We start from the raw sequence: 60,948 nt of genomic DNA on the forward strand, positions 1-60,948 counted from the left end.
TCTGAGATGTCCAGCATGCCCACTGTGTAGGGCAGAGAGCAGTGCTGGACGAGAACGAGGCTTTGGTCTGTGTTTTGTTCCAAAAGGCTCCACTGGGTAAGCACCTCTCTCTCTCTCTCTCTCTCTCTCTCTCTCTCTCTCTCTCTCTCTCTCTCACACACACACACACACACAATTTCCTTACAGACTCATTTGCATTTTCTTATTTCCTTGATTTTCATGCTTTGTGTTGGTAACATAGTGAAAACAAGTCTGTTAGCTTTCACATGGGAAAAAGTGGACTATAATATTAAAAACAAATATATAACAAAGGGGCAGGGAAAAACCAGCAACCACAAGATGATACAACTGCCGTGGCTAGATTAGGCTAGGTAATCTAACTCTCAGCTTTACGAGTGCTCCCAGCCAATTACCCAAGTGCAAAGCTTCCTGCATTTGACTTTACTCCAAGGGCACATTGTCTTCTGGGAGCCTCAGCCAGGCTCCAGAGTCTGCAGGCCTTTTGTCGACAGCAGCAGCCTCGCAAGGCAAGTCGGGAGCCTTGCAAAGGAAGATGGGCCTGGATGGGCTATGAGGTCGGCTGCTGTAGCACCCACTGGGGGCAGAGCAAGAGGTTGAAGAGCAGACAGAGGCCCTGGAACTTGACAGAGCTTTCTCCTCAGGAAGACGCTGTGTCAGATCACAGGGACACTAAAATAAGGGGAGGGGGGATTTTATTGACCTCTCGGCCCTCAGCATGTACTGCTGCCCCTACCACACAGTTGGGCACTCACTCATACAGCCCAGAGTGTTCTTACACATCAGCATGCTCTGCGGACTGCCTGATGCACACCAACCTCCAGCCTTTATCAGAGATCCCGCGCTGCTGGGCGCTAGGAGCATGAGTAATTGAGGGGACACAAAGTCCTGCCTGGGGAGCTCACATACGGTTAGTCATTGGGTCTATGGAGAGGGAGGGGGAGTTTAAGTAGGCCCATTTTTTTTTTAATCCATGTTGTAACTCATTAAAAAAAAATAGCTTTTAAGATAGAACAACCCTGCGGAGTTGGGGAAGTGTGTTGACCAGCTCTCTGACATTGTGATAAATAAGATTTATTTTGGCTCATGGTTTAGAGATTTCAGTCCACAATCTCTTGACTCCATTGCCTTGGGCCTGTGACAAGACTGACAGTCACAGCAGAGACCAGACAGTATAGCAAGCCTATTTACTTTCTAAAAGCCAAGCAAGACTTGGAGACCAACCTTTCAGCACAGCCTTTAGGGACATCCTTGAACCTTAATAGAGAGTGGGGAAGGCGGGCTGCATAGTTCCAGTTTTAAATTAGACAATAAGGGTGGTCATCACTGAAAAAGTAACCCAAATAAAGCAAAGAAAATACATTGCTTACTTCTCTGAAAGAATTTTCCATCTTGGGAAGTAGGATTGGACAAAATGGCTTACACTGGGGCCTTCAGTCAAGGAACACTGTAAGTCCCAAACTGGCTTGCCAGAGCTCTCCACTGTCTCTTCTTTGTCTGCACTGGGTGTCCCAAGAAAGGTACAAACCTCTCCCAGCACTAGGTCTAGTACTATGAGGGCTTCTTTCCTAGGGTCTTAGTTAAACCGAGCCTGTTTTCAAGGTAAACCCTTTGGGATGTCGGAAGTCAAAGCAGCTGAGCTGAAGAGCTCTCAAACAGCTTAGAATCTGCTCGCTGGATACAAAGTGTCTGGCCCTGGACCAAGGGCTGATGTCAGCAGGCTACTTCATTCCCACACACTGTAACAAAATGTCCCTGCAAGGCCTCCGGGAAGATGCTGCAGTTTTTACAGGGTGGGGGCTCTGAGCTGGCAAGTGGCAGAGTCTGAATCAGAACCCAGGTCTGCCCAGAACCCACCACCTCATCCCATGAGCTTCTCTCCATTCTCGGGCCACATCTCATTTGACATAATGATCTGAAAGAACCAGGTTCTGAAACTCAAAGCAGACCCAGTTCCTCACAGGCTCTCTGCTCCCCCTCCAGATCTGTGCTAATGTCTATGGTCTCCTTTGGCAGGATACAGTCCAGGGGTTTTCTTTAGCAAATTCTGGTAAGAAAACAGTAACTTCTTCCCAAGCCTGGTTAATTTTGTCAGCTGTGGGAGGTATGGGAAAAGAGAGATGCTGGGAACTAGAGCTATGGCTTTGGAGCTCATTCAGAATATTCTAGAGCTCATGGGGTGGGGACCCCTCACCTTTAACTCTTCATCTATCACTCTCAAAATCCCACTCTTCCCAATACTTGCCTTGCCCTCACCTCAACTCTCACCAGTCTGATGAAACTCTGAAATAACCATCTACCACGCTGTCCCCAGAAAGTTCACATAGAAGCATGGCCAAGATTCCACTCCACTGAGCTCAAGAATCACAAATCCTAGAGCAGACCTTTGTAGCAGCTCCCTTACAAGGCCAAATCCATATGATATTTTGAATTAGCTCTTTTTCCATGAAGGGGCTGACACAGTGTATCCAGAAAAACTACTAGCAGTGTTAGAAAGAGGAGCCTGAGGAAAAGAAGGTCCAGCACAGGCCCAAAATGGGATCCAGCTCAAGGGGGGTGGGGGGGGGCCCAAGGCCTGACACTATTACTGAGGATATGGAGCACTCACAAAAAGGAACCTATCATGACTACACTCCAGAAGACCCAACAAGCAGCTGAAAGAGTCAGATGCAGATATTTGCACCCAACCAATGGACAGAAGCTACTGACCCCTGTGGTTGAATTAGAGAAAGGCTGAAAGAAGCTGAGGAGGAGGTCGACCCTGTAGGAGGACCAGCAGACTCTTAACCTGGACCCCTGAGATCTCTCAGACACTGGACCACCAACCAGGCAGCATACACCAGCTGATATCAGGTCCCCAACACATATACAGCAGAGGACTGATAGGTCTGGGTTCAGTCAGAGAAGATGCACCTAACCCTCAAGAAACTGGAGGAGGCTCCAGGGAGTTTAGAGGTCTGGTTGGGTGGGGTTTGGGAGTGGGGACATCCTCATGGAGACAAGGGGGTGGGGAGGAGGTATGGGATGTGGAACAGTCTGAGGGTGGACAGGGCGGGTAGAATAAATCTGGAGTGATAAATAAATAAATAAATAACAAAAAGAAAGAAAAGAAAAAGTGGGTAAGATACGCATATTAGCAGACATTCTTATTCCAGATATTCAGAAAGTTGACATACATTGTGAGTTCAAAGCCAACCTGGGCTACAGATTGGAAACCTGTACTGGAGGGAGAAGAAAATGGATCATAAAGTCCACAGAGCTGAGGGAAGACTCAAGGAAACATGCTTCCTGGTTCTCACATCCCAGTTCTGTGACTATAAACCAACTTGATCCAACTGTGGGACAACCAGGACTGCTACATAGCCAGTCAAAATGCCAAGAGCAAGAGACTGAGTGGTCAGCCCTACGCAGTATCAAAGCCCCCAACATGCCAACGCTCAGGGAACATATCAGACGAGGAGGCTTAAAGTATGTAAGAGCCAGACGACACATGGAAGCATACAGCAGCTGTGCTTACCTACAGAAGACCTGCACAGGAGAAAGCCAGGCAAAATCCTGGCATCAATGGGGTAGATGATTTCCTGGCCCAGTCCCTTACTGAGGAGTTACTAGAAGATACTTGGTGGAGAGAGTCACTGTTTTTGGAGGATGTGACTACTCACTAGTAAGATTCCCATGCTCCAGTGCAGTCCCACGCCCATGCACATGTAGGCAATATTAACTAGACTTCGTGGGTTATCACAAGACATGAAGTTGGAGGAGGGACATGTGAGAGAGTTGGCCGGGGAAGGGCTTAGATATGATATCTTAACCATATGCCTGTATGAGATTCCCAATAAAGAACTTTTTTAAATAATAAAGACTGCTTAGCATGATGTATAACTGTAGAATAACAAGTGTTACATGCCAGGCTAAGGCATCTACATGGTAGGCTAATGGCTTAACTTGTTAACTAGGCCTTTCGAAAAGCAAAAGGAAATAAAGAACATTAGCCTGTACTTGCCAAGAAATAAATACCAAACTCTGCAAGGTTTTCAGGGTAACTGTCTTTATAATAGAATCAGGAATGTGGAGTGAGATTAGGTAAGTCACCAGCCACATGTACCCCACTGAGAGAAGAGCAGGGTCCAAGTGTCCTGACTAGTAGACAGTCTAGAAGCCTCCACAAGCTTCAGGGACTAAGCTAAAGTCAGCCAGCAGTGGAGTCATGATTCTTCCAAAAACATGTGCCTTGCTCTGTGGCCCAGGAGCATGGTAGAGGGAAGGCCACACAGATGCAGCCCGACTTCAGAGCATGGCAGCTTAGCCCATGGATAGGCAAGTTCCCTTGTATAAGTCTCATGGCTGCCTGATTGTCTCCACTTCATCAGCTGACAGAGGCTGGCAGAGGTCAAATCATCTACTGGTAGCCCTAGGCTTAGAGTCACAGAGGACTGGGGGCAGGATGAATGAATGTCCTACCAAGGTTTCTCATAGGCAGTATGGCTAAGCTCCTATATAGAAGAATGCTTACATGTGTTCTGTGTCTCCTGACACCTAAAGCTCTGAGCAAGAGCCATCTCCTCTACCACATGCCTTTCCTGAATCCTTAACCTGCTCCATTGTTGCCCACAGCACTCCGGGTGCCCTTTACAGCCCCAACCACTGGCTGCCTGTTTTCTGCACACTTCCTACCTTCTGCATGAATTATGTATAGTCTAAGAAGCAGGCCAGGCAGCCCAGCTAAGATGACGAAGCCAAAGTTAAAACTTTAGTCTGCACGTTCTGCCTGCATGCCCCAAGTGTATGCAAATAGCCACTACTGGCCAAGCAAAGCCTCCCTTGCAGGGAGAGGCTTAAGGAATCCCCTTGCCCTGATTTTTCCAGTCGCCCACAGCTGGGCCAAGGGTATGCATCTCTGAGTTTGGGGAAGTGCTTCAAATGTCCTCTTCTTCTCAGCTGACTGATTCGATGCCTAGATTGCCCCACTGCTGAGAGACCTCTCACAGACCTTTCATTCATAACTAGACATGCAAAGTGTGCTCATTACCAAACAGCCCAAACTGTCTTTTTGGCCGTCCCTATCGAGACTAAAGTGTACACAGCCTCAGGTCAAACCTCTCCGCTTTCAGGAACAGATCCTACAGAATTCTTACAGGCATACTCAAAGACACTGCATTCAAAGCATCTCTGATTATTAAAGGGGGAGGGGTGCTATGGTCTGATGCCTCAGCACATGAAGGCACTTGCCCACAAGCCTCGTCACCTGAGGTCGATTCCTGAGACCCACGTGGCGAAAGGAGAGAACTGACCCTCTTTTTATTTTTCTTTTTAAATTTTTTTTTACTTATTCACTTTACATCCCACCCACTTCCAGTCACCCCCTCCCACAATCTTTCCTCTATGCCCCCTCGCCTTCTCCTCTGAGCAGGTGGTGGACCCCCTGGGTATCCCCTAACCCTGGTACTTCAAGTTGCCGTGAGGCTAAGCACTTCCTCTCCCACTGAGGCCAAACAAGACAGTCCAGCTAGAAGAACATATCCCAGTACAGGCAACAGCTTTCCGGATAGCCCCCGTTCCGGTTGTTTGGAACCCACATGAAGACCAAGCTACACAGCTGCTACATCTGTGTGGCGAAGCCTAGGTCCAGCCCGTGTATGTTCTTTGGTTGGTGGTTCAGTCTCTGAGAGCCTCAAGCTGAGCCTCACTCTGAAGTTGTCCTCTTACCTCCACACATGCAGAGTGCACAAAACCTATATACTTGTGCAGACCCAAACAAATAATAGATTGTTTAAAGAAGGGTGGTGGAGACAGAACGCCCATTAACACATAAGTTTAAATCATTACGAGACTCCATACCGTGACGGTAAAAACTGCCTTTGTTTTATGATTTCCAAACAGAGACACTAGGAGATGGCTCAGTGGATAAGGGACTGAAGTTCAGATCCCAAACCTAAAAACCAAGCATGCATGGAAGCCTGCTGCAATGCTGGGACTGGGGAAGCAGAGGCAGGGAACTCCCCACAACAACCTGCCTAGCTAGGCTATCCAGAATCTGCCAACTCCAAGTTCAGAAAAAAAAAAAAAAAAAAAAGTCCTGCTCAATAATTAGAGAGGAGTGGGGAGGACACTCAGATCAACTCAGATCAACTTCCAGCCTACACACACATATGCATACACACACCTGAATACTTACACATGCATACATACATGCAATACATGCTATATATTCACATTCCCCCAAAAAATTGAGGATTAGGGCACCAGTCAGTGGGAAAGCATTTACACTAAAAAATAAATAAGAAGAGTAATTATGATAGAAGTGAGTTTAGTCACAAATTTATAAGATACTTTAAGAAACCAAGGTATCAGCTGTGGGTGGAGCTTTAAAACGAAGTTGCATATTATTCAATGAGCAGAGGAAAAGTCTGACGGTTAGTTATACAACACCAGAAATGAATGACCGAATGGCACACCTAAAAGTGGTGAAGATAAAAGGTGGTGTAGTCTTTGGTCTCAGCATTCTGGAGTGTGTGTGTGTGTGTGTGTGTGTGTGTGTGTGTGTGTGTGTGTGTGTCTGTGTTTAGGGTAAAGATGGAAGCTGAAGAGACGGCTCAGGGGTTGAGAGTGCTTGCCGTGGAATCCTGAGGACTAGAGCTCAGATCCCAGCATAAACATAACAAGCTGAACATCCAGCAAACACCTGAAACCCTAGCCCCTAGTACCATCAGACAGGAGAGTCACTGGGCCTTGCTGGATTCCAGTACAGTGGAGAAAACAGGACCCCCAGCTTCAGAGAGAGATCATGCCCCAGAGGACGAGGGAAGTGATCAAGAACATCCAACACTCTTCTGGCCTCCACATGAGCCTAGGCACAGCCATCTGCTCATACACACTGCACAACAATACGCCCAAGGAAACGTTCAAGGCAGTTTGCCAGCTGTGTTTATAAGCTTATGGATAATAAATTCTTTGAATATAAATCAAAGTATCAAAGGTTTGCTTGTTTCTAGTTGGTTTGGTTTTGTTTTTTGAGACAGGGTTTCTCTGTGTAGCCCTGGCTGTACTGGAACTTGTTCTGTAGACTAGGCTGGCTTCAAACTCACAGAGATCTACCTGGCTCTGCCTCCTGACAGTACTGGGATTAAAGGTGTACACCACCACAATCAACTCCAAAGGCTTTTCTGGAGAAGAAAGTGGTGTCGTTGAACAAGGAGAGGAACTGCAGGGCACTGTCCCTTCACTCTGAATGGCAAACAATTCTGTATCATCTCTCCCACACTTGAACAACTGCTACTGTGTTTGGTTTTGCTCAGATGGTTATATACCCCATCCAACAGATACCAAGCACCCTCCTTTTGGGAACCTTAAATAAGCAGGTCAGACTCGGTTTCTCACCTACATCCATCTGCCTTGCAGGCTAGCTGAGAGCCCAGCTTAGCCCGTTCCTCTTGCCGGTAGAATAGGAGGCAGAGTTCCTGCCTCACTGTGAAGACTTGTCTCTTTAGAATGGTTTATGACCAGAAAAGGAGGCAACCAGGTGCCAGAAACCCAGAACCTCCTCCCCCCCTTACTGCAAGAGCAAACACTGTACCACAGACTCTGGCTAACCAAGGTCTAGGCCTCAACCCCAGAAGAGGTCATGGTTTCTTTGAAAAATAAACCTGTGACTGGTGAATTCAGAACCACAGGCTTGTAAACCAGGGGATGAGGCTGGGAGAACTCATCTCACTCTGAAACTTGAGGCCTGGTTACCTCAAGGGACATGAGCTGTTTTAGGAACCAGAGACTCACAGCTGCCAAGACTGAACCATAGCAAGCTCATATTTTCCAGGGACTAGAGTAGCCCTGACAGGAACTCACCCTTACAACCTTTGTGGATACTCCGAAGCCCCAGAAACATGACTTCCTCAGGATTATTGAGGCAGAGAACAGTTCCTATGTGGCCACATAGGGCCTCAGAGGGGGGGGGGGGGGCGAGAATTAGTTTCAGTATTTCACTTGCAAATCCTAGCAGGGTTATAAGTTGAGAGTAAGAAACTTAGCTGCCCCTGAGATCATGAAAGTTAGGCAAATGAATCCATTTGCATGGCAGCCCTGGTCTCTGATGATAATTTAACATATACAGGTCCTACTGGCCCAGGCCCCCTCCTGAAATCCTACAGGCTTGACAGGTCTTGACAGATCTCCAGGTCAAAAAGCCTTGGGTGGTAACTTAATCTTCATAGCAGTAGTTCTCTTCGTAGCAGAGCATGTGTAAATGGCAGAGGAAGCTTAGCTTTGAGATGCTGGTCTTAAAAATACAAAAGGTGGAAACCATGCATTGACTCCCAAAGGCTTCATAGCTACTGACTACTGGGGATTTCCACATTAGGGGATGTGGAAAACATCAAAGAGCCATGGCCTTTACATTGCAATAGTTAAGGGAACTCTCAGGGACCACTCTCCCCAACCTTCTAAAAATGGCTCAATTTCATGCAAAGCCAGCGTTTGCTAGTGATTCATAAAATGTCTAACTGAAAGTGACCTCAGACGAAGGTGTCACTCCAGATTTTTTTTATTATTATTATTATCATTAATGAGCTGAAAAACTAATGGGGAAATCCCTATTAGAGTATGTTCCCAATTTTTGGTTGGGGAGAGCAAACACTTTTAAGAATGAAGAGTACAGGCTGAAGGGGTAAGAAAGGAATGCTGGAGCCCCCCTGCCCCCCAATGAAGGGGCAAGTCAGTGGTCAGTGGGCAGAGTCCACAGACCATAAAACAAACCTGCTGAACAAACAGCAGATGTGGAAGGCAAAGACAAAACAAAACAAGAGGGTTATGCCTACCCTTCAGGGGAAAAGAAAGGGCCTCCCTAATTTCTGCCAGAGCACCCTATGATGGTTAACCCCTGAACCATATCAGGAAGCTCTCCCAGGGTTCTGTCAGCAACTGCTTCTCTGAAGGCAGCCTGGTCTTCCCTCTGCTTTGGCAACTCCTGTCCACTCCTCAGAAGCCACTGCCACAGAGGCTGGACCCACTGCCAATTCATCTACACCAATCCACTGGGCTGACACACACCAGGGATTGGCAGCAAGGGGAACCAAAGGTGGAGTCTTTGCTCACTGGATGGCTGAAAAGTCTTCACCACATCACTGGTAAGCAAGTAGCCTGAAGCAAAAGAAATGACACTTAACTTTCAAACCAGAAAACTGCTCCCCACCCTCAAAGCTCCTACATAACCTTAAGCAGTGCCAAAGCAAGGTTATAAAGGCTTCATCTGGGCCAGTTTCAGCTTCCTTCCATCATTCATCTCTCATCTCAAAAACGTCTAAGACTGGGAAAAGGCTGGGGGAAGGCAAGCACGTGGAAGTGGACAGCATAGCCCTCACTGACTGCAACAGTTTCTAGGGGTCCAGGCATGTGAGCGCTGCACATATACTTAGTTCTTGTGAGGCTCCTGCAGGACAGTCTGGATTCACACTCCCACAGCACAGATACTGCAGTGCCTAGATAGGAAACCTTCCCATGCTGGCCTGACTCAGTGCGGACAGTGGGGGCAAAATGTCAGCAATAGGCCGGCCCCTGGAGCTGAAGCCTCATGTCCCTTCTAAAAAGCAGCTGTCCCCAAACTCAGTTATGTCACCCAAGACAGCCAGGTGCCTAAATGAGGGCTTGTCAAGGCAGATCCAGGAAGGGCTGTGTCATCCAGGGTGGGGACAGAGGCTGCTCCCCACACCTGTGTGTCTACACTCAACCCCACACATAACAGGACCCAGTGGTTTGTCTACACTTGCGGTGGTGTGGCCACTTTCCCTAACCTCCTTCCTTGAATAACTGAATTTTCACACTTTGCAAACTCTCCTCCTACAACTTACCCATTCGGGCCCACACACCTGCTTTTCTGTTATTCGGAGCCCTCTGTCTTTCTGTCTCCAACCCAGCCAAAAGAAAAACCTAGTTGTCTGCCTTACCAAGCTAACCCAAGGTAGACTTAACCCTCAGCAGGGACTGGCAGAGCAAGACACAGGCCCACCCTACACTCCTGGCTCTGCTTGGTGGAACAGTCCCTGGAAGAAGCTATGCTTATTCAAAGCCACCCTGGTAGCGTACTACAGAAGACATTAAATCTGTGGTCTCCTGAACCCCTCATGACACCCGCAGGGCCTCGTCTATCCACAGGGACAGAATCCAGTCTGTTTCCCTCATACCCAGAGGACTTCTGTGCATTTTGAAGGATCCCTAGTAGTAGACGCAGGAAACCAAACCCACAGTCACCCAATCAGCTGTGTGACCTTGGAAAAAGTGCATCTCTGAGTCTGAATCTCTTCACAGATAAGGGAAAAGTGGGTCGCTACCTTAGAGGACTTATGCTGGGATCAACCCAGCACTCAATGAGCACCCAAGGGTGTCAAGAATTCCAGACCATTCACCCCTAACCTCATACTCAATGCCGTCCAATCCAGCTCATCTGGGGTTAGCTGGGTTAGAGAAAGAAGGGCTACCGAGCTGTCACAGGGGCTGACAGACTGTTTCCTGCTATTCCAGAGGACCCATATGGAGTAGTTCCCAGTCTCCTGTAACTCCAGCTTCAAGGGATCTGACACCCTCTTCCAGCATCCATGAACATCTGTATACATGCAGCCTACACTAACACTGTCACGTGGACATAAGAACAGCAGCAACAAAATAAACCCATGGGGTGGAGTGGGGGAGGGGTGACAGAGGCGTGGCCAGACCTCCAGCCTTTTTTCGGTCATCTTCCTCAGAAGCCAGTATAGACCTTGTAAGCTGGACTGAGAAACGGAAGCAAAACACAGGGTGATTAACACTGGCGCCCTGAGATGAGGAAGCTGTAAACAGTCCTCTGTGGCAGAATGCTGGTTCCCAAAGGAACACACTCTAGTCCTAGACCCGTGTGTATATATGTCACTGTCCACAGTATAAGGAGTTTGCAGACGGGAGCAAGGTTAAGGCTTTAGCAACGGGTTACCCGGGCCAGCCCAATCTCATCGTACTGGTCCTCGGGGAAATCCTTCAGGCCATGTCAGAAAAGTCACAACACAAGAAGAAGGGAAATACAAAATGGCTGGCTTCAAAGACAGAGAAGGGGACCCCAGGCCAAGGAATGCTGGCACAACAGGATGTGGCCCTACAAAGATCCTGTAAGCACACTGAGGCTCTACCAGACTTCTTACTCACCAGCAAGTAAGATCACAGTTACAACAGGGACCTTCTCCAGCCTGTCACTAAGACAGCAGCCTCTGACAACCTCCTTTCTACTAGCCCTGCTTGCCCCCTCACCCTGGACCCATCACTCTGACTCCCTTGGAAGTGCAGACGAAGAGTTCTTTACAAGCAAGAATGCTGGGCTGGGTGACTCTGGGTAGGGAGCATTCTCAGGTTGAGTAGCAGAGACATGATCCCTGATGACTAGGGTGGCAGGCAAGTGCATCTTCCAGAGAGAAGGCTGGTGGAAGACAGAACATTCCAAGGCCCCAGGTCCTGAGGCCTGAGTTCTAGCTAAATCTACAGTGAGACTATAAGCACAGTGCTTCCTACTCTGGGTTGGTAACTAGCCATGCTGCCCTGCCTTTCTCCCCTGACTGAGAACAGAAGTGGTGGAGTCAGCAAATCAGCTCCTGCTCTAGGCTCTGCCAAGGCTATTCAGTTAGCACAGGGTTTCTGAAGAGACTTGGTCACGCAAAGCACTTTTGTTTCTGCCTGGCCTGTACTGCCCCCTTCTGGAACTCTAAGACAACACACCACTCTTTTCCTGGGAACCCAGACTCCACAGTAGATCAGCTCCTTGACACAGGACCTCATCTAAGAGGGGCTACTCCCATGCTGATCCAGCCAGGAGGCCATCTTCTCCCCTCTCAGGCCACAGGGCTTTGCCGCCCTTCACAGAAAACACTCCACAGGATGGAGGAACAGAAGTAAACAGTCAAGGGCCCGAGCCGCAGGAAGAAAAAGAATGAGAAACTTCCAACTATTAAATTTGTTTAGTAAAGACAATTCTGCTCATACAAAACAACAGTTTACAACAGTCTGAGTGTTGAACACACCATCAAAGACATGGGAGGAGCTGCAGACACCTGGGCCCTGCCCCAGGCCCAAGATGCCCAGAAGCCCCTCCTCCACCAACCCCTGAGGGAGACACCCCTCCTCCAGCAGGAGGGGTATGGGGGACCATGGCACAAAGACTCTTCCCCCACCTGCTCCTCCTCAATCCTGGGGAGCCCCCACCCAGGTTGAGTAGTTGGAGGGTAAGGTGGCTAGTGGGTAGGGACAGAGTCAAGACATCTTTGGTGTGAAGACTGCCCCACCCACCAGACCACGTGGTGGAAATCCAGGAAGACCACACGTGGTCCTGCCCTTGCCAAAGGGAGATTGGCAGGTACCCCAGAGCTCAGGAGAGATGCATGAAATACAACTGCCTTTCCAGGCATAGAACCTTCCCAGGCTCACCCATGGGAGTGACCAGCCCATTGAGAAATGGCTAAAAGTTTCAGAGAACTCAACAGGAGTGGGTTAATCGTGGCAAGAAGGACAAGCAGAGGCTACTCAGTGGATCAGTGCCTCAGGGACCTGGGACCAGCAAGGAAAGGGGTCCTGAGGGGACCCAGTCTTCCTGATGGCTGCCAGTGCCCAAATACGCCTCACTGCCTCCCCTGCCCAGCTAACACAGAAGCCACGACTACCTGGCTCTGGATCTAGACAAGCTACCTAGGTATTTAGGCAGGCTCAGTTCAAGCAGGGGTCCCTGTAGCCCTGCCTTCCCTAGACCCTCCAATGTCCAGTCACTGGCCCGGACCCAGGCATACACACACATGCACATGCACACGTACATACGTGTGCTGCTCTGCTGTGCACACTGGTGATATCTAAGGGCTTCAGTGGCACCTACTGCCACTCCATTCCCTTCTCCCTGGAGCCCCCAGATTCTAAAGCCAGTGGGGACCCCATAGAGTGGGAGGCTAGGGGGGAACAGATGGGGCAACCTAAGGACATCCCCTGTAACAACTTCCACAATACCCTTGGGTAAGCCTCAACCTCTGTAGTTGGGAAAGGACCTGGGGAAGAATGAGGAGTGGGGAAAAGGACAAAAAGACAGGTTCCATAAAAACTCTACACCAAATTACAGATAAAATGCAAATGGAGCACGGGCTCAGGAGCCCTCACCCCTCACACATCCTCCGGGGGCTCAGGAGCCCTCACCCCTCACACATCCTCCGGGGGCTCAGGAGCCCTCACCCCTCACACATCCTCCGGGGGCTCAGGAGCACCTCACCCCTCACACATCCTCCGGGGGCTCAGGAGCCCTCACCCCTCACACATCCTCCGGGGGCTCAGGAGCACCTCACCCCTCACACATCCTCCGGCCCCCATCTGGGGGAAGCCAGAGCCAAGGGCAGAATAAAGCCAGAGGCATTTCTGGGCGCCACGCAGCCCCAGAGAACAGGAGGCAGCATTGGGCAACTTGTGTCTCTTTGTCTAAAAAATATATTCATGTAGAGTTATTGCTTGTCCTCCAATGGCGTGGGAGACAGAGCGGCTCAGTGGGCAAGGGCCGCATCCTCCAGAGCACGAGCTTTCTTTCTCCTCTTCAGAAGCAGAGGGTTGGATGCGTCTTCTATCTTCTTTATCTTGATCTGCTCATAGTCAACACGCATCGTGGCCAAGGCACTGGTCATCTCCTCCTGGGAGCAGGGAAGGAGGGCAGAGAGAGACACAGGCAGTGAAGGCAGGAAACAGGTACAGTGAACACATGCCAGTTGTGAGTCCGCACTGCTGACAGCACTGGGACAGCACTGGGACAGCACGGGCTGGCTACTGTGTAGCTATTCTCACAGGAACCCTCTGAGTAGCCCACAAAAGGGGAAAGCATCCTGGGCCAGCCATCCTGTAGGGCCTGCTCCTGTCTGGGGCTTTAGTGCCCTCATCTGAAAATGGAGAAGATAGAACCTGATGCCCTTTCAGGTCCCACTAGAGACTCAGGGATGGGAGGGTTCATAGGAAACAGACAGCAGTCTGGCCAGAACCTTTGCCACAGCCAGTAAAGGCGATGGCTCCTGGTCACCTTTTTGTTACTATGGAGACACTGGGATGAAGAACACAGTCCCAAACTATTCTTGGCCAGGCCAGCCCTCGTGCCGGGGACTTCCTGTAAACCGCCTGCCCAGCTCTCTCTCTCAGTGGCCCTCACCTTGACATCCTCCCATCGTTCCTTATCCTCCTTCAGGACACGGCTGGTGTGCAATGGAGTCTGAGGGACCTTCGTAGATTGCTGAGGAGAGAGAAATGGGATCAAGTGACAGTCTGGACCATGCTGAGTGACAGTCCCTTGCACCCAGGTCTTCCCAGCCTGCAAAGCTCACCATAATCCAGGGGTGATTCATGAATTCTGTGATGGTCATTCTCTGGGTGGGCTCTGTTTTCAGCAGATTCCGGATAAGCATCTTCACTATGGGGTGAGACAGATGACACAGCAGGTCAAGGGATGGGACAGCTCAGGAGCTATACTTTTCCTTGCACTCTCCTGCATGAATCAGGCTCAAAGGAGACTAAATGGAGGCAGGTACCCAAGGAGCAATGGCTCCGAGGAGCAGCATGCTGGACAAGCCCTATACATACACATGGCTCTGACCATCTTCAGGCACTACACAGGCAACACACACCTAGAAGGCACAGGAACATGTCCAAGTCCCCAGTTCCAGCACGCATGTGATCAACACCAACACCTACATGCGCATACACTCGCACACTCTTTTCCCTGTCCCCGAAGGCTAGTTCCTACCTTCTTCTGATACTTCTGACCATTCTGGGTTAGGAAATTCATACTGGCCCATTCGAATACGAGTCTTCATGCCCGGAGAGATGGCAAGGCCATGATTGGAATAGAAGGGGGGATACCCACACAGCCTAAGGAAGAGAAGGGCAAAGCGGGTGTTACTTAGGAACTCTAAATAACAGTTGAGAAACAGACTCTGCTTATAATAGTCACAAAGAACTCAGAAACTGCTGATACAGTTTTTGACATAGCTGATACAGACACAGCAAGACCCAGGAGTCTAATGTGCCAAGGATGTCACCTAAACAGCTAGCCCTTTAGCTAGTTTCTATTACCACTTAGCAACTAGAACCCACCAAGCATCAAGTGAAGCGGGGACACAGGGAATTGCCAGGGAGTCCCCCATCCAAAGGGGAGATGGTAATGTCTCTGCCTCTTCCTCTTGTCCTGCAGAAGTACAAGCTCCCCCAGCTCCCTAACGCACTGCAGCCTAGTAACCATCCCACACTCCAGCCCACTTACAAAATATACATGATGACACCCAAGGACCACATGTCACAGGACTTGTCATACTTCTCTGGGCCCAGTACCTCCGGAGCTGCAAAGCAAAGATCACTGTGGGTTGTCCTGGCTCTTTGAATGTTGAGACCTCCCCTGCCTCAGAATCCTTCATCCCTTCATAAAGGAAGAGCAGCAGCAGTAGGGGTGGGGTAAGAAGAAGGGACTCTGAAGCTACAAGCTTAGGGTGCAAACACTGCTGAGCTGCTGAGAACCTACAAACACATGTTGCCCACTTAACTTCACAAACATGGCCTGGGAGCTTATTCTATGAGTCAGCTGGAACTTTAGGGCAAAATCTGAATCCCAGACTCCCTGGAGAAACCCTGGCTCTTCTCAGGAAGAGTACACAGATACCAGGTACTGCCCTAAGCCCAGCAGAGCAAGTTAATGGCACTCAATCACAGCTTAACTCTGGCAGCCCACTCATGGTCCAGTACATAGACAGGGACACAGAGACCCAACGTGCCTAGGTCTATGGTCTCCTGAGAGGCACAAAGCGAGAAGTTGGGACAAAGCCTGGGTAAAGACTCAGTCCCTGGGCCTCCCCTGAACTCACCCACATAGTATGGTGTATAACACGGAGTAGTCAAAGAGTTGTGACTGGTGGTTTCCTTGGCAAAGCCAAAATCAGTGAGTTTCAGAATGGCAGTGGGCCGTTTGGAAGTATATAAGAGGTTCTCGGGCTGTGGAGAGAGATGGAGGGATGAGACCCCTGCAGAAACGCTGAGGAGCCCAAGTGGAAGCCTGTGCCTTCTGTTCATCTGCTCAGTCTGCTCAACCAGCGTGCATCCATCCAGTCCCTCTGCACTGGGCAGCGTGAAGACACCAGCTCTCCGCTGCAGAGGGCCTGGAAACCAGAGACTGACCCGCGGAGCTGTGGGGACCGCGGCTGACTCAGAAAGCTGGGAGGTGCTGATGAGCTACAGGAAACCCCATAGGGCTGAGTGCAGCCAAACAGGGCTTCACTACTAAGTTTGTGGTCCCCTATCCCAGGCCCCACAAGCCACACAGACTGGGCTACAGACCCATCCTGCCCTGAAAGATAGACAGTCAGGGTGCCGTCCCAGTCTCCTAGAGCATGGGGTATAAGCAGGGTTACCTTGACATCCCGATGAGCAATGTTGACAGAGTGCAGGTACTGGATGGCCTCGCCGATGCTCTTCATGATCTCTGACGCTTCTGCAGACAAGAGAGGAAACCCGGAGCTAGAGATGCGAGAGTGGTACACCAACCTGCAGATGCAGCCCCAGTGCCCCACACCCACCGACTCATCAGACACACAAAGGAGAGACGCTCCTAGCAGTGAGCCTAAGAAGGCAACACCTTCCACCGCTCCTATGAGCGGGTCCTGCAAAGAACCTACAGCTGCCTACTGCTCTTGTTCCCCACAGCAGACCCTCTCTACCTCTTTCTGTGAATGCCTGGTCTCCTCGGTCCTGGATTCGACTAAAGAGCTCTCCACCATCAAGACTGAAAGAAAAAAAAAAAGGTACAGTGAAAGATCTGGCAACCAGCAAGTCATCACGCGTGCATGCGCGCACACACACACACACACACACACACACACACACTCCACAGCCTCCAAGGAAGCCAAACGCTGGTATTTCAAGCTCCAAGACCCACAGTGGGCTGTCTGCAGAGGCAGCGGCACCTCAGTATGGCATGGGGACAGGACGCACAGAGTCCGGCAGGCTGCTCACCACTCCATGACGATCAGCAGGCACTTCCGCCCCGCGTACAGGTTCTCATAGACGTCCACGATGTGCACGATGTGCGGGCACTGTGAGGCCCTCCAGTGCAGCTCCACCTCCCTGCGCGCCTTCGGACAGTCCTGGAGCATCTGCAAGACCAACGCCTCCTGAGTGACATGAGTCTACAGGAAACAGCTAGTGCCCCAGCCACAGACCTGGCAGAAGCCTGTGCCCATGTGCCAGCTTTCCCACCACCATGACAAATGCTCTCTCTCAAGGCCTAAGGCCACCCTCACAGCATCTTCCCCAGTCTCACCCCTCTAGGACCCCAAGATGACGCTAACCACTCAACACTACACCTCAGCTTGACCCTCCAAAGCCTGATCAGCAAGGCTGAGACCACTCTCATCCCATAAACCAAGAGCAGGAAGTCTACAGAAGGGACGGCAGCAGGCAAGTACTAGAGGACGGCGCACCATGGACACAGACCAAAGGAACCACACAAGGACAGCAAAGGGAGAGATTCCAGAATCAGCAGGAACAAAAACTTAAAACCTATAGCAGATTCAGAGAGATGGTTTCTGGAGTCAGCCAGATGCTGGTCGAAACTCTGGTGTTTAACACATCTGCAGCTTGAGCCATATTCATGTCCCTTCTGCCACCTAGACCAGGTGTCCAGGAGCATTAAGTGAAGCTGGACCCTCACCAGTCTTAAAAGGCTAGCTTCTGATCAGTCTAAACCAGCTACTGGTTTTTGCCCTTTTGCCACTCACTACAAGCCTAACATCCAAATAGCCCAGAAGAACTTTGAAGGCAATTTACTGAGAGACAATCACACAAAAGCACAGGATCAACACTGTCTCTCCTGCACAAGGCAGCCAGGAGCATGCTGTCACCACAGGAAAGGGTCTGGCCTAAGACCACAGAGTAGTGCACCAAGGGAAGCGAGTGAGAGACAGCAGCTCCCGGATCCTCAGAACAGCACGCAGCATCCTGTCTCCTACCAGGCACAACTGGGAGCCTAGGCAACAGAGCAAGGTTTCAGGCCCATCTTGGCTCCACAATGAAACCAGGGAACATCTAGGCTATGTGAGACCCTGTTTCCAAAGCAAAACAAACAAAAAAATGTAAATTTTTCCTGATTGCTTAAACTCTTTTAGGAGAATTCCATTGTTAGAACCAAAGGCATCCTAACACACCTCTGCTTTGTATGATGGTATAGCCACTTTTTCTCACGGATATGCTAAGGGTTAACCATAGTAACAGCTATCATTTTTACTAGAGTGCCTGCTCGATGCAGGACACAGATGACAAAATCTGTAAGACACAGACCCGCACAGATCTACCCATACATCACACTCTCCAACAGCTCGGGACATTTTGCAGTCTGAGCTACCAGGGAAACAGGCCAGAGAGTAGACAGGCAGGCAGGCAGGCAGGCAGCAGGAAGGCACACAGGCCTTCAATAAGGTGGGGACTGAGCACTGACTAGAACGAAGCCAATGTGGACAAGCAGGGAGACCGAGGAGGGAGCCGAGGTCTGGGAAGTGATGTCAGACAGCCAAAGACAAGCTCGGGATCTCCAGCAATAACACTAATGTGTTTTTAGGTTATCGTCATGCTGAACCATTTCAGAGAGGTAGCCTACCCAAAGCTAGGCTTCTAGGATGACAGCCATGGCCTGAATCGGGCCTGACAGACAAATCCCAAGTCCCTATCGCCCCAAGTCTAAGAAACTGAAGCTGAAACTTCTCAAAGTGGCTTCAAAGAGGCAACTTCCCAAGCAGAAACCCACAAAGAACCAACTAGATAGCTATCTCCCAAGTGTGCTGAAGTCAGTATGCAGGGTGCAAGCTCCCCACTGTGTCACACTGCCGCCTTGTGGTCAAATGAGAGCATGGCACAAGCTCTGTAGGGAGGTCAGGGAGTTGCAGGGTGTGTATTTTTATTTTCCCATGCTGTGGGAGGAACAGAAAGAGACATTGGCCAACTCCATGTGCATGTAATTCAATTCATCAAATAGTGACTGAACTTCTACTGTAGGCCACACACGGCACTGAACGTCAAAACCAAAACAGACAGACAATCTGAAATGTTCATTCACTTCCCTCTTCCATTCTCCACCACAGCACAGAATCAAAGTAAACAGACTCCCATTGGGGAACTCACACCCTTACACTCTGCCTCCACATCCACGGGCAGGAGACAGATATCAGAGTTGAACAGCCAGGGGAGCTGTTCAGGTCACAATGCCAAACTAGACAAAATCCTAAGGGCAGTGCAGACAAGTGCTCTGAAGAAAGTCAATCCTCAGACTGCACACTTGGTTTGGGATCCAGGAACACAACTGTCTTAGGATCAAACAAGACTAGAGCACCGCTATCCACCGCTGGGGTTCGTCCATGGCACCAGAAAGGCCAAGTTCCACCTCAAAGACAGAAGTGCAGGACACACAGTGTTGGGGCCAGCATACTCCAGCTGAAGTGGGGCCATCCTTCCTGGCAAACAAACTTCCAGTATCACACACCCATAGCCCCAGCACTTGTGGCCAGGCAGGAGGAGTTCTCTGCCAGCCTGGGCAGTATAGTGAGTCCAAGGCCAGCCTGGACTATACAGGGAGAGCCTCTTACAAATGCAACAAAAACCAAGAAGCTCTCTGTAAGGTTCCCTTGTCTTAATCTAAAATCAACAACTTTCATACTGATACTTTCTCTCCACAGGTGAAATAAAACTTGATTTCTCTGATCAAATCCCTCCTCTCTCTTCTTTCACCTCCAAGTAAATGTATTTTCAGCTCTCTCCTACAAGGAGACATTTCAGAGTGTGGCAACTTTGCCTTACTATCTAAATAGGGGGGGGGGTTTACACGTGCTTGCTACAGGCAGGCCTTTCTCCTCCAGGTGAAGTCAACTGAAGCAAGACTAGGAAAATTCTCAATTCTTAGAGAAACCTAAAATTTCCCAGGAAAACAAGTAACTGTGATGAAAATAGGTTTTATCCTCTGGAAACCTGGCTAGGTTGGGGAGACCGGGGATAACCATGAAGACTGCTGATTTTTAAAATCCATACAGAGGTTTTAGTGGAGTTTCCTTTGAGATGGGGTCTCCTGTATATCCCAGTCACGTGTTATCAGACCTTCACTGGCTATAAAAACTAACTGAAGCCACAGAGGGCCTTCATAGCAGGCAGGTGGACGGGCAGCTGACGTCAAAGGGCAGGGCCATGAGGTGCCAAAGACACTTGTAGACAAGTGTGGCTAGTATACAGAAGCCTGGGGACAAAAAGCAAGAATGCACAATCTCAAGTACATGGCTAAGTAAAGACAGACAAGAGAGGCCACCTGAGCCCTCCAGGCAGAGAGGTGACAGGAAACTGCTGGAACACCCAGTAGAGTGACAGCTGGGGCAGCAGGTGAAGCAAAAGCCAGGAGAGTCACACGGGAAAGGTCTCCTTCCCATAGTGCAGGACACTGGGAACAAAGGGCTCAGGACCTTAGCTCTGGGGGAGGGACTTTTCTACTGAAGAAAAAAACTATAGCATTGAGAGGTGTGTCTGGGAGGAACTGAAATCTGTGATGCCCATGCTAAGCCTGGAACCAATGCTGTGCCTTGACTCAGCCGTATATGGTATCTCTGAAATTCTCTTGCAGAAAAGGTCAGAAGATGTGTGTTCTAAACTAAGGTGCACGGTCAAGGAGGCCTAAGAGTATGGCAGGGGTCAGGATCAGGTCATGAAGCCCACAACCCAGGAAGAAGTTTTAGGGTGGTGCCAGTGAGGGAGGTGTAGGAATTGTGCACAGTATTAAAAACGGGCCCTAGACTCTGGATGTAGACCTTTGACCCTTACCTTCCCTCCAGGAATCTTCCATCATGGAGTCTCCTGAAAAGATAGTCTAAGTCAACCCAAAAGCCAGAGAAGAGCTTGGGCCTGTGGCACTCCTCACCAGCAGCAGGCATTAGGACAACACACACTCACACACACACACACACACACACACACACACACACACACACACACTCTACACCTCAGAAGACCTCACACACTCTGTGAACTCCAGGGAGAGCAGGACTCCAAACACCTTGGTGCCTCCCATTTTCTCATGTGCTGAACAGGCCCATGACAGGCCCAAGGGGCTGCTCTAGTAAACACAAGTAACAAGTAAAGAATGCACACTAGTAAGACCAGCTTGGCATATGACAGGCACCACATCAGTGTTCTGCTATTATTACCCTGCTGCTATTCCTGTACACCAGTTCCCCTGAGGTGGGCAGCTGGGATCCCAGGCACGCCTACTTCCCTCAGGGGTTATTCATAGCTCTAGACACCAGGCAATGGGGACCCAGGATATAGTACAGCCTTGAGTTTTTCCTCCACACACCACTTAAAAGGGACAGCTGGAGCGGGGATGTGTCGATTCCAACTTGGTGCCAAGTGTGATGCAAAAGTCCAATTCAGGCACCAAGTGTGCTGCTGTGTTGTTAAACAAGACCTCTGCATTCCCAGGAGGCATCTGGGGGATTGGAGGAAAGCCCTGTGTCGGACACCAACTCACCACTCCCTTAGGGCAGGGCCATCGTCCCTCTTTCTGGACCACAAATGCTTCTTTTGTACCACATGGTTGCCCCATGCTTTGCAGGGTAAAGGGAAAGGAGGACCTGGAAAGGCAGCCACTGAAGCCAAGGCTCAGCAACCTCCTTTGTGAGCATTCAAGTAGCAGGCAATAGCTCAGGGTTGGGGTGGGGGTGGGGTTCAAATTAAATGTCATCTCACCTGGCTCATGCCATCTGGAAGGAAACATCCTATTTTATAAATGAGGTCATCCATTATGGAGTAATCCCCCATAGGAGTCTCCAGCCAGCTGTGGCAGGACTGGACTCTGAAGCCCCCTGTAGTAGCACTTCCTCCCAGACAACTAGACACCCATTTCTGCAGGCTACCTCCTAAGCTCTCAGTCTCCAGCAGAGAACCAGCTCACTCTCCCAGGGGTGCAGGCTTGAAGTCCCCAGTTATCACCCTCCCTAACCCCAGGAAGGAGTAGAGTAAGCTGGATCTGCCCAGCCACTGCCTCACCCACTCCAGCTCCATCCATTCCTGTCTGAGCGACACACACAGCTCTTCCCAGGGACAAGTGAAATGCCACAGCTCCTCAATCTGTCTAGGCCTCTCCTTCCAGCATGAAGCCTGGTGGGATGGAGCTTCCACACAGAGCACAGAGAAGCCACAGAGCTTTGAAACCAAGACAGACTGTCCTAACATCATTTGCTATTTCCAACAGATCCTCAAGAGTCCACACCTGTAGATCCAAGGCCAGAGAGGGACCCAGGGAAGAAACACACAGAATCCCTTCACTCTGAAAAATCTAGACTGCTCAGTGTCAGGGTAAAATGGAGAGCATTAAAAAACACAGCATCAGATCCCAGCCATGGGAATTAATTATACTGTAAAGAGATGCACACACATGTGCACACGCACACACACACACATACACAAACACACACACATACACACAAACACACACATACACATACACACACAAAAACACACATAACACACACACACATACACACAAACACACATACACAAACACACACACATACACACAAACACACATATACACATACACACACAAAAACACACATAACACACACACACACACACACACACACTGCTGTTACAGAAGCAGCCATGGTGATGAGGGAGTCTCAACTCCCAAAACCACTGACAACAGGCTAGAAAGACAGACCACACTTCTCTCTGCTCATCCATCCCTGCTCCAGAGCACAAGAGATGACAGCAGATGTGTGTCCATTTAATTACTCCTTAAGAGAGAAAGAGGCGTGCCCCCACCTACACGAGAGTACAGCCCAATAGGGATGCCCAGTGAGCCTCCCTAGAAACCACCTCAACATAACAGCGCCACACACGCTACACCTCAGAAGGCAGGCAACGATGCACACAGAAGGACTGTAGCAGCCCTGTGTGTTGGTGGTACTGTTTTCCATATATTCTACTAGGGTGTAAAAACCAATTCTCTCCTTGTTACTGAATTTTATAACTATGATGGGGGCTAAGTCTCTACCCAAAGGAACACTGACAATGAGGAATCCCAGTACCAAAAGCCATAAACACCCTCGCCACACTGCCCAGAAGTGACCTCCACTGAGGGTGACGCTCCCTGCTGTGCCCGGCCATGCTCCGGAACCACCAGAAGGGCAGTTGCAAAGGACTGAGGCTCAACAAAAGGTCATGCTGTAAATGACAAATTTTTCAGAGTTGCAAAACAGGATGGATAAATGCTAACTGAACCCTAGCAAAGATCCCCAACCCAACACAAAAATGACTGAAGGTGTTTCAGAGAAACAGAAACAGTGACGGCCAAGTTAAAAAGCCTGCTACAACTCGTACAGAGAGGAGGACTTATGAAAAGGGCCAATAACTGCACCGGCTGGCCAAACTTTCCCATATGAACAAACTCCTAGATTTGCAGAGATTTGGGAAACAAATTCTCACTCAGGACTGAGAGAATTCTCATTGGGTGAAAGCTGGCCATCCCTATCAAGACTGTGTTTAAACCTCAGATCCAACAATGGCCCTACAAGTCCTTTTCTTTCAGCCTTGGGATGGCAGGAAGCCTACTGGCACCCAAATGTCTACAAGTAAGGAGCTGATAAAATGGTGAAGCACAGCTGTGGGCCACGCAACATGGTGCTTTCAGTGAGAGCCCAAGGTGGCCTCTTGGCTGTCACCATGAGAACAGGGTGTTGTCACAGGGAAAGCACACAAGGATCCGGGTGACGCCCTGGCTGCGTCTAATGTCCTCATCTTAAATGAAACTGCAGTCATGTTTCATAAGTAACTTTCAAAGCATAAGCTTCAAGACAAGATGCAAACACACCAAATGTTAATTTAGCTTTATCATAAATGAGAAGTATGAGCAAGATTTTTGGCTTTTGTGTATCTCTTAAAATTCTTTAAAAAAAAAAAAAAAAAAAAAAAAGGAAAGAAAGACAAAAGGTGATACTAAACAGAACAGCCAACTCCCCTGTGTGCTTTTGTTGTCTTGTTTCAAGAGAAGCTGGGGAGATGGCACAATGGGTAAAAGCACCCACTGTCAAGCCTGATGACCTGAGTTCAATCCCCAGACCCATATGGTGGAGAGACAGAACAGACTCCACAACCACAAGTTGTAAATAAGAGAGAGAAAGAGAGTAAGACAGAAGGCAAAGAATATTATGACCTCATGGATGGCAAAGGTCTTCTTGGAGGAATATTTTTAGTTAACAGTGCTGGGCTCAAGAGATGGTTCAGTGTTTAATAGCACTGACTAGCCTTAAGGCTAGAGGACCTGGGTTCAATTCCCAGTACCTACATGATGGCTCGTGGATATGTGTAACTCCAGTCACTTGCCCAAAGCACCTTCTTCTGGCCTCTATAGGCACTGAACACACATTGTGCACAGACATGGACTCAGAGAAATATTCATTCACATAAAATAAAAATAAAATCACAACAAATAAAGTGTTAGTAGCGCTGATCACCAGTCAGCAGGCATGGATTTCCCCTATCCCCTTTCCTACTTTTTATGTTTGTCCGATTCCTTAATGTCTGTATAAATTTCTTTTTAAAGAGGAGCAGTATTGTAGGCTTTTATATGAGCCCCTCACCTGACACTGAGGCAGAGTTATGTGCACTCCACAGGCCAGGTGGAAAAGAGCAGAGCTGAGAGAGCACAGTGAGGCAGGAGGAGCACAGTGAGGCAGGGGAGCATGGAGAGGCAGGAGGGGCCTGCTGCACAAGTACACAGGACAGTAAGAAGGCAATACTACAACTTCCTGGAGAAGGAAGCCAAAATATGACACAAGGTAAAATAAATTAGATCAAACTCTACTGTTCATTAACCCGACCCGCGGGTTCTAGTTATTCATGGGTAGCAAGGGGGAATCTCACCTGAAAGGAACATGGGTGAGAGAAAGGACGAGACCAAGGGAATACAAACTCGTCAAGGTCTCATTTAATGTGAAAGCAACTCTCAACTTATACAGGGAAATGGGGAGGGAGTTACGAGGAAGAAGAGCAGTCCATATTGAAGTCAGCCATCTGGGGAGACATCCTGATGGGACATCCTTGTGGTCCTTCTCATATCGAAGTCAGTCACCCTGGAGGGACGTCCTGTGGTTTTATCTCGTTCCTGTAAGCTGCTGTTCTGATATCAGGAGCAGACAAGCTGCACTTCCTTGTGGAAGCTGCACTTCCTCAAGCTTAGGCAAATCGTGGGAAGAAGATTTCAACTGGTCTCCAGCAGTTCATAGCTTCCCAGCTGTGCAGACATGAGCCCTGATAGTGCGAACTATCTTGGGAGTCCTGGGTCATATGATGCTTTGAATGAAAAATGACCCCCAGAGGCTCAGAGTATTTGAACACTTAGTCCCTAGGGCTGTACTGGACATAAGTTCCCCACCCATCATTGCTTACCTATACCCCTGATGGCACAGGCTGCCTTTCGTCAAGTTATTAGACTTTGTGGAACAGAGAATCAAAATGAGAAGTTATACTGCCTCTTGTATTGTTATTAAATGGGACCAGGTATTCAGACTCAATCATGGACTGGTCTAGAAATCAATCCAATATAGAAAAATAGATGCTGCTTTTAAAAAATGAAATCAAAGTTTGGAAGGAACCTTCAGGATATGCAACCTTGCTAGAGGAAATTTATCACTCAGGGTGGGCTCTCAGGGCACCCAGTTTCCCCCACTTCCTTCTCCTGCTTCCTCTGTGCCACAGAAATGTGATCAGCCAGCTTCCTACCCCTGCAGGCACAGCATGACTTCCTACCATTATGGACTCTAGCCCTCTGGAATCATAAGCCAAAATAAACGCTTAAGTTGCTTTTGATCATGGTATTTATCACAGAGAAACAGTAGTCTGGTCTAGTTAGGAGGTGAACGCCTAGGGGAACACGTTCCTTCTGTTCTGATAGATGATTATGATCTACAAACAAAATGAAGAGTTTTCATTTATACTGAAACTATCCTGTGCCAGTTACATAAGACAAGAGAATATTGCTACATTTAGACCATAGAGGCCCCACAGGATTCAATCTATTGCTGGCTCCACTTACAAAGATGGCAACTGACGCCCAGTGAAGCCACTTGCCCAAAGCCAACCCGGAAGTAAATGATAAACCTAAGAGTCACACTCCAACCTTCAAGTTCTTTAGGACATGTTTGATGGTTTGTTTTTTCCATGAGTTTTAAGGAGTTTGAACATCCAATATTTACTCCTGATGTCCCCCATCCACCCTAGTCATCTATCTCCCACTGTGCTTGTTAATCTGAGAGGAGGGAACCCAAACTGAGAAAATGCCTCCATAAAACTGTGCTGCAGGCAGGCCTGAAGGGCATTTTCTCCCAGCCCATTGTGGATGAAGCTGTCTCTAGGCTGGTAGTACTGGGTTCTGTAGAAAGCAAAACTGAATAAGCCATGGAGAGCAAGCCAATAAGTAGCACCCCTCCATGGCCTCTGCATCAGCTCCTGCCTCCAGGTTCCTGCCCATATGAGTTCCTGTCTTGACTTCCTTTGATGATGAACAGTGATGTGGAAGCATAAGAAATAAACCCTTCCCAACTTTGGTTTTGGTCACGGTGTTTTATCACAGTAATAGAAACCCTAAGACACTGTCCCTGCAGTGTCCCCAGGCCTTTGAAATTCCTCATTTCTCTCTCTCTTTCACACACACACACACACACACAGAGAGAGAGAGAGAGAGAGAGAGAGAGAGAGAGAGAGAGAGAGAGAGCGCTGCTCCATTTCTGAGGCCCAGTGCAAACCTGATGTAGAGAAGTGGCAATGGACACTAATTAACTGATTAGGTGGACAGACTACATCAGCCACAGCTTCCAGTAAGTCACAAGGCACTGTTCCCAGAAATCAAGACAAAGCCTGCTGGAAAGGAGACATGCCAAACTCAAACGCTTTAAGTTGACCTTGGGCTAAAGTTCAAGGGACAGGAAGAAAAATGATGAATTTTTTTAGTATTTGGTAGGTAAGATTTGTAAGAATCAGCAGAACTCTTCTTAATTATAGAAGGAGGTGGTCGAGAGCTCAGGCAATTGCCCTGCCACAGCAACGGTCAGGTTTTGATTCAAATGGTGAAAGGCAGCATAGTCTTCTGGACTCTATTTTAGCTGAATAAAGTTCACAGCACACAAACCTAAGCTGGTCTGATGGAAAGAAGAGGGAGAGGGAGGAGAGAGTAATAGGGGGAAGGGAAAAAGGGGGAAGGGGAGGGGAGAGGAGGGGAGGGAAGGGGAGAGAAGGGGAGGGGAGAGAAGGGGAGGGGAGAGAAGGGGAGGGGAGAGAAGGGGAGGGAAAGGGAGAGAAGGGGAGGGGAGGGGAGGGAAAGGGAGAGAAGGGGAGAGAAGAGGAGAGAAGGGGAGGGAAGGGGAGAGGAAAAGATAAAGTAGCCTCTACAAACTGAGAGTCCACACTCAGGGATTTGTGAGCATGCAAACAGAACACCTCTAATGCTGGGTCAAAAGAGAAAGAAAGAGAACCAGCAGGTGGAAGCTGTCTGTGCAACACAGGGGAGAATGGCTGAGAGGGAGACATCAGCTACCCTTCCCCACATTGTTAATAAAAATGGCCCAGAGGCAGGACAGAGCTCAAGTCCCCAAACACAAGAATACACATGGCAGAGATGTTAACTTCTGTTGTAAGAATGGGGCACTTGGTAATATCTTGTCTCACCTTACTCAGACATCATCCCTCACTCAGCTGAAGACATAAGCAAAAGTGTTGCCACTCTAAGCTGACTGCCCAGGAAGATATGATGCTTAAACAGACACCCTCTAGCAAAAGCAAGAACAAGGACACTAGACATTGAGGCTCTTGCACTCCATGCCCACCCAGCTCCACACCAGAGAGCTGGGCAGGCTTCATGCCAGAGAACCAGGCTTCTTACCCACTGCCAGTGGGCTGTGTATCATAACCCTCAATTTCATTAGGTACCACAGGTTCACAATTAACCAGTCCCTGTTCTTTTGCTTCTCCTATCTTTTGTCTCTCGAGCTTTTGTACTACCATAACTAATTTTTCTTGTTGTAGAGCTATTTTTCTAAGAGGATTGCAATTGAAAGTAGGGAGGGGGTTACCCTGGCAGTCACAACTGCACTGAGTACTGTGCTGACGTTTTTAAGTGACATTTCTATCCCCCCAACTCCTACCCTTATTCTCAAGAGACCTGAAATGGAGGTTCCAGTTTCTTAATGCAGGAAGAATCAGTGAATCAGTCTACATAATTAAGATTGTCTTTGGGGCAGCCGTGATTCACTCAAGAATTGCTGTCTCTCCTGCGCTGTTCTGCTTCTGGGTTTCCTGAGTCTCTCTGGGCGTCCAGCCCAACTTGGAGACTTGATGCTTCCTTTGGAGATGATTCCAGGCTAATGTCCCCTCTGTGGCTTTCTGTCAGGTATCTCCTGTCCTCTGCAGTGTTCTCAGATGTCTTCTGCTTTCTGCAACATTAGTGGTTTTCTTCTTCTCCAATCAAGTTGGATTTTTCTTCCAACCACAATGTAAAATGTATCTTTTATTCTATGAAAAGATAAAAACAAAACCCTGCTCCAACTCGAACTCTACAGGGTTCCTTTTTTGGCTGTCTTTGGCAGAATATCTTTTCTTGGGCAAAACGTTTTTTTGGCAACAGAAAAAGTATTCTTTCAATTGAAATCTTAAAAAATTATTTGAAAACTTGAAACTAAATATACCTTAGTGGATAAATATACCTATATTCTCCTTTCTCTTTACATATTTTTTTCAAGGCTTAAGTGTATTTATTTTAGATCACAAAGGACATTCACTTTGAATCTCAGCCTGCCTTCTGAGAGTGGCTTTTAAATTTAAATCACTGTAATTCTTTTGTGCCTGCCTCTGCCTCCCAAGCAGTGGGGTTAAAGGTGAGCCACCACCACCTGGATATGAATTCCTTAAACATGGTGTGTGGTTTCTCTAGTGTGCAAACATACTAATTAGGAACTGTATCTCAGTTTTGTCCCAGGGTGGTGGGATTCAAGGCACACAACACTGCCTTGTTCACTAGAACTCTGGAATCTAGAAAACAACTTCTAGAGACCTGCCTGTTCCTGCTGGGGTTAAAGGCACAGGCTACCACTGCCCTGCTCAAATATTTTATGTTAACTCCAAATCACCTAACAGAGACTTAGAAAACAAGTTTGAACTGTTTAACCCTTTGAAGTACTTAAAATACCTTAAATCTCTTACCTGCGCTTTAAATTCTAACAACAAAAATATTCTTTTTATTTAAGAAGAAAACTCAAAAGCTGAGGTCCTGTGAAAACAAAGACAAAGCCTCTTCCCCAGTGTAACACATAGCCTGTTCCCATCTGAGGTCCACATGTCTTTACAATACACAGGCCAATTTCATTCCATTTTTCTACTATCCAGTGTCTTTCTGTAGCTCTGTGTCCTGCTTATGGACAACCTGGAAAGTCTGTGACTGTTCTTGATAATGCCTTTTAATATTTTTCTCAGAAACATTCTTTATTTTATGGTTTGTTTCTGAGGTTGGAGGAGTGTTAGTCTGTCTTCCATTGCTGGAACAAATCATGGCCCCATAAACTCATGGCTGTATTATCTACATGTGGCTTTAATTTTCCTGTTTGTCCTTCTGGCCTTATACACTGGACCCATTTTGTACTTTGTTCTACCTCAGATAAAGTTTCAGTCCCCAGAAGCTGAATACTTACCTTCCAAAGAGGCCAATCTGGATGCCAAAATTTTGGTGAAGTTATTGTTGTTACATCTGCTCCTGTGTCTACTAAGCCTTCAATTTCAATGCCATTTATTTGCTTTGGTCTCTGAGCATTTATAGCAGTTTGTTTTCTGGTCTCTCCCGAGTTTTTGTTTTATCTACTGAAGCTGTTCTGATCTTGATTCTATTCATAACAGTGTTGTTCTTAAAAACAGGCATTAAATCTTTTAATTGCTCTATAGATGTATTTCCCCAATGCTGACAGGGAATGATTGAATGGAATTTGATACTGGGGTCTTTGGGAAGCCCCTAGGGCATTTCCCATTGGCAAAGGGTCACCTTGCTTATCCCTTGTTGGTCTGCATTTATTAGTCCAATGCTGGGCTTCACCACACCTTCTGCATATTCAGAAAGGCTGAGGCCTTCTTTCTGGATTATCTCTAGAAAAAACATTATTTCTAGGAATACCTTGTCTATGATCCGTTTTCAAAAGACTTTGCTTTCCACAATTAAAACATCTGCCATTTTGATTTTTCTTTAAACTTTTAAAATTACTTCCCCTATCAGCGTAGCATCATAAATATGAGATTGAGTATCCCCAGTATTTCTAATGACAGGGAAAGTATGGTACTGAAAAATGGGTCCCAAGGCATAAAAACTGCTAGCAAGTCAGGCAGAGGAGGTGTTGGCCCAGAAAAATGCGAGCAGGGCAGCCTCTGCTTATGAACTAGTAGCTGCAGCCAAAGTCAAAAAGGATCAGGGAGGAAGCGGACCCCTACAGAAATGGGGGGATGTCCATCGCTACTCTGGCCATCTGTTCTAGCACGAAGGCTGGATTTCAGACTAGAGCACACTAAACATGGGAAAGGAAGCACACCACAATCAAAGTGCTAGCAGTGTACCGACTAAGAGGGTACAGAGTTTTACTGCTTGTTTAAAGGGAAAGACCAAACAGACAGACTGTTTTACAGGCACCATCCCTGGCAAAGCTCTGGGGTAGATCATCAGCTAGACCTTCCTCATCCAGCCTGAGATCCCTGAGAAACCATGGCCAGTGACTTACATTTCTTTCCTCAAAAAGTTACTCAATTATGCTAACCCCCGCCCCATTGGTGATGCTATTTTGAGGGGTTCTGGACATTTTAAGAGATTAGGACCTGACTGGAGAAAGCAGGTCACTAAAGGTAAGTCCTTGGACCAAGTCTGTCACCAGCTCCCATCTTGCTAGTCTCCATAAACAGCTCTCTTTTACCACGTTCCTCGAAGCACATGGGGCCAAGTGACTGTGGACTGGACTCTCTAAACCCTGAGCCAGTACAAACTGCTCCTCAGATGGTTTTTGCTAAGGTGTTTGGTCATAACAAAGCAAAAGCTAAAATCACAGTATGTGTCTTCTCCCACCATAGACCAAGGCAATGTCTTGTCCATTCTTTGATTACAAGTCTTAAGTCCTCAATACATGGAACCTGAGAGGCATTCCATAAAAATCTGCCTGCTGACTAACTCAGAGAATCCACCCCATGACAAAACAAAGAATGGCATCCTTGGCTTTGTCTAAGCTTTTACCACTGAGTTGACTGATGAAATCATCGACAAGAAAACAAGTTATCAAACCTGCAAAGGCCCAAACAGCAGACAGAGAAGACCAGTGGTGTTCTAGGCAAGAGGTTTTTTGGTTCTTGTTTTAAGACGCAGTAAGAGAAAACATGAGGCAAAAATCGCCTCCCAAAGTCCTTTTAGTTATTTCCAGAGAGTCACTACAACAGCAGAGGAGGAAGGAACCTTGTCACAGGAGTCAGCTCCAGGCAACAGGGAGCTAAGGCTCTGCCTGCCTGGGGCAGCCCCAGTCGGTCTGCCACCATCTGGGCAGTGGTCCAAAGGAGCTTCCTATCACCAAGTCTCCAGTTCCCTTAGACACAGAATGGGACAATGATGTATCTACCTCAGGGAGGTGTTAGTAAAACTGTGCTTCGATCTGTGCCTCCTCCAATAAACTTACTTGTTGGTTTTTGTTACTAAACTACTTCTAAGAAAAATAAAGAATGTAGAGAATTGTGACTAAAGGTATAGTTCTGAAGTTAATTCAAATACCAACTTCAACCTTGCCTGCCCTTAGCCAATGATTTCATCTTCTCAATCCACACCGCCCTCAGCCACTTAATGGAGACAGTACAGTGTCTAAATATGTATCAAGTATATATCAAAATATGCCATAAGTTTCTCAGTAGGAGACAACAAAGAAACAGAAGCATAACCCTTCCCAGATGGCCTGCAGACCAATAACCAACTGACTGTAAACAGAGGATTTGTCACTGCCCACAGTACTACCACACACACAGTGACCTGTATGCTCCACACAATTACTCAATGCTAACACACCATGGCAGCTGAAAGCTGAGCTGTGCTGCCAAGGACTGGTACTTAACCTGTAATAGGTGAAACTCATGAACACTGGAAAATGAAGACTACACAAAACATGTAACTTGGAAGTATGCACAACAAAGACCCACAGTGACTAGCTTTAGGAAAAGCAACAGCTTGGACCTGTTTTCAAACTAGGCTGCCCGTCTCCCATCCAGATCACTTTATTCTACTTCCTGATAGGAAGGAACAAATTACTTCAATTCCAGCTCTCCACGATGATCTCCAAGGGCAACGTTGCCCCACAAACCTAACAGAGACCCATCCTCTGGAAAGTGAAGGAGAAATAAAACTCAAAAATATGGATTGCTTCATGTATGTGCATGTCCTGTGCAGGGGCCATGCTGGTCTTCTCTGTATAGTTGCATCTTTAGTGAATGTGGTAGCACCAAACTAGATTGATGCTTGCCCCCCAAGGCACCCTCGGCAGTTATCTGCCAAAAATGTTCATCATCACTGTTTTGGGGAGCACAATGCATATGCATCTATTAAGTAATAAAGGCCATAATGTTGCTAATTCCCACAAAGCATAGACAACATCAACTTCTACCCTACCCCAACTCTCCTGCACCCCCACCACAAAGATGCATCTAGTCAATAATATCGCAGAAAAGAAAGGCTGATTTAAACCAGAGTCCTGATAAAGCTAATTTTAACAGTAGCTTTCTCATCAGATAGAAGCAAGGATTAAATGATACAACGGTGAACAGAACGTATGCAGCTCATGTTTTTAGTACCGAAGGTTCAACATGACCTCACGCTGAGTACCTTAACAGCAAGGTCAGTCGGATGGGCAGCACTCTGATGAACATTAACACATCTGATGTGACACTGCGTCACCCACATTCTGCACTGCACACACAAGAACCACATCAGAGTGCCACTGCTCGGTTCTAGGCCACACTGTGAAAACTGTGCTCCTTCTCAGAAGAGAATAACCAGGCTGTGGCAGATCTGAGGACCACAACACAAGAGAAATGGTTCAAAAAACTAGAGCAATGGGCCTAAAGAGACAGCCCTCAAGATGGAGTCAAGGGCTCAAAGCAGACAGTCCTAAAACCCCACACAGTGCCACCAAAAAGGGACTAAATTCTACTTTTCACAGTGGCAGCAAGCAGGTCAACAGTAGTAAAGTCTTTTAAGACTGCCACTTTCCTCTCCCTGAAATAGCTGGGCAGGCTCCAAGGAGAGCCCACCATCTTGGAGAGCATAACTCGGTTGAAGAGTAGGTTCGTTTTAATCTCAGACAGTCAGAAGACAGGACAGTTGGCCAGAAACAAGCAGCAGCCTCTAGTACCCAAGCAATCACATGCCAGCTACTTACCCAGGAGAAATGAAAACATCGGGCTCACAAGAAAAGGACCTGTGCAAGGAAGCACTTGGAGCTTTATTCGTCAGTTCTCAAAACTGGAAACAACCCAAAAACCCGTCCATAGGAGAAAAGATAAGCAAATCATCGTGCCCACACAACGGTTCAGAACTCAGCACAGGGAGTAACAGACCGCCAACACATGCAGCCATGTGGATAAACCTCATACCACAGTTTGTGCGCACATACACACAGGCACATGCATACACTCAAACACACATACACACAAGTGGAGTGGTGTGTGAGTATGTGTATCCATCTTGTAAAGGGGTACATATTGGTATGGTTGAGAGGGGAATGGAGGAATTTACTAGAGTAATAAGCTTTTGCTATAGAGACTGGGGTTGTATATGGAACCCCTGTCAAGCTTCATCAAATTAAGATTTTTGTATCTCATTGCTATTTCATTTTACCACCCCCCCATCTTCCAAAAAAGACCTACACACATTAGCATATGCATGCTGAAAGTACAGGTGAAATGCGCTGGTGCCCAACCCACTCTGAAATGTGCCCGGCAGACACAGTGAACTGTTCAGACAGGTCAGCTCAGCGTGGAAATGGTGACAGAACAGTGTGGCAAACGGCTAGTGGGAGAGTGAGGTGGCTGGGCAGATGGCACTAAGCACATCACAGTAAGACGCTACATAAAAGAGAAAGAACAGCCAGGCTCCAGGACCACAAGGGGTGGAGAGGTAGCTGGAGGTCACGGAGGCAAGTGTACAGAGTGCTCATTTCAACCACAAAGGGTCTCAGGCAATAACTGGGAAAGGCCAGGCTGACCTGGTGACACACAACTCTGGCCAGCACAGAGCAAATGTAAGGCTGGCGCTCAGACCTTGGATGCCATCGATTCCTGCTCATGGGACCAGCTGCATCATGTGACAGTCTGCATCAGTTAGAGCACGCGAGATAGCCAAGTATTTATAACATTTCTAGAAACCACTTTTCTAGATAGAAACCAAATACACAGATGTCAATCAGAGCCTCACTCATCTCCAGCAGTTCCACACAGTCCAAAAGCAGTAGCCTGCTGCTTCACCAATGGCTCCTCGAGAAACGGCCTGAAGTCCAAGCAGCCCTTGACCACAGATGCTCTACTCTGCAGATGAGCCACGGCAAAACTCTGAATCAACAAGCAGAAGCCCCTCCCTTGGCCCCAGTCTTACCTCTCTCCCACCCCTCTCTCCTCCCCCCCCCCCACCCCAGTGTGTGTATGTGTGTGTTTCTGGCACAAAGAATATCATAAAAGTCAAAGAGAATTAAAGAAATAAATTTTCTAGATGAAAAGAAAAATCACTCATAGTTTCAAAAGTCCAATTTCAGTAATTTTAAGATTACCTTCTCTGCCCCCACACAGATCATCTAAATCTGGCCCCACAGATAACATGTGACAGACTTTGCTGAGAGATCAAAGAATATGCTAGAAAGCAGAGCAAGCTGGTGTTAACTTATGCACTACAATTAGCTTACTGAGAAATTACAGACAAGTTACGTTCGCCGTTTTCTTCCCTATATGATGATCTAAGACATGCCTATCTTGTGGGTCTCCCCAGAAAAGCACAGGACACCAGCGAACCCCTCCTGGCTATCAATGCCTACAACTGGCCAAGCTTTCTCTCATCCTCGCCCTTCTGGTTTCTGGGGACCCTGACCCTCAGGGGCTTCTGGACTCGGGATCTTAGAGGGAGTAAGTAAAAACGTACTCTATAGCAAAAGTCTCTATAGCAAAAGCTTATTACTCTAGTAAAAAAAAAAAAAAAAAATGTAAAAAAAAAAAAAGTAAAAAAAAAAATGAAAAAATTCATTTAAAGTAAAAACGTCTCACAAAGCAAAGCAACTGCTAGCCATGGGTATGAGGTAAAAGATGGGTGGTGAGTGCCAGCTTAGAGGCTATGGTGCTTTAAATGAGAAACTTCCAGTACAGACTCAGACAGCACATAGTCCCCAGAATGGTGGCACTGTTTGGAAAGATCACAGCCCAGGTGGAGAAGAAAGTAGTAACTGGGGATCTTTGAGCATTTAAAAGCCCTACTTCCAGTTTCTCCTCTGTACTTCAAGAAGTACTCTCTTAGTTCCTGCTCCTGCCAACAGGCAGCTGCTGGCTACCATGCCTGTCTGCCATGATGGGCTCTCACCCTTCTGAAACTGTAAGCCAAAATAAACTCTCTCCTTAAACTGCCTTTGTTTGGTCATGGTGCTTTATCATGGCAACAAAGTAACAAGTACAGAGGTCAAGACCCCAAAGAGGAGCCTGAGGAGCCGAGGAAGTCCCTGCAGTGCCTGGGGTAGGCCAATCCTGCTCCTACCCTGGATTAATACTGCCAGTCACCAAGATCCTCATCACACAAACTAGCAGGAGAACATCTAGATCCAGATGGGCCACAGTGCAAGCAGAGCACTGACACAAGGCTAGGCCTAAAGAGGCAGCTGTGCTACAATGTCAGCTCTTCCCCATACAAGCGCACTGCATTCTGACTGGAACCCTAAGATAGATAGAGACACTGACCAGAAGGTGATGGACAGGCAGCCACTACAGCATTAGGCTCAGCCACCGCCCTGCATCCTAGCCTTCAGGGGCTTGGGTAAAAAGCGGACACTGCCTAACAACCTGGAAAAAGTGAAGATTTCCAAATACATAAAGCTCCACAAGGGGTATAAGTTTCCATCTCGACCGATTCATCTGGAAGTTATCTAAGGTCGACCCCATTAGCAGTGATGCATCCCCAGCTGATGGGGGAGTCATCCCACACACCTCTGCCTCTCATGTGTTCAGGCCTTCTCCACCCCTCAGCCCACCTCTACCTCAGTGAAGAGGTTCCTTTCCTACCAGAGAATAGTCTTGGGGAGTCGCAGCTGCTGGTCTTTCCAGATGCCCTGGAGGCTAGGAGTCTGCAGGCACAATCCCAGTTGGCAGTGGTGGCTAATGCTACTGCTTCTCATATCAAAGCTGGCCTCCCCAGTCTCTGGACAAGTAGTTAGGACCAGCATGGGCCCTTCCTTTCTCCACAGGGCTTGCCCCTCCCCATTTCAGTAACTAGGCCTCTTGTTACTTATAAGACCAGAGAACATGCCAAAGGATACCCCACTTAGTCCTTGCTGAGAACATACTAACTCCTCTGTAAAAACTCAAATGGGAAAAAGCAGACTAAAACCAATTAAACCAATACAACAGAGATAGGAAATCTAGCTAAGCCCAAATCCTCCCAGCAGGCTTCCCATCAGGGACAGCATACAACCCCAGGAAGAAGCTGACTCCTACTTGTCCCTCAGGATAGATTTTTAGAACAACCACACTATGCCAGAGAGGTGGCATGCACCTTTGAACCCAGCACTTGGAAGGCAGAGTGATCTATGAGTTCAAGGCCAGCATGGTGTACAGACTGAGTTCTAGGACAGTCAGGACTGTTACACAAAGAAACACTGTCTCAAAAACAAAAAGGAAGAAAGGAAGGGAGGGAGGGAGGGAGGGAGGGAGGGAGGGAGGGAGGGAGGGAGGGAGGGAGAGAAGAAATAACCAGACCCCTGCAAGTTGCGCCCAGGAAGAACACTGAAGCCCTCAACTGGCTCTGGAAACCCCCTTGGCCTAGGTTTGTTCCAAGTAAAAAATCCAGTTAAGCTTTCCAGATATTTCTCAGGAGCCTGACATCTACGAATCATTCATTCACCTTCAACCAATACCAACAATGCTCTAAAAACCATTCCAATCAGGACTCTGAAAAAATAGATAAAACGTGTTGGAGATGGTTCAGTGGTTAAGAGTACTTACTGCTCTTCCATAGGACATGGGTTCGATTCCCAGCACATAGATGGGAACTCTATTCCCTGGGGATCTGGCACTCTCTTCTGGCCCCTATAGCCCCAGGCATGTTATATGTAGTACTCAGACAAAAACACAGGCAAAACATGATACATATAAAATAGAAAAAAAAAATGTTTATTTAATTAAAAAGTATTTTTAAACTTCCACAATCCCTAGTCAACCTATCTCAATTTATTCACAATTCTGAATTTCACTATGTATATGATGAGTTAAGTGAGTGTCTTTATCTTCTGTTGTTCAAAGCCCCAGGGCCAGTGAGGAAGAGAGAAAACCTCCAAGTCACCTGCTTCTTCCTAGCTGTTCCCTCAAAGGTCAGTATAGCTGCCTGGCATTGTAGTCAGAAAAGAATGCAGAGAGATAAAAGCAGGCTAAATCTCACTCCTCCCATGGCCAGGATTAGCAAGCAGCTGCCTAAGGACCCCAGCCCCCCTTCCCTGGGCAGCCTGAGCCTCTAGCAGGAGTGCCTGCCAACTGCTCATTCACCCCCACTCTGCAAACTGCACTTCCCAGCTCGACAGATGTAGCTGCTATTCATTGCTTCCAAGACAGGACAAAGCTTCCCCAGAAACACAAAGCAAAAGGGCTTCAGGCAGAGCCACCTTTAACAGAAGCCACCTGCCAGATCCCTCATCCACCATAACCCCTCCCCCACAGAACACATGTACACATACATACACAACAAACACACAAGCTTTTTTTCTAACCTCTGCAACAGGTGTTAGCTCAGTTCAGGTGACTTTCTCTGAATCACTAGGCAGTTCTCTCAGAAAAGGAGTAGTTATTGTTACTTCTCAAATAGTAAGCCATAGGATCCTAATGAGAGAGAGAGAGAGAGAGAGAGAGAGAGAGAGAGAGAGAGAGAGAGAGAGAGAAACAGAGACAGAATCAGAAAGACAGAGAGACAGACAGAAAGACAGAGAGACAAAGACCTTTATGTCCAAATCACAAAGTATAACCATTTCTGTTACTGTGAACTTCTCAGGCCTTTCCTTTGGCAACACACACTTGCAGAAATGTCTCCCACCTAAGGAACACTGCAGGATTTGCTTCAGAGCTTGGAAAAACGAGCAGCCCCTTCTTTATAACATCACCTAGTCCCTAGATCGTATCTTCCACTATCTGGAGCAAAGAAAAGCACTGCTTATGTTTCCTTTTCTATGACTTCAGCAAGAGCAAGGAGCAGGTGAGTGAATACACATACACACACACACACACACACACACAGAGAGAGAGAGAGAGAGAGAGAGAGAGAGACAGAGAGAGAGAGAGAGAGAGAGAGAGAGACAGAGAGAGACAGAGCCTTTGCTATTTGGGTTTATTGATGATGGCGCTTCTGCAGGGACCATTAAAAACTAGGAAAACTAACAGAATTTATACATCACTCACATCACAGTCAATTGCTTTTATTTTATGTATATGAGTGTTTTGTCTGCATGTTTTGTCTATAAGTGCAACACATGAGCGTAATACCCAAGGTGGCCAGAAGGTGTCAGATCCCCTAGAACTGGAGTTTCAGACAGTTAGTTGTAAGCTGCCAGGAAACAAACCCAGGTCCTCTGCAAGAGCAACAAGTGACCTTAAATACTGAGCCATCTCTCCAGCTGTGAGCCAGCTAGTTTTAATCCCATATGAAGCCTTCCCTGTCTCAACCCTCACCGGCCACCTTACCTTACGTTATCAAGAGCACCTGGGTGGCTGCACTCATGTACAGATCTGTGGTGGAAGCCATAAACACCATAACCATCACACATGATCTAGGTGAGCTCAGCCACCAGCACCCCTAATTCCAGCAGAGAAACCTGAAGGGAGCAGGAGGAAGATCACAGGCCTTGACAGTAAGGATTCCTGGGTACTTCTCACCCAACTGTCCTATTAAGACCAGATAAATAATGGCATACAGGCAGGGACACACAGGCACAAGCAAAGACACAAACTCAGACACAGAAAGGGACACACACTCAGACACAGGCAAGTCACCACCATTGCTCAAAACCTTCATATTTAAATTACACATCTCAAATCTTCTTTCAAACTTGAAAACAGCATTCCTTACTCCCCCAAGGGAAACTATGTATTAAACAGATTCCACTTTGGGTGAGGAAACACAGCACTTACACCTTAGGATGAACTTAGAAAATAAGCCTCTGGCCACCTCTTTGCCTTCTTGGGATGTGGACTTTCTACTTTGCTCACAATGAAGCTGACCTTGAAATATATCTCCTGATCTGTGTCGTTGAGCACAAACAGTTGCATGCAAAAGTGTACACACACACACACACACAGAGAGAGAGAGAGAGAGAGAGAGAGAGAGAGAGAGAGAGAGAGAGAGAGAGAGATCTAATACTACCCAACACACAGGAGACCTCTCACAAGCTAGCTGCTGTTCTCTGAAAGTTCAGACTATTCCTGGCACATGTGTTTCTCAGAGCACCTTTGACAGAGCTGCTGGTTGTGGTTAGTGTCTGGGCACCATCAAGAGGCCGGGGAATTCCTCCAGCTCTGTGCATCCTGGAAGGGAGGAAGCCCTACATTAGTCCTCCCTCTGTCATCTCGGTTGCATCAGAAGAAAACTCATGGGCTATCACCAAGCAGTAATGAAGGAACACTATTGAAAACTAAAATTTCAGGGCTGGAGAGATGGTTCAGCAGTTAAGAGCACTGGCCACTCTTCCAGAGGGCCTGGGTTGGATTCCCAGCATCCCTACCTGATGGCTCAAAACCATCTGTAAAATCAATTCCAGGGAATCTAACACCCTCTTCTGGCCTCCACAGGCACAAGGCATGTACTTCCATACATGCAGGCACAATACCCAAACACATAATAATAATCATAATAATAACAACAACACCACTCTAAGATGTGGGAGACACTGGGTTTGAAGGGAATGCTGACAGCCTTTCTTCCCCACTCCCCAAGCAGTCTCAGCGGAGAGAACAAAATCAAGGTCCCTGCCAGCGCCTTCTAGCACCCATCTAGACTCCTCCCTCTACTCCTCTCAAGGCTATGGAAAATTCTTTGGCTTTACTCATTTCTTTGTCGCTGTAGCTGGGTAGGGCTATGTTAATAGTAACTGTTGCTGAAGCTGGTGCTTAAATACTTGATTTAAAACACTTTATTGTTTAAATACCAGCTTTGCCTCTAAAGCAGCCAATCCCTGAACGCCGCTTGCTGATTATCAGCTGGGAAACACCACTTTTCTTATTGGAGATGCTGAGCTGCTGGGTGCTGAGGGGAGGATGCTGGTGTGGGGCAAAGGCTTCAACTCTCCTCAGGGCCTCTTCTAAACTCCCAAAAGAACAAAGAGGTAGAAATATGGATCCTCTCCTGCCATATCACTGCACCTTGGGGAGTTCTGGGCACTGGGCCTGCATGTGGGAATACCAAAGAGTGAGCACACTACTTATCCCCTGGAGCCAAGCTAGCTGAGAAGATGTGGGGGTGACAGTAATTCAAGTCTGCAACCATGATCAACTGCCCCTGGTCCATCTATAGTTGGGTTTGCCTGGAATGACAGAATTTGTGCAGATAAGATCTTGTATGAGTCTCAGAAGATGAACAAAACCCCAGTAAGAAAAATGCAGAAGTATAATCATGTGGAAGGTGTCAAGGAAAAAGGGGATCTGCATGTGCAGCAGGGAGCGGGGCTGCCTGGAAGACTGAGGGTGCAAATAGAGGTGGACCCCAGCTTTCTGTGATACCAGATTGGGGGCTTTGTGCTTAGGAAGTAGGAGTGTCTACTAAAGATCTCTAGACCAAAGCCATGTGGATGGCTGAGTTCCTCAAGGTCTCAGAAGGAAGCAGTTGGGCATCCTTAAGGGCATGTGCTAACCATGCAGAGTGACAACAGCAGGAGAGGACGCAGAGAGGAGAAAGGTACCTGTGGCCATTCCAGCTGGGTCCTCCCAGGGATCCAGATCTTTCCTCAGTCTCTCAGCCAGGCCTGACAGCCAAAAGGATCCTGGGAATGCCACTGCATCTCCCTAGAGCCCCTGGCTACTGAGGCTCCCTGAAAATGTGCCTGGCAGGGTCCACACTGCAGACTGCTAGTCCACTTGCTGGGACTAAGCACAGGCATGGGGTGATGCACTTTGCCACAGTCTAAAGAAGACTACAAGGCCCAAAGGATTTGTATAATAAGATCAAAACAAAATTTTTACTCAACAAACAGTTATTACATTGTTTTTTTAATATGTAAGGTTTTCTTGAAAAAGAATAAAGCTACTGTCACTAAAGAATTTAAAAATCAGCTAGACAGATGGGTGGTTGCCAGACCTGGGCAATTCTGCCTTGGGAATAGTCTAAAAATACACACTCCTAGCCAGGGAGGGAGGTGATACAGAACAAAATATGATGACATGTCTCATGAAAATGCTATGATATCGGCTAGCAAGATGGCTCAGCATGTAAAGGCACCTTCTGTGCAAGCCTAAGGACCAGAGTCTAATCTAGGGCTCCATAAAACACAGGAGAACTGCCCAGAAAGCTACACCTTCAGATGTTATCCACAAATGAATCTGATGGTCAGTTTGGGTTAGGGCCCACAAGACTAGATGAGTCTCTCTATGATGGGATGTTATCTGAAACAAACGAATTAAACATTTTGAAAAGATCCTTTTGTAAATGATTGATTTCTGGCTGTCCTTTCCCAAGTCCCTCCATGTATAGCTCAATCTGGATATAGAATGACTGTATCCAGAAAATGTTCTGTGCTGACAGAAATGTCCTCTACTTGTGCTGCATAACCCAGCAGCCAGCAGCCAACTCCTGGGCACTACAGATATAGACAGGGCTTATTTCATTTCAATTTAGATAACTACATCTGAGAACACAAAAGCTATTCTCATATTGGCCAGAGAGGTTTCTTCAGAATAGGACTTATGTACTCAACTATGGAATCCAGGGGTCAAAATTCTGACCCCACTCCTCCCCAGCCTGAAGACAAGATGATTAAGTCTAACAAAAACAGCAAGAGAGGAGACATCTTATATTCCCAGGACCTGAAGTACAAGAAACAAAGAGCCTAAACAAAGACTCTCACCAAGAGGACTTTTACCTTTTTCTCCCAGGAAGACAATGAATTCAACACCTGCCCTGGGCAGTCCAACATCCTACCAGCAAGGAGCCCTCACTCTGAAGGATGACCCAGAACAGCCCTGGAGGACTAAAGCCAGGGCCTCAAAGCTGGGCTGCACTGGAATCCTGGGGTTGTGTTGCAGTGCAGAAAGCTAAGATAAACGAAGTTAACCTGAGCAAAAAAAATTAAAAAATAAAAAAATAATAAAGGAAGTCAGTTAAGTTCTTGACTTTTCCAAGTCTCACAAAGTTTTCATCATGAAAATATATCCTTTCCACGTTTCCAAATTCAACTGGACTCCTGCCCAGCTCCAGCCCAGAGGCCAAAATCAAACATGACCAAATTCCACATTACCATGAGTGATGGCTGAGGCTTTGCTCTCTGCCTCACACACACTGCTTGTGCACACAGTTCACATCTACCAAGAAGGTGGTTATCGGAGTTGAAAAACAGGAGCTGCTTCGACCTTTTGAAATACCATGTGAGCCCAGACCCAGGGGGCAGGAAGAGCCTAGGTGGGCACCAGGGCCCACTTGTTCCATTCAGCTGGCCTGCTGCAAAGACAAGCTCTCAGAGGAGGACAGAAAGTAAGACAGGAAAGAAAGTCCTCAAAAGACTACATGAAGGAAAAAACAGGGAGGTGGACGCAGACGACAGACAATAAACCATTCAAGATAACACACTTTTTTTTTTTTTGAAGTTTACTGGAAGATGGGTTTTTTTTTTTTCCCTACTTCTTACTCTATAAAAAGAAAAAAAAAAAAATGTTGCAACTTCCTTTGTCACAGCACATGCTTAGGAAAAAAACAGGCCTAAGGCATTGCTTCACTTTCTCAACTGTGTTAACGGATGACCTTCCTTCCCCAGCCCTGCCCTCTGCTCACCATGTGCTGAGATGACCAGGGCTGGGTTCTGCTGGGCCTCCTCCTATATGCCTAGACACAATGAACGACCTGGAGGACCGTGAGGCCTGAGGAGGGAGGACAGGAACTCGGCTGCTTCAACTCCAGCCCCGCACTCCTTAGGGTTCTCATTCCTATCCAGCGCTGTCAATTAACAGAAACATTCTCTCCTTGGTCAAACAAAGGGGAGCAGCCGCAGTCCCACCCACTTCCTAGAGACCAGCTGCTGTCTACAGACTTGACCGTCCCCTCCATAGATTGGATCAGGTGTGTGTCCATCCAGTGTCCTGGGCTGCACCATGAAGTGATCCCACTTCAACCCACCCTGTCTTCGGGAGCCCACCCATGTGTCTCTGTTTCCTTTCCTGGCCACCTGTGGCCCTTTCTCTGCCACCTATTACCTGCTCCCTGAACCTTCCACTGATTCATTAATAAAACTAATAATTAGACCAGAGGAGGATCTAGATTGGACGGTAAACTGGAGTGGCCATGCCTTTTCTCATTGATTTTATACACTCTGTATAAAACTGTAAACTCCAAAGACAAGGCCCACAAACCACCCTTATCATTATGGCAAGTTGTACAAATAAGCATTCATAAATATTAAAAACAGAACATTGGTTGCTAGGTCACCTATGTTCTAAATTATAATGGGACCATGGAAGAACTCCAGAGGCAGAGCTGAGAACCACAAAAGGACCAGGTTTTAGTTAGGCGTTCTCAGAGCTCATGAAGGTAGTCCATACTGGCTATCTCAGCACACAGGATGTCAAAGCAGAAAGACCATAACTTTGAGGTCAGCTCAAATTACACAGTGAAATCCTGTCTGAAAAAAGAAAAAAAGGGGGGAAAGGTTATAGAGTTAGGCATTTCCATCATCTCTAGCTTCTGGCCTTGGCTATTCCTTCTGCCTGATATACCCTCTTCTACCAAGTACATTTGAGATTCACCCATGAGTCACTTCCTCCAGGAAGCCTTTCCTATGAAAACTAAACTTGCCAATGAAAACTAAAACACCAGGCTGGAGAGATGGCTCAGCAGTTAAGAGCACTGACTGCTCTTCCCAAGGACCTGGCTCCCAACCACCAGTAACTCCAGTCCCAGAGGATCTGACACCCTTTGTGGGCACCACATGTACATGGTGCATGGTCATATAAACAGACAAAACATCCATATACATAAAAATAAGTTTTTAAAAATTAATATGAATATAAACAATAGAATACCACACAAAGAGACAGACAGACAGACAGACAGACACTGACTCCTGGCATTTCAGATGCTTTTCCCTTTTTATTTTCTACTCTGTACCCACTAATATCTGACAAGTCATATCATTTAATTAGTGTGCTCCATCTTCCCCTACGAGAACACAAGCCCCCTGCAGATAAGACTGGTTTTTGTCTGTTTTATAAGCTGATATGTCCCCAGAACCTAAAATAATGCTTGGTATTCAATAACTGCTAATGAGTTAATTATTCTGAACATGTTTCCTCTTTTGTAAAAAACTGATTTTGTGGTACCACTGCAAAGACTAGTGCACACAGCATCAGCTGCATTGTCCCATGCATGTACCTAGTACCACTACAAGGACTAAAGAGGGTGTACCCAGCATCAGCTGTATAGTCCCATCCATCACACCTGCTCCATGGGAACTTGTTATTAATCCAAGAGCCCCTAGAGCAGCTGAGCTTCCCAGAGAGGTCTTAATGACAGAAGGGTGATATGAATCAAAGCCAGCATGTGGCTCTGATGTATCCAAGGGGAGCTACAAAAGTAGTTCTTGGCACTGCTAATTTTCTTTTTCTTACTTACATCTTATGGAGGTGGGGGGTAACACACACACACATGCCACAGCACACGTGTGGGGCCTGATGATCACATTTAAGTCAGGCTTAGCGGGGTACCCAGTGAGCCATCTCACCAAACCTAATCAATCCAGGTACTCTGGATCTGGGGGGGTGGAGAGAATGGGAGATTACCCTAAAGCAAACCCTGCTTAGAAATACAGGGTCTCCTACACTGCTAAAACAAGAATAAAACACACACACACACACACACACACACACACACACACACACACACCATCTTGAAGCCTCCAACCTCCTCTCATCTCACAGCAGAGATGCGGATGAGGTGTAAGCCCAAGGGATGACAAAGATCACTTTCCCATTCCAGGATAATGCAGACATCTGGGCCCCTGATGGCCGGTCAGCAGGGAAGACAGGAGGCATCGTGGGGAAGCAAGCATTTACAAACACTGGGTGAGTGAATAAAAAATACTGCAGCCAAGGGGAGGACAACATAGCCCTGGCCTGCAACAACAACAGCAGCAGCAAGAAGCCTGGTTGAGAATGGCTTTCTGGGTAGCTCTCTCTACACTTCTTCCCAGCACCAAGCCACTTCCCCAGCAATGGTTTGTAGTAACAATGAAGGAGGGGCATTCAGTGCACAAGTGTTGCTAAGTCAAGTCTGAGCCTTCCGATTTACAGAGATACTGAGGGAAATCCAAACATGGCCTAGGACTTGCTCGGGGCCACAATGGTAGGGCTGGAAACAGGAGGTCTCTTGGGTTCTACCTCCTATGCAAGCTTCAGGACATAGGAGATAGTAGCCCCGTGAGACTGAAAGCTCTGACCTCAGACCGGGCAGTGTGACGCTCACCGCTAGTCTGTCTTGCAACACACAGGCGCAAGGCCAGCGGACAAAAAACACTGGTTCACATCGCATCTATGTTGCTGCTGTGGGTCTAGAGCTAAGCAGGAACTGTAGGGAAGTTGGCACACTTCACATGTATGACAGGAGGGTCTTCTTCACAGAGAAGACAGTGAGGGCTCCCAGAGAGCGAGAGGGGAGGGCTAAGCATTAACTCTTGTAATTCTCCTGTTAAGAATAAGAATCCAACCAATGGAAACACAAAGTATCTCCTTGAATCAGAAGATTTGAGTGGATGGAGGAAGAATCACCCAGAAGATAACCCTGGAGCAGCTGCCAGGAGACGGGCAGCACCTCATACTGACAGCAAAGGGGTTTTACTATGGCCCCGGCTTAATCTCACAGCCCAGCCAGCACTGTCCCATCCAAGTGTGACCACTAATCCAATCCTGAGTTTTGTTTTTACTGAGAGCATCAAGTCACTATGCTGAGATAAGAGGACAGGATTGGTAAGAGCTGTGAGCAGAGAAAGCTGACAACCTGAGGACTTGAGCTCAGCCCAGGGAACCGAGAAAGTGGAAGAACAATACCACAGCAGGCGCACGTACACACATGCATGCACACACACACACACACACACACACATGCACGCAGGAACACACACATACATGAATGTATACTAAATAAATAAATAAGTGCTTTATAAATTAAAAACAGAAAAGATGATATAAGGAAAAAAGATGCAGGTTTCCAAGGAATTAACCACCTAATCTAGTCCTGAACCAAACATCCGGCCCATGAAGAAATAAACACACTTTAAGATGTTTAGTAACGCCAGGCAGTGGTGGCGCACGCCTTTAATCCCAGCACTTGGGAGGCAGAGGCAGGCGGATTTCTGAGTTCGAGGCCAGCCTGGTCTACAGAGTGAGTTCCAGGACAGCCAAGGCTATACAGAGAAACCCTGTCTCGAAAAACCAAAAAAAAAAAAAAAAAAAAAAAAAAAAGTTTAGTAACAGGTAAGGGTCTCTTCCATTTGACAGCAAGGGTTACATGTTTTTCCACTTTGTTTTGTGGGGCAGAAGGAGCAGGAAAGAGTTCTAGGGGTGGAGCCCAGGACCCTTTGCATACACGCCAAGCACATACTCTGCTATGGAGCGATGCCTCAGCTTCAGGACTCACTTGGAAAAGACTTCATGAAAGACCAGTCTTGGTAAGGGACAGAAAAAGCCAATGTAGTTAGAAAGGGGAAAGGGGGTGGGGTGGGGGACAAAGAAGATACAGAGATGGATGCAAAGGAATGGGAATAGGGGAACAAAACAAGTAAATATTGAAACATGGGGGGCTGATTAGAACCAGACCTGGGAAGCATCTGCCTAAGTCATTATAACAGGCAGGCAGAAGGAACCCAACAGGGATGCTGTATGCTCACAGCTGGGCTGCAGACAAACTAATCCACAAAGCACAGCACTGGGAGAGACCCCCATTCCACTGCTGACTGCTTGCTCTCAGTGCTGGCCTCGCCACTTCACTGTCCCCGTACTCCTCCGGCACTTCTCTCTATTGCTTCTTGTCTGCTTCACCTCAATTCAATCTTATTTCCTTTCAAAGAATCTGAGGCAAGGTGACCGAGTTCATGACATGAGCAGACTGTGAGATCCAGGTGAGGAGTCCAGTCACTCCTTTCTAACAGCACAGAGGGAGGGAAAGAGAGCAGAGAGCAGATCAAGACATGAGCATCCCTGCCCTGCTCTGCGGGGTGGGCAGCACGGTGCCTGTGAGCTTGGCACTCTAAGGAGGAGACGGAACAAAAGATTATGATTCATTTTGTTTTCTTGCCATGCCCTAGATGCCAGTAGGAAAGGCATGAAATACCCTCTTACTAGCCTAGCTTCTCCAACACCACTCTAGGATACCGGTGGTCCCCACCAGTCTACCTGCATTCCTAGGATGCTCTGAGTTCCTTCCACACATGGCCCTACCATCCTCTGTTTCCTCACTGCAAGAAACTTCAAGCTCTACAGAATGGCCAGCAATCTACAGACTCTTCCCTTCCTGTCTTCCCTCCCCAGCTCCTACAAAGCCTGCTCCTTAGGAGTCTATTAGCTTTCTCTTAAAAACTAGAGGCTAAGGATGAGAAACAGAGAATACCTGCGATTCTGAGGACAGGGGCCCTTCTGTCACCGTTAAAAATAAAACTCTTACCAACTATACCCAGCTCCTCCCATCTAGAGGCTGAGGGATTGATGTAGAAGAAATGAGGCCCTGGGGACAACAGACTAGAGAGGACAGGCAGTTAACTCCCCCGAGGCAGAGGACTTCTCAAGTCTTCCCTCTTGGCTCCTAACACTCATCCCACATACTCTTGCCCCTCAAACAGACCTTGATTCCAGGAAACAGACAGAACATGGTCTGAGCCATGGCTTGTATCAACACCTGTCCAAGGACCGAATGCTCAGATAGAAGTGAAGGAGATATCCTGCCCATTGTCTCTAGCTAAGAGACACTCTACCCCACAGCTTCCACATCTTGCTCCACAGAAACCCCAGCAGTTAGAGAAAGAAGTCAGATAGATACGATACACCTAGACGATACCTCTGCCACTGCAGTGAGAGAGTAAAAGGCCTCTGTCCTTGGTGTCCTTCTTAGGTGGCTGAGTTAGGAGGCCCTGGCCCAACTCAGCAAGGAGGTACTCGGAAGCCAAGGCCCAGCTACTCCTGGAAGTCAATATAATGAGGTCATACTTCAGGATGTGGTAACATGAGGCCACACACTGTGGGGCAAACAGTGTAACCTGGGAATAGGGCGAGAGGACACAGACATAGCAAACTCAGTCCCAGGCCAGACAGGATAGGCACTGGGGGCAGACTCATACCCACTGGCAAGAGCTAAGAAGCAGGCAAGCATAGCAGAAGGTCTGACCATCTGCAAACTTGCTTGCCTTCCTCTGTCTGGCCCTCTCCTGCCTGAGGAATGGCAAGGCAGCCCCTGGGAGCCTTTGTCCAACTGAATCGACACCTGGAGAAGCCACCTCTTACCTGGCCCACAGGACAGAGATTTGCCCCAACTACCCACCAAGCTCAGGCTGGAAGGGGAAAGGGCACAGAAGGAGGGCACAGGTAAAAAATGAGATAAACAGGTCAGTGTGTGGCAAGAAGAACTGGGACAGATACCAGGGCCCAGCTATGAAGAGAGAAGTGCAGCCGTGGCCAGTTTATTTTTAGGCACTGCGACAGAGGTTGCGTATCAGCCGTGGGCCCGAGGCAGGAGGCCAGCCTGTAAGTGGCCAGTGTGGTCTGGAAGGCTCCTAATAACACAGATAGTCAAAATGCCATCAAAGGGACCAACTCAGTCACCTGCCCTGAAGCAGATGGAGGGCAAGATGCTCCAAGAGAAGAAGCAGAGGTCAGCAGAGGCATAAGCCAGGAAGAGTTCTCTGGGTCCGTTCTCCTCCCCTGGGATAAAAGATATGTTACCTTTGCTTTGGTCAGAAACAAGGAAGACTCACCTAGGAGCTAAACTAGAAGGAAGGCGTCAACAGCATAGCTTCCTCCTGACTGCTAAGGCAGAAGCAGCTTCCAAAGATGCCCAGAACTGCTACCTGCAGCCACCACTCTCACCTCCCAGAGGAGTCCAAACTGGCACTAGTCAGGAGATGCCTGAAGCCATCCCTCAAGAATAAGATACCCTTTCATGTGACCCTTCTGGAGAGCTCAAGTTCCCAGTGATATAAGCATCGCTTTTCTGATCTTAAAGGGGAACATCCCATACAAACGAGGTTGACCTTGAGCTAAGTCCCGAGCTCCACCACCTCCCAACTGGCAGACGGAGATGTTTACTGGACCACAGAATAAAGTCTCCAAGAATACGACAATGGCAGAGGCCAAGCCCAACCTCATGGTCCTTCCTCCTCCAAACAAATCAGGACAGCCTAGCACACAAGATCCCACATACATTCTGAACCACAGAAAGGAGAAGGCAGCCTCCTCCAGATGTGCCCTCTCCACTTGCTCCCTCAATGGCCAGCCCTCTCTGAAGACTAGTGGATCAACACAGAAACCCTGACGTCCTCATCAACTCTGGGAATCAGTCCCCATTTAGCTCCTAGGTGAGTCAAAACAACCGCTTGAGCACTACAGAGACTGTGGCTGCATTAAAAGGCACTCGTGTGAGTGAGTGATGTCTAATGCCAAGACAAACACTAGCCAGCAGTATTATTGTGGCTACAATTCAGCCATTCTTACCCCCAAGTCGGGTGCCCCATGCAGGATACAGCCTCAACAGGCGATCACAGTAGTGGCCTTCGAGTGTCCCAAACGACTTCAAATGGCACAGAGTCTAGGGAAGGAAAACAAGGGCTCCCCATCTCCACGCTGTGCTCTACTCCACCAAGACTCTTCTAATTTCAAGGCAAGAGCAGACATAGCCTGGCCTCTCTGCTGAGAAGCAAGCTGGAATACTTTCTAAGCTTTCGTGAGAAAGAGAGAGCAGATGGTCAGGAAAGATTATTAGCTAGCTGGACACATTACAACATCACACCTACCAGAGGGCATCCACACTGGCCCAGGTACTGCTAACCATTCAACACAGACTGAACCAGCAAGTCTCTCTCCTGCCCTCGGTGTCTGGGCCCTGCATAGACTCTTCTGCTACTACACACCACCAGGGCTTCCCTAGAGCCCAACTCTAGTGACAGCTAGAGCCCAGCTCTCAGTCAAAGTCACACGATTAGTTAGCAGGGAATAAAACCTAGACCAGTTGATAGTTTACTGTTGGTTTTTGTTGCTGTTATTGCTTAGTTTTGATTTTTTTTACTTTTCTATCTAGCACATAACCCCTAAAAACAGGCCTATCGCTATTTACATTTGAACTTATGTATGAACTTATATACCTCAAAACAGAAAATATTAGTGTTAAAGACCCTAAGGGGTATCGGTCCTAATGATTAGAAAAGACACTTCAGTCTTACTGGTACAACAGTACCAGCTGTTCTAGCATGACCCTTTTGTCCCTACCAATGCCCCCATTTACAAAGGGGGATAGGTGAAAAGCTTCTGGTGAGAAGACCAGGGAGCTGAGTTTGAGGCTGCTGGGTCTTCAGTACCATCATCACTTCCTGATGGCAACCAAACAGCCTAAGAAACCCACAAGAGCAGGTTCCACAGCATATGGCTCCGTTTTCCACAAGCAAGATGTTGGGACACACCACAGAGCCTTTCTGCAGCAGCCCAGCCTCTTCCTTAATGGGATGGAGGAGGTGACAAGATGACCAAGGAGGAGTGTCCATTATTACTCAACAATCAAGAGCTGTTGCAATCCCTACAAATAACTCTTCCCTGCCCACTCACCTCCATCCAAGGCATAGAAACACACAAAAGAAGGCAGACGGGGGTGGGGGGTGGGAGGGATAGGGGCGACTGAAACTTCAACATGACCCTTGGGAGGGTGTGAAACAGAGAGGAGGCAGGACAGTAAACACTGCTGTACCACAAAAACAACCAGGAAGAGCAATGGTTCCAAGCAAAGCAGGCCTGCTCTGGCACCTCAAAACTACTCAGACCTAGGTGCTGAGACCTGCCTACCTGAGATGCTATGCCCTCCCTCTGGCACAGCCAGAATTTGGCTCCTGCTCCACTGATGGCACCTCCAATTCCTGTCTTTCTAACCATGGATACCCATGCCTTTGTCCTCCCTCCCCAAAAAGAGCACTTTGTTTCCCAGACCCCCCCCCAATATGTGGCCCTGAGGCCCTATGATGGTTGTCTCCCTACTAACCCCACTTTCAGCCACCCAACTATAATTTTTAACTAGAGAGTTTTCAGATTCCATGAAAGTCCAAAATTCACAAATGAAAAAGGACCATTAACTAACCCACTTCTAATCCTGCATCAAGAGAGACCCAGAATCCTGCTTCAGCAGAGAGAGGTCAGGACCAGGTCAGGATGACATGCCTGCTGTCATCTTCCAAAAGACAGAAATATTCTCTGAAGGCAGAAAGTTGACCTTTCTGTCCAAAAGTCCACAAACCTCAACTTCAATGACGCCCAGCCTTTCCCCCAAAACAAAACGAAACGAAAAAACACTTTAAAGCTGATTTGATCCCAAGACAAGTAAGTCAGTCCTGAGCTTCTATCCCCAGTGCTCCTGACCTACTTGGTCTCCTGGTCTTCCCCTCAGCTCCACCCGCAGCCAGTTTTAGGACTTCTGGCAGACCCATTCATTCCTCAGAGGCCCAACAAGTTCCCACCACCACCAGCCAAGGCTGCCTTGGCACTGGCGATCCTTCCTCACAGATGTCTGTCTTTCGGAGTCCCTCTATTGCTGGTCACACAATTTAGCCCCCAGGCCAGCAATGTCCAGTAGTCTTTCCTGCGAGATTCGACAATCTTTGAGTGTTCAAATTTGGCTGTTAACTGCATTTTTCATTTGGTTTTATGCCTACATGCTGGCTACTTTTATACAAACAGCTATATACAAAGAATGCCTACCGTATTTGACAATGCTGCCCTAGACTACATTTACTGATCTTGCCTTCTCCAAATAGATTTCTTGACCACCAAACATTTTATAGGGCATTAATGCCTCTACCCTCTAGCCTCAGAAACATATGGTAAATGCTCCACCAACTGTCAACTCCCTAGAACCAAACTGGATGGCATGATCACAAGACTTTCCTCACCACGTGCTTCTGTCCAGCAAAGGTCAAACTGAGACTGTCCCCTGCCAGCCACACTATCAGGTCATCTCTCCAGTGAGGACACAGATTGAGGACACTACTGGAGGGGGGGAGGGGAAATGGGCAGTGAGAGAGTGTTGGTGTTGCCCTTCAACAATGTCCAGGACAACTGTGAGAGGTTCTAATCTCTCCATCAGGTCACCAAAAGCAGCTACGTCACAGACCAAGTAAGGGAGGCACACTGGAGAAAGGAAAGAAACTACGGGACCTTGCTTCCCCTAGTCTACGCAATGGAAAGATAAACAGAGATAAGTTATGACAACATTCCGTATTTTGTAAAGCAATAACACGCTTCATCTAATCAAGCACTGAACAGCAGAGAGGGACAATAATACAAGCTTTAATTAAATTTGCTCAGCTAATACCTAAGCGTCACCATGACACAGTGAAGCAGAACACAGCCCTGTAACCCATGGGGAAGATACACAGCTTACACACAGATGGATTGAGACTGGATGTCCCTACCAAAGAAATTACAGAATCCCCAAAAAAGTAACAAATAGGATGTCTATCACAAAATCCCTAATGGGAGGGGGGACGACCTGTTACACATACAAACCTCTAGGAGCTGCTGGCTGTTCAGAAGCTGCCTCTCCAACTTTAGTAAGTGCAGCTGAAAGGTGGAATATACCCACCACCAACCTCAGGCCAACAAATGGAGCCAATAGGTCAGAGCAGCTCTTCAGACTCAGGCACTCTGAAACAGCAACCGGACACTTGCCTGTCAATACCACTACAGTTACAAGTAGAGAGGGGCCTGAGGGAAACAGAAAAACTGGGTTCAGTTCCCCCCTCAGTCAAGTGAATGACAAGAATTACCGTTTGCCTTGGGCAAGTTGTGCCTTCCTTCTGGGCCTTGGTTTTCTCATCAACTAAATGAATACGCTGGATGCTGATGATCTCACAACCGGCTTCTAACTGACTGGAAGTGTGTGCATGACTCAGAGGCTAGCGAGCAGGGATGAGAAAGCAAGGTGACAACATCCACCAAAAGCATCTAAACATCAGCTTTCCCAAGAGGATCAGGAAAAACAGCAGGACCAGCTGGTTCCTTTATTTATTTATCATTATTTTATGTTTATGGGTGACTTGCCTGTGTGAGCACGTGTGGGGTGTGTGGGTGTGTGCGTGCGTGTGTGTGTGTGTGTGTGTGTGTGTGTGTGTGTGTGTGTGTGTGTGTGTATCAAGTGTATAATGTGAACACAGAGGACAGAAAGGGTGTCAGAGCCCCTGGAACTGAAGTCACAGGTAGGTGTTACCCAGCTGAGTCCTCTGCAAAACCAGAAAATGCTCCTCACTGCTGAACCATCCTTGGATTGGTTTTTTGTTTTTTCTTTTTAAGCTCTGGTTTCACTTAATAGAACAGAGCAGAGCCTATGGGCATCATTCCTTCATTCCTCAGGGCTACAAGACTGCCTTCTAAACCCCATGAGAGTCAGGCTGCTGGCCACGCTGTACTACGTCCTAGGCACAGGCTGGGTACACTCTATAGAGCACAGGTCTCTTCTTAGCATCCAAAGGGATCATCAACCCAGCCTGTTCCACTGTATCCTCTCCCATTGCTACCCCATAAAAAGGCTTCTTGTTTTGGAATCATTTCACTATTCATTTCCTAAAGTTTTTAAACTATAAGACATAGGAATCTTGGTGGTGCGTGTCACTGAAACAGAATTTCTTTTAACCAGATTCCCTCGCAGCTGCGATTATGTCTTAGCCAATATTTGGGTATGCAAATGCTGTTGACACGGCTGCCACTCTCCAAACATCTTGGCTCTCCTTTCTTCCTCTACTACTGAATCTCAACACAAAGATGTACTCGAAATCTGCAATTTGCCAGCTGAGTCAGCCTCAAAGGTCTAGGAGCAGGCTGCTTGTCAAAACAGACTGACTCCAATCTTCACCCACTTCTGACGAGAGAAGGGTAAAGCATGAAGACTGTTTCATACGCTGCTAGGTTCCTTCCTTTCAAAACTATTCAAAGGAGAAAAGTACACGAACTTCTGTTAACTATACCAGCAATCTGAATTGACAGCCTAGAGCACTTCAGAGGATGGTGTGTGTATTCAAACAGAATAGGAAGGGGTGAAGCGTTTTTTGTTGTGAGGTCTTTATACTGTGTTCCAACTATGCAAGAGAATGAACAGCTAGCATCCCCAGTCTGCTGATGGGTAAACGCAGATGGCTTCGCTGTGGAGAGAAATCTTTCCGGGAAAGAACATCTGCCACTTCCTCAACAATACAGTTAACTGCGGTCAAACTGTTCCCTTGCCTCCAGTCCCCAAGGTCAGAGCCACCGCTCAACCGAATCAACTCCTTTCCTCACTCAGCAACTAATCTGGAAAGGGAAGTGGAAAGTACAAATGCTTCAGTATTCCAGGTGGTGTAAGAGCCCCTCCCCAGCAGTCACACCAAGCAACAACCCCAAGAGCTTATAGTTTGTTTTCTTAATGTAAGGTTGAGGATGAAAACAGAAAAAAAAAAAATCATAAAAACTGAACTTATTTTCCTCCTACAAAGAACCAGGTTTTGGTCCCGTTGACCTTGTACGACAACAGTCTCACCCATAACCTATCTATCTTACTCTATAAGAGCTGAAACAAAGCAAGTTGTGTGGGCAGAAGGGGAAGAGAAAAATATAACACAGGAAGTAGTTTGCTCCTCCAATCATTGAGACACCCCAGGAGAAAGAAACCTGACAAGTGACCTTTAGAGATATGGTGTAACCTGAAACCCTTGAGAGAAGAAAACTTTGCAGTGACCCTGAATGACAGACTCCCGTGCTTCCTAGGATCATCTGAAATCCCCCTTCTCGCTACCACAGAGAGAAGCAGAGGCAGGCAGACCTACAGAGATTAAGAGTGGGTTTCCCAAAGACAAGAAAGAATAATGTTTCCTGCCTTTGAGTCTCCAGCTACCAGGGACCAGTTTACCAGCACTGGGCCAAACCTGGCTTACGGACAAGGTTTCCTACGGCGAGAAGGGGGCAATGGAAACAGCGCAGCGCAGCCTAAAGGGGCAGCGCAAGCCAGGCGCTGGCGGTTCCAGACAATCGCGGGGCGCGGAGGCGGGGTCCCCAGTCTCCAGTGCCCGCGCCGACGCGCCCCGCCGCTGCGCGCCGACCTCGCGAGGCGGAGGAGAGCGAAGTCACATTCCGGCTCCCAAATAAGGAGTAGGGTTAAGGAAACCTCAGAGAGCGAACTTCTCCAAACCGACCGACCAACCAGCTCAATGAGTAAAGGGCCTTTTGTGCCCGCAGAAAGGAAGGAGGGAGGGAAGGAGGAGGAGGAGGCCACCGTGTCCTCGGCGCCGGGTGAAGCGAGCAGAGGCCGTCCGGGACCCAAGCGTGGCCTCCGGGCTGGATCCCACTCACACCCCAACATGGCAGTCCCCGTGAGTCCTCTCGGGTGCCGGCCACTCGCGGGGTGACCGGAAGCTGCACAGGATCCCAGCGCGAACCCCGGCGGCCCAGACTTACCTTTAGGGCGAATTTTTGCTGGGTTCTCTTGTTGAAGATCCGAAGCACCTTCCCGTTGATGCCCAGGCCAAGCACTTGACTGGTGACCTTGTAGTCGTCGGTGATGGCGTTCTTTCGGATCTGCAGGCCCGACTTGACGTGGAACTGGGGGAACGGCGGCGGCGGCGGCTGGGCCGGGGCGGGCGGTGGCGGGCTGGGGAACGGCGCCGGCGGAGTCTGGCCCGGAGAGCCCGACAGCATGGTGCCCGGCGACTCGCGCGCAGAGGCAAGGGCCGCGGCCGCCCCCTCCTCCGGCTCGGTCCCGGGTCCCCGCCACGCCCCGCCCGGCGGCGAAGTTTGCTCCGGGCTGGAGCCGGCTGCCCCGCCCCGGCCCGGCTCCAGGCTCGGCGGGTCGCGGGGCCCCGTGGGTCCCGCTGTGCGCCGCGGGCGCCCACCAGCCCTGCTCCCTCCCCCCCGGAGACGCGCGCTCCGGGGAACGCGGGACGGCGGGGCCCGGCCCGGGGAATCGCCGCGCCGAGAAGTACCAGCCCGGGGGCGGCGGCCGCGTCACAGGCTGCTCGGCGTCCTGGGCTAGTCCTTAAAGGGGAGGATCGAGGGTGGGGCTTGGAGGAGGCGTGGGCGTGGGGGAGGGGTGGGCCTTAAAGGGGAGGAAGTCCAGTGGCGGGAGAGCCTAGGGACTGCGAGCGGGTCAGGGAGAGAGCACCGAGAGATCCTAGTTCTCAACCCGGGCCAAGCAGAGGGAAAGGCGGGGGGAGGGCAAAAGAAAAGCGGCTGGATAATTCAAACAAAACCCTCACTTCTCCAGCTGCTTGGATCTAGAAGACAGGTCATCGGAGAATTTGAGGAGGAGGTGTATTTTGAATAGTTGATAAGAATCTTCCTACGTGGACCCTGGGGGTTGGGGTACCCGGGCAGTGCGGGGAGGGGGTGCGGGGGGTTACAGAGACTAGGATCAGGTTTCAGGCAATAGTAACGATTTCCTTAACATACTTGTGAGTTTTACTTTTTTTTTTCTCATGGACTTAGTGGTTTTCTGTGAGACTGTATTGCTGTGTTATGAACAATTTAGTTATTATGCATTTGAACATATTTTTATGTAAAACCAAAATGACCCAAGATAGGAAAGGGATGGGACACTGTAGCTGCCTGTAACCTGGCTATATGCAGAAGCCTAAAGCAGGAGGATGACAAGTCAGAGGGCCAACCTGAGCAACAAAGGCAGACTCTATCTCAAAATACCCACAAACTTCATGTCTCTCTGGGAGGTACGCCTATACCTTTGTGTTCTGAATTCATTGAGATTAGAGGGCAAGGGGAAGGGCTGGGGATTGGTTCTAGAGTTGGGGAAATCATCCCTGAGGCTACAACCAATATGTAGTCCTGAAGCAACCTAGTTCTAGTGCAAGTCTCGGAGGAAAGAGGGCCTGACTGGACTGCAACACAACTGAGATGCACAAGGGTTTGACTGTTACAGCAGTTAAGAATGAGACAAAGGAACGAAATAGGTACCCAGCTCTGGTTTACTTACAAATACAGACAAATTAAAGATGAGGCCTGACCTAGGGCTTCACATAGTCTTTTAATATATCTCAACAAAACTCTGGAGACGAGACAGCATCCTGAGAAAAGAGCATTGGAGACATATAGCCCAGGAGGGTAAGGCTTGTTTGCTATTCCTTGTTTAGATTTCCAGAAGATGCTTGTCCCAAGGAAGACAGAGATGAACAGGTGAAGGACTGTAGTCCCCCTCTTGAGATCCAACAAAACTCACTATGGACCAAGGCGACAACTGGTCCCCTTTCAAGAAGCACGTTGTTTCAGCTCTATGCTTAATGCTCCACTCTCATCTCTGTGGTGATAATCCTAGCCCAGGGGAGAGTGCAGTAGTTGTGTCAGCAGCATGGTAGATACAGACCTGGGACTAGAGAGCAGATTAAGCTCACTTCAGTTTGCAGCTGGATAGATTCCTTCCGCACAGAAGAAGCTAGACAATTCCCAGTTTCAAAGGCACTGCTTGATGTGATGAAGATAAAGGGACAGAGGAAGAATCATGGGGATGGGGAGGTAGAAGGCCTCAGTGGCTCCTGTGGAAGGGACTGCCTCAGTTCTGTATTGCCCCATGGAGTCACAGGGGGTCTTCAGGACTTCTTATTGGTATTTGGCCATCACCTGTTTCTTTCCAGAGGCTGGAAAGAGAATGAGCTATTCAGAGGCAGCAAGGCACAGTGAGAAACTACAAAAGAGAAATGAACAGAATCTGATTGTCCTAATAAGGGATGAAATATGTAAACACCAATACCAGAAATAAAAACCTTTCAATTCCCCAGGCAGCATACTGAGCTCCTCAGGAACCACTGACAACGGGCCTTTAGTCAATGTGACCCTGAAGTAGGAAGGAGAGCTCCAGAGCTGAGGCAGTCTCCTGGACACCTGCTCTTAGGAGGTAATGGGACCAGGGCTAAGCTGGTCTCTGGAATTCAAAGTCTCACCAAATATAATGAAACCAACATTATGATTGCAGCCAATCAAAAGTGTACTAATGTCACTGCTCCTACCAATCATATTAGAGGTTACCTAATCCTTCTGGGAAATTCCCCTAGCCCTGCATAAAAGTGGGCCTGCCAGCCTCTTAGGTCCTCACTACTTTGATGAATGGTTGACCCCTGTGCGCTGGTAATTTCTGCAGAATAAACACCGTTTGCCTTCGCGTACTATTTGAGTCTGGGGTCTTCCTTCAGCAATTCTTTGACCCTAACAGGTGCCTTAAGCAAACCACTCTCAGCACTTCTCTCTGGGAAAATGAGAGAAAGCCTAACATTTCCATTTACAACTGAGGAAGAAATTAAATGTGGCAGCATCCGTGAGAACGCTTCGTAGAGGATATAGCATCAATTCTCATGAAATATTGAACACCGCCATTCCTCAAGCATTGCTTTCTTGTTCCTTGTTCTGTTCCCATTGCCTATCGACCTGCTCCTGACCCTGAGCAGCCTCCCTATGTAAGGGGGACTCTGCCTACCCCTGAGATCTTAGGAATCATGGATCACAGAAGCCCAGTGGGGTGTTTCTCCTGGAGTTACACAGGCTAGATAGAGCTAGAGAGCACACAGGACAACCAAAATACATGTCATGCACACACACACACATACCAAAAGTGCACTCATGTGAACACAGCTCAAAAGGACAAGGTATCTGTCCGGGAACAGCATAAATGAATAACCAATGGATAGCTGGGCCATAGGATGAACCACAGGAAAAGACACTACAAGAGACCCAGAACCTTCCATTCTAACACTGACTAACCATGTGACCTTACAAAAGTCCCTTGTCCCCTCAGTTCCTTCTTTCCTGTCTAAAAAAGAGTAGAGATGACATCTGTTCTGCCCACATTGTAGAGATATTATAAGGACAAAATAAAGCCCCGAGTCCTGCCTGTCTAACACCAAGCTCTCAGCCATCTGTAGTGAGCTACTTAAGCGGTAGCTGTTAAGGGTGTGCAAAAGCACTTCAGAAGTTGGAAGTCAGGTTGGGGCTGTAGCTCAGAAATAGAGTATATGCTTATCATGTGCAAAGCCTCGGGGTGAAAGCCCCAGAAAAGCATGACAAAGATGTAGAGAATCTATTTACAAAAATAAAAGTTATCATGTAATATAGTATACATGAAGACAGTTCAAGAACCACACATATACAGACTTGCATCAGTTGCCATCCTGGATTTGTGACACGTGCTTGTTGTTACAGTGTTGGTCTCTGCACTTCTGTTTTTATTAGGTTATAGTTCCTTAATAAAATGCTGTAGGCACCTGTGGGCCCAGTACCCAAAACATGAATTCGGACTTGGACGACAATGTACATCTAAGGCGTTGGATCCTCAGACTACCCTCCAGCCCATCCCTGTGCGTATCACCCAAGACAACCGGCACTTGCACGCTCACCTTCCCATGCTTCCCTCTTCACACAGTTGTAGTTTATGAAGACATGCTTAAAGGTATCTTTAGAAGCTGGATAGAATGGTTGGAACCTGTAATCATCTTTGGAGGATGAATCAGGAGGATTGATGCAAGCTCGAGGCCACTCTAGGCTACATAGTGAGTGTAAGGGAAGCCAGGCTACATAGCATGACTCTGTCTTAAACAAACCAAAAAAAAAAAAAAAAAAAAAAAAACTTTTAAATGATCTAATTGATGAAGCTCAAAAAGTATCTTTTAAAAGAAGAGACGTGGCTGGGGTTTAATTTATCAGCAAGATGTGGTTACAAAGTATTCCCCACCGTCTCATGGAGCGCCTGCCCCCACAGCACAAGCGAGTAATGGTTCTATACCCACCAGTTGTTCAGGTCAGGTTTCTCGCAACTTGGATCGTCTTGTTTAAATCTCACAAACGTCTGTAGCTGAGATTGCTAGTTGTTTTAGTCAATCAATGCCATTTTATTCTCCCACTCTCTGACAGTGACAGAGGTCTAATATTTAGCTAAGTATATGCCTGTCTAAATACAAAATTCACCTAATTTCTCTACATCTGTTACACAGGGTTCCTATGCAAGATTTCAGTTCTCTGCAGTGACCTACAAATGAAAGTGATGTACAGGAAAATACATTTCCTCTGAGGTTAGAACATCCCACCTTGGAGGAGCACTCCATAAGACTTGGGATGTTAAAACGAGGGCAAAATAACAGGATGTTTTAAGGGGAAGTGAGACATTCTGTC

General features: G+C 47.8%; 1 protein-coding gene and 1 pseudogene across 1 annotated transcript; both read right to left on the minus strand.

Moving 5' to 3' along the window:
• Nucleotides 1–11,965: 11,965 nt before the first annotated feature.
• Nucleotides 11,966–56,794, minus strand: Mapkapk2 (MAPK activated protein kinase 2). The gene is made up of 10 exons (XM_034513252.2): nucleotides 56,242–56,794; nucleotides 17,035–17,174; nucleotides 16,740–16,804; nucleotides 16,434–16,513; nucleotides 15,891–16,017; nucleotides 15,296–15,371; nucleotides 14,780–14,904; nucleotides 14,361–14,446; nucleotides 14,189–14,269; nucleotides 11,966–13,682 (listed from the first exon to the last, which is right to left on the minus strand). The coding sequence occupies exons 1-10, from the start codon at nucleotides 56,479–56,481 to the stop codon at nucleotides 13,539–13,541; spliced, it is 1,164 nt and encodes a 387-aa protein (XP_034369143.1). The 5' UTR covers nucleotides 56,482–56,794; the 3' UTR covers nucleotides 11,966–13,538.
• On the minus strand, nucleotides 32,508–32,601 carry LOC117716699 (U6 spliceosomal RNA; annotated as a pseudogene).
• Nucleotides 56,795–60,948: the final 4,154 nt, after the last annotated feature.

Source organism: Arvicanthis niloticus, chromosome 10 (genome assembly GCF_011762505.2).
Source record: "Arvicanthis niloticus isolate mArvNil1 chromosome 10, mArvNil1.pat.X, whole genome shotgun sequence".
Lineage (NCBI taxonomy): Eukaryota > Metazoa > Chordata > Mammalia > Rodentia > Muridae > Arvicanthis > Arvicanthis niloticus.

Excerpts from the sequence above, each read along its gene's own strand:
- Mapkapk2 (XM_034513252.2), bottom strand. The coding sequence starts at position 56,481 with ATGCTGTCGGGCTCTCCGGGCCAGACTCCGCCGGCGCCGTTCCCCAGC. Across the intron at positions 17,175-56,241 it reads AGCAAAAATTCGCCCTAAAG|ATGCTCCAGGACTGTCCGAA; the intron begins GTAAGTCTGGGC and ends TTGGTCTTGCAG. Across the intron at positions 14,447-14,779 it reads GTCAGAAGTATCAGAAGAAG|TGAAGATGCTTATCCGGAAT; the intron begins GTAGGAACTAGC and ends CTCACCCCATAG.